This window comes from Tachypleus tridentatus, chromosome 10, assembly GCF_004210375.1.
Source record: "Tachypleus tridentatus isolate NWPU-2018 chromosome 10, ASM421037v1, whole genome shotgun sequence".
Lineage (NCBI taxonomy): Eukaryota > Metazoa > Arthropoda > Merostomata > Xiphosura > Limulidae > Tachypleus > Tachypleus tridentatus.
In genome coordinates this window covers 128298574-128363315 of record NC_134834.1, presented here as the reverse complement: position 1 = coordinate 128363315, position 64742 = coordinate 128298574, and the positions used below count along the sequence as shown (strand labels likewise).

At 34.7% G+C, this 64742-nt stretch overlaps 1 protein-coding gene across 1 annotated transcript; it reads left to right on the top strand.

Annotated features, from left to right (window-relative positions):
• Nucleotides 1-8633: 8633 nt before the first annotated feature.
• On the top strand, nucleotides 8634-36869 carry LOC143228501 (glutamate receptor 2-like). Its single transcript, XM_076459751.1, has 12 exons — nucleotides 8634-8664; nucleotides 9248-9351; nucleotides 10861-11136; nucleotides 12801-12941; nucleotides 21902-22105; nucleotides 22437-22802; nucleotides 24936-25068; nucleotides 30454-30657; nucleotides 31295-31395; nucleotides 32359-32497; nucleotides 34696-34847; nucleotides 36658-36869. Exons 1-12 carry the CDS (start codon nucleotides 8634-8636, stop codon nucleotides 36751-36753), a joined length of 1947 nt encoding a protein of 648 aa, XP_076315866.1. The 3' UTR covers nucleotides 36754-36869.
• The last annotated feature ends 27873 nt before the right edge of the window (nucleotides 36870-64742 follow it).

The following is a 64742-nucleotide window of genomic DNA, read 5'->3' as shown; positions in this document are numbered from 1 at the left end:
AAAAGGCTGAGCATGCTCAGTGACGGTAGTTGAGTCGCAATCCACAGATTGCAAGTCGAACACCCTAACCAGACCATGTTATAATAGAAGTTCATTTAATAAAGAACTTTATCAGTTTGTTTAAATTTTCGTAAAACTAAACCAAGAAAGTTGACAACATGTATACGAAAAACCTCAATCAAACCTATGAGTGCTCATGATATCCGTTTTACGTTTTACAACGAGATATTTAATTTTTACGAGTTTTCTTGATAACATGATATCATGATAAATTTCGATTACCTAGCAAGATTTCTTTTAAAAGTGGTCCGAAATGTTCAGTTGTGTCGCAGCATTGTTTCCAAGTTGTCATTTATGACCCAACACTATTTCTAAACGATCGGCAAAACTGGTTTGGTACATCAATAGTGTTGTTATTGTAGTCCATTTGTATCAAAAACAGGGTTATTATAAAAAAAACTCAATGTTTCAGTTTAGTATATTTCAAAACCTATTTGTCTTAACAAAGTTAAATTTTATCCCAGGCACGTTGAGAATCATAAGTGTTGTTAAAGAGAGTTTGGATAAATACCACAATAGATGTTCAATACGATTTTCGTCATTCGTTATTACCAAAACCTGCGAATTCAAACTTCATAAAAGTTGTTTTGGTTTCAATAACACACTTTCCATCACTTAGCTAAAAAAACAAAAATGTCTTGGTGGAACAAGGATTCAAATCCGCGACACTCAGGTTGCGAGTCAAGCTCCATAACCACTTGTTCATGACAACTCTTTCAAAGATAACGGAATATAGCATTTCTTGAGTGGATATATCCACTAAGATGAAAACGAGTTTCTTCTGTCCGAAAGTTGATTTTTAGACATATTTAATACATAATGAAACTGACGAAACCTCAATGGGCAAGGGTTATTCACCACCCTTAACGACACGCTGTCGACTAAAGTAAAAAGCTTTGAACTTTAGTGTCTTATTAGTGTGTTCTGCTACGGTCTGATGGTTAGAACGCTCAACTTGCAATCTAGAAATCACGAGATCGAAACCTGTAATCGAACGTGCTCGCCCCCTCATATATCAGGGGCACTATGATATGATGGTCAATCCTCCTATTCGTTGATAAAAGAGTAGCCCAAGAGTTGTCGGTGGGTGGTGATAACTAGTTGCCTTCCCTCTTGTCTTTCATTACTATTATTATTATTAAAATTAGGGACTGTTAATATCGATAGATTTATACGAAATTCAATAAAACAAACAAATATTGCTCCACTTTACTAACACGTCCGAGTACTATGATGCCTTTGTGAAACTTTAAATAATATCCAGTCAAGTGACTTTTTTGTTCCTCACTGTGTATATACGTAGAACTGGCATGGCCAGGTGGTTAAGGAACTCGACTCTCGTAATCTGAGTGTCGCGGATTTGAATCCCCGTCACTCCAAACATGCTCGCCCTTTCAGCCGTTGTGACGTTATAAGGGTACGATTAATCCCACTATTCGTTGGTAAAGAGTAGCCCAGAGTTGGCGGTGGGTGATGATGACTAGTTGCCTTCCCTCTAGTCTTATGCTGCTACATTAGGGACACGTCTAGCGCAGATAGCCCTCGTGTAGCTTTGTGCATAAATAAAAAAACAAACATACGTACTTTCCTGTATCTATGTAAAGTACTTGTACCTTGACATTAGCGCTGTACATTGAAACAAAGTTTCCCTCACAACCCATTCAAGCTGTCTGAAACCTTTACTTCCTAAAAGTAGTATTCCTGCTCCTCAAAATTTCTACGTTGTCGTTGGTGGCAAGTCAAGTCTTTTGGCTGTACCTCTTCCATTTACTGGACCAACAGGATGTTTTAACAATATCCGTATATAAAGGTGACCACTCAGAACAACTAACATATTTTGGGCGCTAGTTACCTCAAAAAGATGGATTGTTTGAACATATTTAGGGCACTTGTAAGGAAGTTGGCATCTAATTTCGCTTTGTTGCCTTTTGACCAAAGTAAAACTAATAACATTTTGATCACATCCTCGTGGTCCTTCACATCAACATACAACTCATTTATATTACAAATATCTTATTGTTAGAAAACACACAAACGAAATAAGTAAAATAATGCTAGTTTGCAGTAAAATATAGTTTTCAAACACTTTATCCCATGTTCAAAGTTTTCTGAATAAAACTTGTGGATCTCACTATGCTCCTCGTGAAATTTTATTCGCCCAGGAAAATTAGTTTTTAAGAGACTGTAAATTTGAACATAATACCTTTTTATAATCGATGCCACTATACAACAGTGAACGCGCTACTTATTAAACCAGCAGCTTCCCTGTAATAAAGTAGGTTATGAAAGGTTAAAATGAAGAGGTTGTTCGACCCGACGTGAAATATCTGTCTGATGTTCAGCGGGTTAACAAAATTATCAGTCTGAGCAATAAGTCACTTTGTCAATCTTGGGTAACTTACTTCTTGTAGAAATGACCCTAATAATCCCCATGATCTGAAATGGTATAATATATGACACGAGACAAAATTAAATTTTATCATCCTAATATTTGATCTTAAAAGTTGTGAGGGCCAGGCGTGGTCTAATGGTTACCATGTTCATTTCGCGTATTGTTGCTACAGTTGTTTTTTTTTGGAATTTCGCACAAAGCTACTCGAGGGCTATCTGTGCTAGCCGTCCCTAATTTAGCAGTGTAAGACTAGAGGGAAGGCAGCTAGTCATCACCACCAACCAACTCTTGGGCTACTCTTTTACCAACGAATAGTGGGATTGACCGTCACATTATAACGCCCCACGGCTGGGAGGGCGAGCATGTTTGGTGCGACACGGGCGCGAACCCGCGACTCTCAGATTACGAAGCGCACGCCTTAACGCGCTAGGCCATGCCAGGCCTGTTGCTACAGAACTGCGTGAGTACACTTTAAGAATGACATGTAGAGTAACCTAAGATCTGTATTCTCAAGACGGCTAGTATGGGTATTAGCACTTTAATGAGTACAGAACAACTTTTCGACCTCCTGAGGTTATCTTCAGGTTAACCTCTTTGTTAACTGTCTTTAGAATACATTTTTACTTCAAGTCGATTTCTCGTCAACAGAAACCTAAGATCTGTAGGTGGGTACCATGGATAATCTGCCTTCCCTCTAATCTAAGAGCTCAAAATTAGGGACGATCGTGCCCAAATAAGTATCCCTTATGTAGCTTTCGCACAAACATTCTAAAACAAAATAACCTAATTTGAGATACTACGTTTTGTCTCAGTGCCGTAAAGTGATGGGTATAACTCAACTACGTCGCTTAACGTGATATAATAGGAAACAAAAATTTAAAACTTTGACGGAAAGCAGGGATCATTGAATATTCTTCAAATTGCTATAGGTATCCAAAACAAAATAAATGGTTAAATGAAATCTTTTGTACTGTTTATTTCATCATTTATTGGATACTTCTCATAACAATTCTACTTATAACTAATGCTTCCTATTTTCCATTAAAATTTTATTTGGTCGTGTAACAGTTAAAAAACTCTAACTTCGATCTTCAAATATTGTCAAGAGACTGAAATTTGTTTTAAAAAAGCATAAAACTGAACTGTTGATGATTGGAAAAAAGATGTTATGGATGGATGAGTCCAAGTTTCAAATATTTGGTTCAAAGCGTGGGTTATATACGTCCGGTGGAAGAAAGGTTAAGGATACTTACCTCATTACATAACACCTATCATGAAACATGAGGAAGGCAGCACGATCGTTTAGGGTATTTTTTTGGCTGATATTTACAAACTAGATGGAATAATAGACTGGCACAAGTACTATTAAAGCATATCTAGTGATTTGTCTATTATTTGTAAAGGATTCTACAGAGTTTCCGTTGTACTAAATATGAAGATTAATAAACTTTCAATGTTTGACCCTCCACTGTTCTTTGAAAATAGCCTGAAATCTAATTTCTGACTTAACAGTTTTGCACAGTATTGTATATTGTAACCAATACTTTTAATAACCGATTTTCCGCTTCGGAATTGAATAAGGTGTTGTTGTTGTTTTTGCAGCATAAATTATTTGGAAACCTTGTCGATCGCTACTATTAAATATTCCCGTACTTAATAATATAATGCGTGTATTAATGGAGAAAATTTCTGTTGATCCAAGATTCGATTTTGTGTTAAGCCAAATAGTTATACAAAAATATCACATTAATAGTTTATACAACAAGCACTGTTCTGTGTAATAACTACAACAACAGTGTCATAATATTTGGAAGGAAAAATATCATTAAAAGGAAAAGAAAAATTAGCAATCAAACTTTTGTTCAAATATTCTTCATCGAGACAATAAAAGGTATTTTGTCGAAACGTTGTCCACGTGTTGTTGCCTTACTCACTTTCAATTTAACTTTTCCCGTATTTTTTATTCCACATTTTAACTAAGATATATTATACTTCCATTTAACCAATTGGATGCATTCGTTTTTTCCTTCTCTATGTTTGCCTGAAAACGAGGTGTATATCTGGAACTAATTATGTTCACTCTCTAACATACAGAAACAATGAGATTATATAGATGGATTAAAAGCAATGAGACAAGTCGTGCAATTGGCTGAGAGGAATATTTTATTATTGGGCGGTTTATATACTTCTACTGTTAAAACCTGTTTTGTTTGTAGTCATAGAAAAGATCTTCAAATATGCACATTAAAGGACTTGCTTCAATCACCATCAGAATGCATTGAACTATTTGTTTCTTATTTTTCGTTAGCTTGTTACCTCTTGGAACAGAACGTAGTAACGATCATAGGGCCCAGTAGTTCCACCCACATTAAAGTCGCCCACTCCCCAATAGGAAATCTTCGAGTACCTCATCTGGCTCCCACTGCAACAGACCCTACCCTATCGTTTACCCAAGCTGGACAGTCTCCTTATCCTTCTTTAATCAAAATGACGCCCCCCTGACAGTTTCCAGATGGCAGCTTTGACCACCTTCATGCTGAAGTTTAAATGGAAAGCTATTGCTGTTATAGCAGAAAGCACGGATTACGGTAAGGCTAACTATATTCACTTCAGATGAAAATGTTTCTAACAAAAAAAAGAATATTTACCCTTAAACTTTAAAGTTTAATAGTTTGTACAAATAAATATAAAAGTGCATAGCACATAGGAATGTTAATAATATTTAACATTAGTCTTATTTTCAAAATTATATATTAATTGAAAATAACTTCATTAGGAAGAACCAAGAAAACGAAAGGTACTATTATGAAGTGAAAGTAAACCTTAAACATTAGGGGGTATAGGTAGGCGTCAAACATTAAGGTGTGCAAGTTGGCCACCCAAATATTAGGGGTGTTAGTAGCATTCAAACATTAGATAGTGCAAATAGGCTTCGAACATTATTGAGTGTTAGTAGGTCTTAAACATTAAGTAGTGCAAGAAGAAGTCAAAGTTAGTGCAAGTAGGCCTCAAACATTAGGTAGTGTAAGTAGACTTTAAATATTAGAGAGCGCAAATAGACCACAAACACTATGGACTGCACGTGGGTCTCATACATTACAGTACGCAACTAAGCCTCAAACATTATGGTGAGTGGAAGTAAGCTATAGCTATTCGGAGCTGTAAACAGATCTTAATCATAGGAAAGTGCAAGTAGGCCTCACATTTCGGACACTCAACTACGTGAAGATCTGTATTCTCTTTTACGAAAATGGGTCTTAGTATCACAAAGATCAGAGACGTCAATGGACACTTAAAAGATTTGAGGTTCGAGCCCATAGGTGCGGGAAGTTTTAGTTCCCCAGTATGATGTTGACCATTGATTTCTATTGCACTTTTTCAAAATACTAACTGGAGATTCAGGGCATTGTCAAATAGAATCGGGACACAGGCCCGTTTCTCAATACCTAGCTACGACTCTGTCAAGGACTCTTAAAGATACATTAAATTAATATTACAGTATAAGTTATTTTTGTTCCATATATATATATATATACAATTCGCACAAGTCGTTTTTTCCTACCCTTTGCTTTTAGCAATAACTAAGTAGTAAACGTATCTAACAGTTTTTCGTTAATTTGAGAGATGAAACAGCGATTGTTAGGAAAAAAGTCAACATTGAATCTAGTTCGAGATTCGATCATAAACTCAAGTCTCATAACACGAGTTAAGAAATGACCAAATCACATTTTCACATCTTCGTAAAAACTGGAATTTATTTTGTTTTCAGCATCTGCAGCATATCCTCGCGCACTAAAACTTCCCTGTCAAGTAGCTAACCTCACTACGTATTGAAACTTTCGTATTATTTCAGACAAAACATCGCTACAGTACAAGCTAAACGAATCTCAGTGACGAAGATCTGGTGTACAAAGTGAAAACCAATAATGAACATAGATTACTACTCAACATATTAGCTACGTTACTGACAAAGAAATTTACAGAAAATTGAAATATTCTTGAAGAAACGAAAGATTTAACATTGTGCTTACTTATATTTCGTATATTTTGATAACAATTATTCTGATCGTCAAAATGGCTACAATATACATGAAACTTAGTCACTCATTAAATAACATTAGTTTCTAAACTCGTTATGAAGCATAAGAAACTCTTATGTTTCACTATCTTTATGCAATGCTATACAAATTGTTCATGACAATTAATCAGAATTTTGAAGCATAATTTTAAGACCAAGAAGGTGTATCTTTTATCTTCGGAAGATAAGATAAAATAAAGATTGCATGTTTGCTCTCTGTCTATTCTTCTGAGAAAATTCTCACAAAGGCGACGGTATATTTGTTTTTTGTATCTTTGTTATATTGTAATGACGATCTTTATTAGTGTCAAGAGTTGATATTTTTGAAACTGGTAGTAAACATGTGAACTGTAGAGCTAGATGTATTATTAGGACTAAACGGACTGATTGAGCTGCAGCGAATAGCGACCTCTAGAAACATCGCAGTGGTCAGTGCAGAAACATTTATTCAAACAAAGGATCCTGAGAACCTGGATGTCACTGATATCTTGCTAGATATCAGGGTAAGTATCAAGCTTATAGTTAATAAAAAGAACTCAATAGATAATTAGGTTGAAATACTTTGCACAGGAATTTCGAGTCCAACACTGACTGCTTCAATGTACAGTAGCACTTGTACAACTGTGACCTATCGAAAGTGGGTTTGTTATACTATAAGACGACACAATGACAGGTCAATAAATAACAGGTTAATAACAAATTGACGAAACTAACTAGCTAAGAACATCATTTGCACACATCTGACTTATTTTAAATATTACCACTTTTTATCTGTCTCTCTTTTCCTTCAATTCCATCTATTGAACAAATCAGCTCACTTTATCTATTAACTGATCAAGTCATATACTTTTGTTTATTTCTGTTTTTATACCCTTCATTACTATGTGTCCCCAATAGATCTGCGAGAATTTTAGACTTATAAAGCTAAAATCCAGAGTTTGATTCCGTGCGGTGGGCACAGAAGATAGTCCAATATGGCTTTGTTACATATATTTCTTTTTATATATACCGTTAGTGATAGCGAAATCAATACTTTTCTATCTTTTTCAACCAAGTTCCGTGAATAGACTTACATATTTACATATTTATTTATCAACATTCACTCATAAAAACCACTGTTTTGGTTTGGTTTTAGTTTGTTTTGAGTATTCCTGCAAAGCTACACGAGCGCTATCTGCGCTAACCGTCCCTAAATTAGCAGTGAAAGGCTAGAAGGAAAGCAGATACACGTCATCATCCACAGTCAACTCTTGGGCCACTCGTTTACCAAGGAATAATAGGATTGACTGTGACATTATAATGTCCCCACGGCTAAATTTGAGAGCACATTTGGTAGGACAAAATTAGAATTTGTGATCTACAGAATGCGATTCAAGCACAATAATCACCTGGCCAGGCTTGGCTTAAACCATTATTCCTCCCACCACATCTATCTTTTACTGAAAAGGGTTTCTCTCCTTCTGTCCAAAACATGTTTTTTAAAAAGAGAATCACAGGAGTCAGTATGTTTTAACTCAATCTGAATCACTGCACGCATCATCTGTGCTGAACAGTGATCACCGACTGCTACAATATCCTGCATACTGATACACATTTAATTTAATCGATCTTTTACAGCTGGAAAATGAAAGAATCTGTTTGTTGGTAGTTAAGAAGAAGGCTACCCAATGGACTATATGTGCTCTGCCCACGATGGGTATTGAAACCAGGACTCTAGCATTGTAAGACCACAGATATACCAGTTTGCTACGGGACAGTAAAATAAGAGAAATAACAAGAAGAGAGATAAAGGCGATGATAGTCTACGAGCAAAGTGATTTATGTATATAATATAACATGTTTTTAAAATATCCTGGAGCAAACTGTCTGGAATAAATACATACCCTTGTACCTGTCTAGGATTGTTTTTTCTTAGAACAAGTATTTTTATACTTTATAATCATTTTCAATATGGACGGATCTTTATTATAATTCTGAGAAATTATATATTTATTATGTTAGGGGAAAGGTGTCCGAATAGTTACCTTACATTGCATCATTGACTACGCAAAAGTCATCCTTAGACAAGCTCACCAATTAGGAATGCTGAAAAAAGGGGTGGGCATGGCTTGTCACCGATGGGGTTACTCTCTCGGTAAGTGACGAGTTTGTTAAAAATTTATAAAACTTAAAAACTTCTTATAAAGGACTGAGTTGTTTTATTGAGTTACTGAATTTATTTTGTGTGTAACAAAGTTTCTTAGGCATTTAAAATTTAATGTTTTCATACATTAATTATTTCAAATTATGTATTACATTAGCAAAGACAATAAAATTTTAAAATAATATAACAGAATACTTTATAATATTAACATTATAGTCCCTTTACTTGAAACTCAAATTTAGAGTTGTACCGAGTGGTATATTTTTCTTCATTTATTGCAATGGTTAGTGTGTAAGAAATATGTACTGATTTTGCTTTTAATATACAGCCAATGGTTACTTTATATTAAAAGATCCATAAACGAAACTATCGATTAGTAAGTGCATATTTTAATTAGTTTATTATAATGATCAAAATGCTAGTTGTCTGTGTACAAAAAAACTTATAATCCCATTTGTAAAACATTCAGCATAAATAATTTGCAAACGTGAATAATGCCACTCTTGCAACCTTCATGTTTAGGGCGGTCAGGCACTGTTTGAGCCAAATGGGAAGATTCCGGATTATCTGACAGGAATCATTGGTACTCAACCATCACTTCAAGAAAATCTTCTCTTGAAGAAAATGAAGCAAGATTTAGAGGTTAAAGTTCGCCGAACTGTCGATATCTCAGAGCTGGTAAGTGAAGGAGGTTGATTCCGTTCGTTACGGTAACATGGTTGTGGTAAAAAGACTTGTGAGCTGTAGTCAAAAAGTCAATAGCATGTGCTGTTATATGTGCTTAGTTGTTGGAAAAGCATGTGCAATATACGGGGTAGACCAAAAAAATTTAAAATGTAATGATTAAAAACTAAGTAAATGCGAACATGCAGTTTCCAACATCTTGTAGCCCAAATCAAACTACAAAATTAGTAGTTTGATACCTGTATTGGATGCACAGTACGATAGCCCATTGTACGGCTTTGCTCTCTAAATGAACGTTTTTTAGAGGATTTTTTAAACAATTTGTGCAAAGTTACATGAAGGCTATCTGCGCTAGCCATCCCTAATTTAGCAATGTAAGACTAAAGGAAAGGCAGCTAACCATCCCCACCCATCGCCAACTCTTGGGATAACCTTTTATCAACGAATAGTGGGATTGACCTTCACATTATAATTATCCCACGGCTGAAAGGGCGAACATAAGTTTGTTATGACGGGGATTCGATCCGCGACTCTAAGATTACGAGTTAAGCGCCTTAATCCCCTGGTCATGCCCGACCCGTAGAAGAATTTTATCGTATTACGATGCTTCTGGTTTTAAAAATGTGTCTTATCCGTACATATCAATTCCAATATTATTAGTAGTTGCAATGCATTATCGCATAACCTGATCCTTCTCATGATTACATGTTTGTTTGTTTCTTTTGGACTTTATAAATAAATGCACATGCATCTCCTGGGAAGAGTGAGGTGCAACTGAACCTCAATCACGGTTTGATGGTCAAGAAATATTAATTCTAGTACTGCAAAGACTGACAAACATGGCGTTTATAATATGAAGGCCAACTGTAACATTCGATTATAGCAACTCTTGAGCTGTAGGTTGGTAGTGTCAACTAGTTGCCTTCTCTTTAGTTTATCATTTCTAAATTAGAAACAACTAGCACAGATAGCCCCTCGAGTAGCTTCGTGCAAAATTAAATAAACAAAGAAATCGTTAACACTTTCGTTTCTTGATGTTTATTTTTTTTTTCAATTCAACCTTTCCTTGAAGCACATGTTGCATTGCTACAGGTTCACGGTTTACTTAGGGCTACAAGCGAACCCTTTTCTCATCACGAAGAATTACTGATGACGCCATCGATATATTAGGACTTGTTCTACCTAACACATGTGAGAAATAGTCATATAAACAAACAGTTCGAAAAGCTAGAAAATGGATTTCTTGTGTTGTGTCAACTACGGGTATCGAATCCCAATTTTAACATTATAAGCCTGTGCTCTCACCGCTGAGCCATCTGGAGGCTAAACATACTTAATACAATGCAGGTTCAATAGTTTACGTTTCATTGTGTTACTTAACTCGGTTCAGTTAGACTTGAATGAAAACAAACAAAAGTCGTAAATATTTTGTGTGTGTCTATATATATATATATATAGAGAGAGAGAGAGAGATGTTTCGTTAATTCTTGAACTGTTTTTTAGCCCGCTGCAGCCCGTGTATATGATGCTGTTCTTGCAGCTGCCTATGGGCTTCACTCTCTGATTTCCCATCAACATTTCAGTGCTCCTTCTTTTCCACCTGGCGTATGCTCCAATGCTACAGTGAACCATTGGAATGACGGCAAAGAACTTTTTCGATCCATTCTTGAAATTCAAAATGTAAAAGGTCTTCAAGGAAACTTGGAATTCAACGACTTTGGCTTTTACTCAAACATCGCTTACAGTCTGGTTAACCTTGAAACAACCGGATTTACTGAGGTGAATCTATTAAAAAACTTAATGTTAAATGATATAGACCTTATAACCCGAGCGTTTTTAAAGACTTCTTGAACCAATGTGTTTTTATAAAAGCGTTAAAAACTTTTCAGTGACATGCGACGGTTTTATTTTTATGAGATTTATGTATGTTCTTCAATAATTTCTGTATGCTGAATCCGAAAATAATATCCATTTTTTCCCTATCACATACAGATTATTTCACAAAGAGTCATACGTACTTTTACACAAAAGATCATTTTTATTAGAATCGGGTCATATTTTATATTTAAAATATTGACAACCACTAGCTATAGACTTCTCTAGACCAATAGCGACGTAAGTCTTATTGATCTTTCAAGAACCCATAAGAAGCACACCGTTAATATATGAACGATTAACAGGCTACATTACTTATCATTTCTGGATAGTATTTGTTTGTGTGTGCATTTTGATATTATTTTCTTTTTCTTTTTAGTCGTATTTATTCTTTGCTATGGCAACAAGAAGTTGTGTAAATGATCCAAACATATTTTGTTATGTTTGTGGTAAATCGTTGTTCGGCCTCACATCAGGAAATTGTCTTTGGATAAACAGTTCGGAAAGATAATGAAAAAAGTTTAAAAAAACGTATATTACCTTAAAAATGTGATTCCAAGTTTTTAGGAAACAACAAGAATCCAGATTACAATGATATTATTAATAACGTGCTTGATTAATTCAAAGTGTTGGGTTGTAATATGAGCTTGAAAGTTCATTTCTTACACTCATATATTGACCATTTCCCTGAAAATCTGGGTGCCATCAGTAAAAAACAAAAAGAAAGGTTTCACCAAAACAACAGGAAAATGGAAAGGAGGCATGAATAAAAGAGGAACATCAGCATGATGGCTGATTAATTATGTTCAATGAAACGTGATGATAATCAGTGATGACGAGAAAACCCACTTGTAGAGAAAAATATATGTGTAAAAACGCCTGATTTGGGTTGAGAAAATTTTTATGTTGGGGAACCTGACGATGACCGAAGAAGGTCGAAACGTTGTTCGCTCTCTCTACATACAAATTTTCTCAACTCAAACCAGGCGTTTTACATATATATAATGAAATGAGATGCTCAGATGCAACACGTAAAAGAAATACCACAACATGTAGTTTTAAGACTAAAAGACGTAGATTTTACACACAAAATACCACGACAAATGAGAATGGATTTTAATTTAACATCAATATTCTCCTCTCGTCTTCAGTTTGTTTGTATTTTTGTTGACTTTTGTTTACAATAGTAAACGAAATAATAATTTGATCTGGGTAAGGGTTTTATGCTTCTCGATTTGTAAAACGTCCATATGTGATAAAAAAAGAACATTATTTTCGAAATCTCTGTAGCCAAATTATGTAAAATCTGTTATTGGATCTAAAGTAATTTTTATGAAGTTTAACTTTGTAGGTCTGTGTTATTAATGTTCATTATACAAACTTTGTTCTTCACGTGTTTACTAGCGGAAATAAAAATGCCTTTGAATCGCCCAAAGTGAATATATATATATATATATAGTTTTTAAAGCCATCGAATAATCCATATTACACAGTTTAATGTGTCCAATAAATAAATGAATAACAATAAGTAAATGATATTTATGTTGCTGTAATTATTTGTTTTTCAGATTGGAAACTGGACCATGTCCCACGGTTTCGAAGAGCTGAAAATCACGTCTGCACCATTATTTCCCGGAGAGATCAAGTCCCCACCAGGCGACGCTGTGTATGAATTAACTAATAAAACTATTCGTGTTGTAGTACTTGAGGTAAGATTCCTCTTTTATCGTCTTCCTGTGAAGAGACATTAATGGTATAAAACGAAAAGACTTTTGAAACAGAACCAAAGACGGAACCAAACAGAGAATTGTTAACACCGTTAAGCTGATTAAGAGGTGAATGTTATTTCAGTATAATAACATATAAATCATAAATATTTTATAGTACTAAAACTAAAATATTTAGCGTTTAACAACTACAATTCAACTCTTTGGAAGTGGTACTGGTACCTAAAGGACTTTCACTTACTATCTTAAAGATGATACTGACACTTAGCTCCCCTCCTCGAAATGTTAAAGCGTCACTGAGTTTTATATGTATATATATAATCCAAGTCACTTGCTCATCAGTCCTCCCCCCTTAAAATATCAAAATATATTTTTGTGAGAAAAACGATAGAATTACGCAGTTTGTTTATTTTTTATAAGAGGTTTAACAATCCGGACTAATTTATGTATCAGATTGTGACAACATGTGTGACAGTGAGAGCTTTGAGTCCGGAAATTATCAGCATGCTAACCAAACAAACACTAGTTTAATAAAATCCAGTATTTAATACAATCTGTAGAGTGTTGTATTATGCACACGAGCGAATCGAAGTTCGATAAATTATGTTAGATGGGCAGATAAACTAATTCCTAAAAAAATCGATCTGAACAAGTTTTAACTGGAGTGTTTTGAACTTTTGTAAAAAAGATTGAAAAAAACAAGATGTCTTCTGTGTGTATTATTAATTTTTATATAATAATTACTCAGAAACCAATGGGAAAATTGTATGCATTTGAAATAGCTGAAAGAAGTAGTAATAATAAAATGTATACATAAATAAAAACACAATGTATGCATAGAACCTAACAACCTGAGTTAAGTCCAATAAGGTCACATCACTTCTGTATTTGTTTCTTTGTAATTAAGCACAAAGCTACTCAATAGGCTCTCTATGCTCTGTCCACCACGTGTATCGAAACCCGGATTCTACCACTGTGCCATTGGTTATTATAAAAGAGTAAACTGATGAAAACGTGTATGAGGTAATATAACAATATATTAAACACTTCTAATAAGCCTAGTAAAACGTGGAAAATTAAATTAATCACGTAAAAACACAAGTGAGAATATAAAAGAAATAAAAAGACCAGTATTTCTATACACTATAGAACAAGGAAATCTTTACAAAAAAGAAAACACAGTGGTTTATTGGTGTGTTGAACTACTAATCTGATGGTTCACGTCCCATAAACACAAACATTTATTTTTGAGACAGTGGGTGCTTTTTGAAAGCTAAGGACAAATGCAGATAATCAATTGTAAACTATACCTTCCAAGTTACTATAAATTATTATCCAATTTCTTTGTTTGAACTTAATTTGAAACGAAATTCTAGTCTTCACAAATGCTTAAGATCTGAGGTTTTTTCATCTCCACAAGATTTATATTGAAATTCAATAAGTCTAACCCTGTGCCAACGCTATGACCATTTAAAGGGTGACATTCAACTTCGATAACAATTATACCGACAACCAACAACCTATCTTTTCAAGACAGAACTGAAAACATCTATTTTCCTGAAACACCTCAAAACAGTATCTTAAACAACCTTTTCAAAGAATTTTCACACAAAATTATCAACATAATTTCACAGAAAAGAAAACTAAAGAACAACCTCACACAAAAAGATGTTAATTGTATAAACAATTTAAAACAAGACAATTTATATCAAAATTCTAAAAGCTTATAAAGGCAATGCTATAGTTATAGTAAACATAAATGAATACATTCAAAAAATGGACATCTTATCAGATACAAACAAATTTAAACTACTAAACATAAATCCAACAAAACACATGAAAATCAATTAAACAAAATACTACTATATATGAAAAATACCAACTTCTTCTTCTTCTTCATGTGTCAAATCTGCGGCAGACATCGACGACCATGGCATGCCAGACTTCTCTGTTGTCAATCCTCCTTATCAACTCGATGTTGCTCTTGAGTTCTTGGTGACATAGTTATTGAGGCTGTTGACATATTTAGTTCTTTGACACCCTCTGCTTTTCCTCCCTTCTATTTTTCCACATAGCATCTGTTTCTCTATCCCATTCTTCCTACAGATGTGTCCTAGAAATTCCATTTGTCTCTTTCTTATAGTTTTCATGAGGGACCTTTTGTATCCTGCCAGTTCCATGACTTCCACATTTGTTTTTCTTTCAGTCCATGATATTTTTAGCATCCTTCTAAGGAACCACATTTCAGCAGCTTCTAATCTCTTCTCTGTATCTTTGTTCAGTGTCCAGCTCTCACAGCCATATAAGAGAACAGACCATACATATGATTTCAAGGTATTAATTTTAGTGACATTTGTTATGTTCCTGTTTGTGAATATGGACTTCATTTTATAGAAGGTATCCTTGGACATTGCAATTCTTTTCTTTATTTCTGTGTCACTCTTTGCATTTGATGTTACAGTATATCCAAGGTATTTGAAGCTTTCGACTTGTTTTATTCTCACGTCCTTGCCGGTTATGCTACATGTGGGTGTAATTGATTGTTTTGAGATAACCATGCACTCTGTTTTCTTTGCCTTTAACTGCAAGCCTTTTCTTCACTCTCGTCTACTGTTGTTGTGAGGAGAGTCTGTAGATTTCGTTCGAGTCCGCAATGAGGACTGTGTCATCAGCGTAGCGCAAGTTGTTGATATTGCATCCGCCTACTTTGACTCCCTGATGTTCATTGATGTTTCGTAGGATTATTTCGCTGTATAAGTTAAAAAGATCTGGTGAAAATACACATCCCTGCCTCACCCCTCTTTCAATTGGTCTATATTCACTCAATTCATTTTCAATTTTGATAGCTCTATTTGCTGCCAGTAAAGGTTTCTAAGGATTCTTAGATCCTCAGATGTTCAGGTCTGACAACATGTCGAATAGGTCACCATAACTCACTTTGTCAAAGGCTTTAGAATAATCGATAAAACATAGATATAAATCCTTTTGTACTTCCAGTGATCTTTCCATGAGCATGTTTAGAAAATTGCATTTCTAGTGCCTTTATCGGTTATAAATCCAAACTGAGTATCAGAAATCTCTGGTCTTATCTTATTCCTCATTCTAGACATGAGCAAAAGAACCTTGGTAAGATGACTCATTAGACTAATTATCCTGTGCTGTTCACAGTCAGTTGTTCCCGCTTTTTCGGCAATGCAATAAAGACTGATTTTTTAAAGTCTTCCGGTATTTCACCCGTGTCATAAATAGTGTTCAGTAGTTTTGTCACTTCCTGGATTCCCACTTCTTTTAGGGCTAATAAAAGTTCAATAGATATGTCGTCTGAACCAGCTGCTTTGCCTTTATGTATCTTCTTCATTGCATGTTCCACTTCATCAGGCATAATTGGAAGGCCTTCTGTGTCTATTTCTATGTGTGTTGGCTTCTGTTGTCGTTATATAGTTCCCCAATATATTCTGACCATCTGTTAAGTATATCTTTTTTATCCATCAAGATCTCTCCATTCTTAGATTTTAAGCATCCTGTTTTTGCTGATGGAGTCTTTCCTGTCACTTCACTAATTTTCTTATGCATATATTTGCTGTCTTTTACCTTGTTATTTTCAATCTCTGTACATTGGGTGTTAATCCATTCTTCCTTGGCAACATTGCATTTTTTCTTCACAAATCTATTTATTTTTTGGTATTTTCCTTATTAGGTTTAGCTTCTCTCTCCTCCATTAGATTAAGGATTTCTGGAGTAATCCATTTTTTCTTTACTCTTTTTCTAATAGTAGGAATATGTTCTTTAGCAGCTTCGTGGATGCTTTCCTTCATTTTTTGCCATTTTTCTTCAGCAGTATTCAAACTGTCAAGGATATCAAATTTATTCTTCACACATACGATGTATTTCTTCTTCAGCTCTTCGTCTTCTTCTAGAAGGTTCAGTTGTAGACTTGGTTCTTTTTTGGATTTCTTTAACTTTTTCAGTTTGACTACCATGGTTGCTACGACTGGGATGTGATCACTGCTGCAGTCTGCACCTGGCATAGATTTGCATGATGTTATGGAGTTACGGTATCGTTTTTTCATCAAGATAAAGTCAATTTGGTTTCTCACTCTATCTCCAGGGCTTTTCCATGTCCAACATCTTCTTGGATGATTCTTGAACCAAGTATTCATTACAGCGATGTCATGCTCTTTGCACCAATCAACAAGTCTCTCTCCTCTTTCATTTAGCTCTCCGATTCCAAATGGTCCCACTGTTTTGTCTATTTTGTTCTTTCCAACCTTTGCATTGAAGTCTCCCATAATGATGTTAATATCTTGTGATTTTAGCTGTTTCATTGCCTTTTCAATGTCTTCATAAAATCTTTCAATTTCTGTCATGACCTTGTCTGCAGTTGGAGCGTAAGTTTGAATAATGCCAATGTCAAATGGTTTTCCACTAAGTTTTAGAACCATGACTCTATCGTTGACACACCAGAAACCTTTCAGGGCCTTTGCATTCCACTTCCAATATTATGCCAACCCCTCTTTGATGGTCATCACCTCCTGAGTATAGAATCGTGAACTCATCTGATGTTATACTGCCTGCTCCTCTTTCCATCTCACCTCCGAAAATCTGAGTATGTTCGTCTTCATTCTTCTCATTTCTTCTTTAATGTTCTCTAATTTACCTTTTGCAGCATTGTTCGAACATTCCAAGCTCCAATTCTTAGTTTTTCTGTTGCTGACAGTCGCTTGATGACAGTCTGATGTCACCTGTCGCATATGACTTCCCTTCCGAGCGAGGAGTTTCCCGAAGTTCTGGAAACCCCATTCACGCTGTTATCTGACATATTTTTTAGTTTGGCTTGCCATAGGTTTTTCTTTGCAAAATGGTACCTATAGTAGGTTGCAATTACTTGCTATAGGAGCAGTGTCCATACAGGACCGTTCTGCCCAGCCATTGTTCCTTAGATTGGAGTCATCTGCCTGGCCAGATTGAGTGTTGCGCCATTAATGACACTATGTCAGTTGCCTTGCACTCATCCACCACCTGCCTTCCATGACTTCATCGCCAACCCTGACACGGGGGGCTAAATGGGTACTCGGTCTTGCCCAAGGACCTCCCATGGGCTAGCGGAGGGAAGGAGCGCCTTACTGTTCCTTTGTCAGAGCGTGCTCTGACCCACTACCCAACACAATCTCAGAAAACATTTATTCTTACCTACGAAAGACTGACTCAAGCACACCTCAACTGTACAGCACCCCCAAACCTTACTACGACCCATAATGTCAACTTACGAATCATTTAACTACAACCTCGGTAAATATATATCGTGGGCATTTTCTAAATATGTAACATCATCTGGCTCCTTTTTCAACGACTCTTTTGATTTTAAATCTATTCTTAATCAACAATATCATAAAACCTTAATGGCCAGTTTTGATGTAATCTCCCTCTTCACAGAAGTCCCAACAACTAAAGCCTGCAAGACAGCTTTAGAACTTTATATCCAAGACCCCAACCCATTGATACACATCTCCAGCAACCAATTAGCAACCCTTACACTACCACCAAAACTAACATTATGTTCGATAATTAAAGCTACCTACAAATAAATGGACTAAGTGTGGGGAATCCCGTGTCACCAGTTCTAGCCAACACTTTTATGAATCACAAGCGATCAATTCAGCTTCACACCCACTACTATACTGGTACAGGTATGTTGATGATACAATTGTTAGATTTACATCTACAGAACACACACTTTTTTTTGAAATCACGTTAACTCGATACACCACAACATTAAGTTCACCTGTGAACAAGAAAACTAACAAACAGCATTTCTAAACCTTAAAATCACTAGAACTGATACACAATTCAAAACAGAAATCCACAGAAAAATCACCCATACTGTATTATACATTCCCGGGATTCACCACATGAAACAAAACAAAAACTCAACATATTGAGAAACAAAATAAACATAACCACAAAACTATGTTCACCTGATAAAATTAATGATGAAATCAACAAAATAAAACAACACTTCATCAACATAAACAAATTTCCTCAAAAAAAACCCTGGAAAAATTATACCCACACACTAAGACCAACAACAAACAAACAACAGTAAATCCCACGATACAACAAACTACAAAACCTTATACTGCTGCATACCATATGTTCCCGACATCAGCGAAAAAATAACCAACATTTGGAAAAAAACTTATAACAAAACACAACATTTCAGTAAACACCAAATTTATTCAAAAATCAGGTACAAAACTAAAGTCTATACTGTGTAAACATTACACTGACAAACACCACACCAACATAATTTATAAAATACAATGCAACAGCTGCCACGACTTCTATATTGGAGAAACAAGTAGAAAAATGAAAACTAGATTCAAATAACAAAAAAAAACACCTTCACACGTTTCTAAACACTGCAAATCAAATAAACACAACATAACCATAAAAAACACCAAGATATTAAGTAGGGAAACAAATATAAACAAACGCAAAATCAAAGAAGCCCAACTTATACAGTAACTAAAACCAAAATTTAACCAATATAAAAGGAACCCCCCTTATACTTATGCTAATTAATAACCTAACATCCACTTGCAACGTACCCGTTTATACTCTCGTTCCTAATACATGTGTCTGGCAATTATCACTTGCAAACTCTCTTTGTTAACCTGAAGATGACCTAGGAAGGTCGAAACGTTGTTCTCTACTTATCAATAATAGTGTTAATACCCATACCAGCTGTTCTGAGATACATTTTTGTTTCAAGTGGGTTTCTCGTCATCAAGTATATTCAGGGATATTGACAGGAAAACATATGAAAATACATGTTTACTCTTCACAAGAACATCGCCTTGAACTCTGACTTGTCAGACTGTGAGTCAGACTGACGTTGTCAATTCACAAGCATATCTTGACTATAAATACGTTTCTAACACATCTGTTGTTTTTTATTACAACAGACTTGTATATGTGACTAAACGTTTACCACATTTATAACAGATATACGCAATAAATTCGGAATTATAATCAACAAAAATAAATACCATGAAAACTCTTCCACCAAGCTTGTCATACATGGAGTTATTCTCAATGCGAATAAGATTATCTGAAAAATAGTAGGTGTGAGCTAGTGGTTAACTTGCTAAAATATAAATCATGGCTAACGTCCCGTAAACGAAAAATTGCCCTCTACACTTTTAGTGTCTTGGATATTTTAAAGAGCAAATACAACTATTCGATGAAAGAATTTACAGTGGGCGCTGTTATCTATCTGCCATTTTCTATTATACTTTAGGCCCGACATGGCCAGGTGGGTTAAGGCGTTCGACTCTGTACTCTGAGGGTCGCGGGTTCGAATCCCCATCTCACCAAACATGCTCGCCCTTCCAGCCGTGGGGTGTTACAATGTGACGATCATTTCCATTATTCGTTGGTAAAAGAGTAGCCCAATCGTTGGCGGTGGGTGGTGATGACTAGTTGCCTTTCCTCTAGTCTTACACTGCTAAATTAGGGATGGCTAGCGCAGATAGCCTTCGTGTAACTTTGCGCGATATTCAAAAACAAAATATCTATTCTATTTATTTAAAATTAGAGACCGCTAAGGTACGAAATCCATATGCAACTCTATGCGAATAGCCGTCAAAAACAACAAACCAACTGGAAACTAGAGTAGTAAATCTAACAACGACACAGCCGAGCGTTAGAGGTTTAATTCCCCCCAAAATATGAAGGTTTTACTGTATTGCTAAAATTGAGTTAACTACATTCAAGTCTAATAAGGTCGCAGATAGTTGTGATAGATTTACTTACCTTCTGCCAATATATATTCGAGGGATTTTTAATTGCATGGCAACTAACCACTAAAGTCTATTAAACTAATAACCTGCAGTTGTGATGAGGTTAATTCTTTTCCCCATCCTAGCTGGGGTAAAAAGTTACCAACAACAGTAAAGAAAACTGCGATCCCCAACCCCCACAATAACAACTGTATAGGACGAGCATGGATTATCCTTCATTATAGATAAAGTTGTGTGAGTTTATTGCAATTATTGTACAGGTAAAGAAACGTCCTAGATAGTATACTCAAAATATTATGCATTTCATTAAAAACATAATTCGAACTTGGTTAGGCTTCCTTGCCATATAAAAAGTTTGTGGATGTACTTATCATATAAATAAGTTTTGTAAAACATAGAAATTTCGTCTGCATTTTGTATGCATGGTAAAACTTTTAAGGCTACCTTTCGTCAGCTATGATGTTGAACTAATGTTGGCAAAATAAAAATCAGGTAGTCAATAGCAACCTTTTGTTTCATTGAATTTCACGTCAAGTCACTCGAGGGCTATTTCCACTAGCAGTTCGTAATTTATAAGTGATAATCTAGAGGAAAGTCGAACACACTCACTACCAACTCTTGAGATCCTCTTTACCAACGAAAAGTTGGATTGATTGAGCATTATAATGCCCCCACGGCTGAAAGGCTGAGCAAGTTCGGTAACAGGACTCGAACCCACGAACGCCGATTACAGGTGAGGTTCCTGACTTTCACACCGTGTTAGGCCTCAACAGCACTCCACAACCCAGCTACACTAAGGAACTGACCGTCACTCTTATGATGTATCCACAATTTAAAGTACGGGGAATATTTGTTTGACATCGCACACATCTGAACCCGACTCACCAACTCAGAATTCTACCATAGGGGCAAATCCATGCCCTAAATTATTCCATATGAGTAAGCTACGCTTTAAATATGTTGTATCAGAAATTTTAAAACCGTGAGCAAAAGTTTCTCTTGTGTTATTAATAAAGTCTGTTGTATACTGGGTTTAATGAATAGTAAAATACCGTAATGAGAACACTAATTGACTATCATAAATGTGTGGAAATATGATTCAATATTTAATGATTCTTTTGTCTTATTCCTGTTCAAAAGGAACCCCCGTTTGTCATGAAAAATCAAGAATACGACCCAAAAGATCCTCAGAGCCAACGATACATAGGTTACTGCATGGACCTTCTAATGGAACTCCAAACACTCTTCAATTTCCAGTATACTTTATATGAAGTTAGGCAATACGGTCGTAAACATCCGATTACCAAACGATGGAACGGACTAGTAAAGGAGTTACTTGATGACGTAAGTAGCATAGCATTTACTTATTTTTTTGTTTACTATCTGTAAATGAGTTGCAACTTCAGAAAAAAAACAACACCTGAAGTTCTCACAATCGGTTAGCTTCTATACATGTAGACACATAATCCTCAATGTATTCGAATTACTTCTAAAATTTTTCGCTATATAGGGTTCAGAACCTCCATGCGCTTCCTGACAAGTAAGCGATTTCCTTAAAACTATTTAACTGAATACTAAATCCAGGTTTTATATTTTGTATAGTTTAAGGAAAACAGTGAGAAATAGTATATATTATTGCTTACCTGTGACGATTTCCTCATTTTCCGTATTTCAGAGGGCGGATATCGCTGTGACTTCATTCACGATTAGTCACGAGCGCGAGAAGGTCATCACTTTTACCAAACCGTTTTTCGATTTGGGTCAAACAATTCTACTTCCACGAAGAAACTTACAGGTTTCCAATACACTGTTTGCTTTTCTTTCTCCTTTCGATACGTTACTGTGGATGTTGATTATTATTTCAACGGTTGGAGCTTCTTTAGCCACATACTTCTGCCAAAACTTTACTCCTGACAATTACCAAAAAGGGATGCTGTCTTCGATCCACAAAAGTCACTGTCCAGTGGCCAAAATGAATCAAGCAACAGGTATTCCTTTATCTGAGGCCCTGTGGTTAGGGTTCTCGTCTTTGGTTAATCAGGTAGGTAGCTTTTGTATTGTTACGTTGTTGCTGTTGAATAGAAAGAACATTTCTTATCTGAAAACACGAAAAAAAAATGTAATCACCATAACAGAAATGGTATCATGATACGTAGCTACATTCCAATACAAGCTTATACTGGCCAGTGGAAAAGAAAGCGGTTTTTACACAATTAATCAAAGTCTAACTTGATTTTCAGTTTTGTTGTTAGTCGTCCGTAAACTCTAAATTGAGCGATTTTTAATTTATCTATGCATCGTAACTTCAGAATAGATCTCACGTTTCGAAAGATCCGTCTGGTTATAAATATAAACAGAAATATTTAAATGGATCAAGGTTACGTTTTTAATCTTTCAACTGCTTCATGTAAGTAGTTCTATGATCATACCATCGCTGCAACTGAAATGAATGTTTATATAATTCAGTAGAAAGGTAAATAAACTAAATCTAATTTCATTGATATTTCATACATCATAGTCTTGAACTTTGTATTGGTCATTTTAAACATCGTAGGTCTTAACTTTGTAATGGGCACTTTAGACATCACAGGTTTGAACTCTGTAACGAATATTCTAGACATCGTAAGTTTGAAATTTGTAATAGACAATTTAGATATTGAAGGTTTGAACTTTGTAATGGATATTCTAGACGTCTTAGATTTGAACTTTGTAATGAACATTTTAGACACCTCATATTTGAATGTTGTAATGAATATTCTAAACATCTTAAAAAATGAACTTTGTAATGAATATTTTGGAACCTTTATATTTGAATGTTGTAATAAAATTCTAAACATCTTAGAATTTAACTTTAAGAATAAACATTTTAGACACTGAAGGTTTGAACTTTGTAATGGAGATTTTAGATATCTTATATTTGAATTTTGTAATGAATATTGTAGGCATCGTAGGTTTGAACTTGGTAATTAACATTTTAAACATTGCAGATTTGAACTTTGTAATTGATGGGTGTTATATTGTTTTTTGAATGAGACGACGCTTTAACCTCTGTAATGAAAAAATTAGAGAAGATTGGACTAACTCGTGAATAAAATAGCCATATTAAGGCCTTTGAATTCTAGTACAGTTGTAAAATTCTGAAAAAGCAGTTGGAGATATAGTTTAAACGATAAAGGTTATAAAGTGCTTTTAATATCGAATACGAAAAGAAAGATGGAGTTTATCAGGAATGAGGGATTCGAATTGGTAACACGTTCTTGAATACATCCGAGACCACGATCTAGAAAAAGAAGATGAAAGAAAAGCCAGAAAAGATGTAGATGGAAGATATAAAATATGTGGACATCAGGAGAAAGGCTAACAGCAGGATGTTTGAAGGGACGTGCTTGTAAACCTGAAATGGTTTACCATAAAGTAAAGAATGACTTAGTATTCGCCTATCGCACATTTTCATTTTATTTTACGCCAGTAAAATCAAGACACAGATATACTTGTATACTACCCTTGCCCGACCCTTCAATAAATGATGGGTTAGAGGTTTGTTAAAAAAATGCAGTGTGTATTTTTCTAAACGCTGAAAAAAAGATGAAGCATCCAAAAATGAAAGGCTTAAGGTTTATTATAAAAATTCTATCACAAAGTTTGGGCCTAAAAAGAATAATTTCAAGTGCTATCATTAATTAAAACTTATGGCAATACGTATGGAAGAAAGAAAATATGATTTATCGAAAGAAGTAATAATACAACAAAAAACTCCACGAAAACCTAAAAAAACATACCAGTTATGGTCACTAGCCTCTAACTTAGATGTTTTTAAAACTCACCAAGAATGTTGAAATGTGTACGTCAAGCTATGTATATGCATTAATAAAAACATAAAATAATCTAAAAGAGTGGTTTTCATGCCAGCTTTTGTGAACGTTCGATGTATTATACGCATGCTCAAGGCTATAATAATAGGTCAGTTTTCTTGCTAAATGACAGAGACGAACGTTACCAACAGACAACTGACTTATATATTAGATATTACCGGACCGTCTTCCTTAAAGTCCTATTCCATTTCACTTTATTTTAGTTGTAATTAGAAAGCTTAGTTGTTGTTGTTTTTTGTGGATTTTTTTTTCTACAATACACAAGATGGTGTTGATGAAAGAGATTTACATTTCATTTCTAGACTATTGATCCTGGATTCATCAACTTTTCCAGCCCGAGTTGTCGTCGGGTTTGGTGGTTCACCAACGTTGTACTAATTTCTGCCTACACCGCTAAGCTAGCTGCTGTTTTTACCTCGGAACGCCTTGTAACAGGTAATACTGGGTGTTACGCAACGGTATGTGTTTACTGTGTATAAGGGAAACATATGTACGGGAAGTACTGTGCATCAGAGAAAGATTAGTGTAATACTGTGTATCAGAGAAGAATTTGTATTACGGAAACGTATATAGTCCTGTGCTAAAGTATTAGGACAAGAGAATATTTTGTCATGTTTTCCAATTTATGGAGCTAATTCTTCCATGTCATTACATAATGTAAATTTCAACACTGTGGTAATGTTTCATTGATACCTGTCGACAACTGAAAGAGCCAGAGAACAGTTATCATTTACCCATGTACTTGTACCAATAGTATGTCATAATGTATATGTAAAAACGGCTCGTTTGGGTTGAGAAAATATTTTACGTAGAGGAGCGAACAACGTTTCGACCTTCTTCGGTCATCGTCAGGTTCACAAAGAAAGAAAGAGGTAACTGATCGTAAGCTGACCATATGTTTGAAAGGGGTTGGGTAACTGAGTGTCAGAATGCAGAGGGCGGTGTTAGATTGCTTGCGTTTCAACTTGTGTCATAAAAATATTGGCTAGAACTGGTGATACTGGGTTGCCCATGCTTAGGCCATTTCTTTGTATATAGTTATGGTTGTTGAACATGAAGTTTTGTCTTCATCGTGGTGAATTCTATATACAAACAAATGGCCTGAGCATGAGCATGACCAGTTCAGCCAATATTTTATGACACAAGTTAAAACACAAGCAATTAACACAGCATTACATCCACCAATATACTGGTACAGATATGTAGACGACACGGTTGCGTGATTCAGATCTACAGAACACACACTTAATTTTTTCAATCACATTAACTCTATACATCCCAATATTAACTTCACATGTGAACAGGAATAAAGCAATCAAATATCATTTCTTAACCTCAAAATTACAAGAACCGACACACAATTCAAAACAGAAATCCACCGAAAAATCACCCATACTGGACTGTTCATTCCTTGGGACTCAGCACATGAAACAAAACAAAAACTCAACATACTAAGAAACCAAATAAACACAGCCATAAAACTATGCTCACCAGATAAAATTAACGATGAATTAGACAAAATAAAACAATACTTCATCAACATCAATAAGTTTCCCCCACAAACCGTAGAAAACATTATACGCACACACCTAGACAGAAAGCAAAATCAACTAACTAAAGTAAATATATCTCACGAATCAAAAAATCACGAAACCATATACTGCTGTATACCATATATTCCTGACATCAGCAAACAAATAACCAACATTTGGCAAAAATTAGTAACAAAATATGACATTCCAGCTAATACCAAATTTATTCAAAAACCAGGCACAAAACTGAGGTCTATACTATGTAAAAACTACACTGACAAACACCACACCAACATTATTTATAAAATACAATGTGATAATTGCCACAACATCTATATTGGAGAAACAAGTAGAAAAATGGAAACCTGATTCAAAGAACATAAAAAAGTCACCTTCACACGTTTTCGAACACTGCAAGTCAAATAAACACAACATAACCATAGAGAACACTCAAATACTAAATAAAGAAACAAACATAAACAACGCAAAATTAAAGAAGCCTTACTTATACAACAACTTAAACCCAAAATAAACCAATACAAAGAAACACCTGTATATCTATATTAAAAATAATAAAATAAATAATTTAAAAATTATATATTCAAACATCTAACACCGCCCTCTACATTCCGACACTCAGTTACACAACCCCTTTCAAACATGTGGTCAGCTTACGGTCAGTTACCTCTTTCTTTCTTTGTGAACCTGACGATGACCAAAGAAGGTCGAAACGTTGTTCGCTCCTCTACGTAAAATATTTTCTCAACCCAAACGAGCCGTTTTAACATTTATATTTTTCTCTACAAGTGGGTTTTTTCGACATCACTGAGTATGTCATAATGGTTCTAACTGAATGAATACAGTTGTCACACTTAGGGTCTGAAATAACTGTCATGGTACCCCATGTAGTGTCTTAACTATACAGAAAGGAGTTAGCGAGAACCTAACATATAATACCAGTATATGCTAAAAGAAATCAATCTAATAGCGTTCCACAAATAAGCCTTGATAAAAAGTGTTTAACACTATATATTAAGTTTTGTTGTCACGCGAAGGACAAAAAAAAAAAAAAGGATAATTGTCAGTAGAGCTGAGAGTTCGCATAAAAGCTTTAAATGATGCTGATTGGACTCTACGACAAGTTGCTTCAAACTTGAAATGATCCACATACACTGTCAAGTACACCCTAAAACATGAGACTAAGACAGGTAAATTTGAAAATAGTAAAGGAATAGGCAGAACACCTAAACTCAGTGATACTGATGTTAAGTATCTTTGTTTATACAGCCTTCAGGACAGAAGGAAGACTGTCACTGATCTCAAGCATGAGATGAACAACCATGTACCAAATGACAGAAAAGTGTCCAGATTTAAAGAATCTCAAAGTATTATCTTTACAAGATATGAGACAGTTCAGTAGAGATTTTGCCAATGACTCAGCTGTAGATACATGTCTGAATGAATGTTACAATGGGTGTTTAGTCACTAAGAAAAAATGCTGCTTAAGAGAAACAAACATACAAAAAAAGCTGACAACATCATTGGATTTCAAACAATTGGATGAGGAAATCTTCATAAAGATGCTCGTTACAGATGATTCAAATTGGTTTTAAGCAATCAATAATAGTCATTTTAATGGAAGATAGTAGATTAACAGTGCAATTAACATACAATCTAGAGTGACTGGGCCAATACAAATGTAAACTACATCTCAGTCAATGATGTTGGAAAAATATAGATAAATTTGATGGCACCCTGAATGCTAGCAGGTACAAGCACATTATTATCCATGACTTCCTCAGAAACAAGACTTACCGGACAGTCATTCTTCTTCCAGGATGACACTGAGTGAGTGATCCCAAGCATGTGACAAATTTGATGAAACGATTCTTAAAAGAAAAAATACAGAATATTATAGAATGTCAAGACTATGTGAGAAAAATGGAAAATAAGAAAGTTATATGGAACAAAACAAGTTTACAGGCATACATAGATAAAAGAAAGATAAGCTACTACATTTAAAACAAATACGAAATACTAGTGCACTGCACAGCTTATTTCATTTTATTTTGTTTATCGTAAAATGTTTACAATAGAAATAAGTGGAATAATTAATTGAAATTCCTCATTCTTTGTGACCCTTGTACGTGCATAGGCTCTGCTTTTAAAAACTGTCATCAATTGTCAAATTAAGATTACCGACATCTTCCTTTGAAAATATGTAAAACTGGACACTTTACAAACTAACAGCCCTTAAAATTTAAGTCAGACTATAATATGTTTAACATCTGAAAACTAGGTAGAATTTAAAGTCTTCCCACTTGCAGCTTCGTGGCCTAGTGGCTAACTTGTTATATGCAGGCGTGACACATACTTCCTGTCTCCCCCCCCCCCCCACTTTAAAAAATCAAACTTTCCATTCAAGGGAACCATTATGTTATTTTCACATTCCACTGGCGGTATTTACCTTTCAAACTGGACTTTCTCAGGGAAAAGATTCCTGTAAAATGGAACATGCATTACTGAAATAGTCACCAATCGTTTTCACAGACTGGTCATTTGATACTCCAAGGATAAATCGTCTTTATATTACAGTGAGAGTTACAACCAGTCAAGTGGAAGAGTGGTATTATTTTCTGTATATACTGCTATGTTTTCTACGTCTGGAACAATTTATAGCATTAGTTCTTGATTCATGATACACGTTACAAAGTTCTCAAGTAAAGGCGCAAATAAATCCACTTGTTTACCTTTTATTATTTTAAGTGTTAAATAAAGATTATTTTATCGTTCAGACTCTTTCTTTGCTTCACATTCAGTCGAGGACAAAGAATTCGAATATACTCTGTAACGCATTTGCTAGCGAACCTCCTGTTACGCTATGGAAATTACCGGATTACTCTAAGTCAAATCAGTGTAACTAAAAAGTAACATAACCATACCCTGCAGTGAACTGAAAGGTTTAAGGTTCGAATACGCCTTGCCCTTTCAATTACGGGTATATTAAAAAGTGACTATCCACTTAGGCAGAAGGTAATGTTGACAGACAATTCCGTCGGTTTTCCTCCATATGGTTAATAATTCAAAATTAAAGACAACTTTAGGATCTCTAACCAAGTTGTTTAACCTACACATCACATAAGGTGCCTCCAAGATTCAAATAATCAAGTGTATTTACAGCCTAAGAATTGTTAATGATTAATTATTTATAATATTAACTTTAATATCTCAAATGAACGTAATTTAAACAGCCCTTAATTATGACAAAACATATTAAGATAATGTGAAATGTATTCCTTTAGACTCAAAACGTGGAAAGTTATTGTTATTAAGCACAAAGATACAGAGGGTTATTTGTGCTCTGCCCATCACGGATATCGAAACCAGATTTCTATCAGTATAAGTCCGCAGATAAACCATTATGTCACTGGGAGACAATGTGGAAAGTAATTAAAGGAGAAAAACTTAAAAACTTATTTGTCTGTTAGCGTAAAGAACGTAATGAATGCGAAATGTAGTTACGTGAAATTCTAATATTGTTTTTAACAATACTTCAAGTAATGTCTTGAAATGTATTGATCTAAATATTACAACAAATGTACACTAACAAATGTGTAAGAAGCAAACTAAAAGTCGTGGACTAAGGTTTCTTTGAACAAGCAACACGAGCCTGGCATACCAGTTTATTATGATGCTTGACTCGCAATCTGTGGATTCGAATCTTGTCGCATCGAATATGCTTGCCCTTTCAGTCGTGGGGGCATTATAATTTCGTAATTAATTCCACTATTTGTTGGTAAAAAAGTAGCTCAAGGGTTGGCGTTGGGCGGTAATGACGAGCAGCCTTGGCTCGAGTCTCTTATTGCTAAATTAGGAACGGATAATGCAGATTTGCCTTTGGGTAGTTTAGCGCGAAATTTGGAACAAGCCAAACCGAGCAAATCAAGGAAATTTATTCCACAGGCGCCCCTAGATTATGGAAGGAGTCCAGCGCTCGCTTTAGGACCTTGATAGCTCTTGGACACTGGACTAGCTTCTACGGATTCTCCTGCTGAGAATAACTTTCCTAATTTTGGTCCATTTTTACTGAAAAAGTCTGAAAGAGTGGAGCTCTCCTCCGCTTCCTAGACTGTGATTAATAAATATAAAGAAACAGTTACACAGTGTAATCCCCCCTCCATCATTACAATGGTATTTCTGAGTAATTACATAATTTCTATTTATTCTTTTTTGTACTCCAGAAAGACCATGACCACAATATTGACCATCGTTCACTTATTTCCTTTAGAAATCAAATCAATAGAGGATTTGGTAACTCAAGGTGCCATAGACTACGGAACCGTGGAAAACTCTGTGGTACATGAATTCTTTGCTACCCACCAGATGGAGCTGTTTCGAATTGCTTTCCAAAATATGAGGAACAAAGATACTTTCGTACATACAGCCGGAGATGGCATCAAGAGAGTGCGCCAAACATCATCTATACCTCTAGGTGGGAATAAAATTTTCAGCAAATATTTTGGGTAAAAAAAAAAAGACGTTAGCACCATCTGTTGGAATTTTAACTTATCGTTATCAATATTTTTGTTTACTTGAAAAATGTTTTCTATGTCAATATCGATAATAAGATTAAATCAGTAACGAAAGGTGTAAATGCAGGATATTTTGTTCTTCAGCGAATATTTTGAAAGAGGAAAACATCAATATATAATAATTAAAACAATATTCATGGTAGTAAAATACACGTAGGATAAGCATTGTTTGTCGCAAGGCACAAAGTTAAATAATGACCTGTTTATGCTGTGATCACCGTGGGTACCGAAACCCAACTTTTAACGTCATAAGCACTGAGAACTAACGCTTAACAATAGGAAAACAAGATAATAAGTTTGTAAATTACATTAAATATATTCACGACCTGCAAATTTGGAATCAAGACCATATTAAGCCGTATATCCTTTTGGTAGTTAATTGGTTACATTATTGTTTGGCTGATTTTAGTTTTCAAACACAACTACGAATGTTTAATTAAGTATCAGAACTATTACTGTATATAAAATCAAATACTCTTTTTTTAAGCTTACAGGCAATAATAATCCATTTAAAATTCAATTATTTACAATAACCAGGAGCTTCTGGTCGTTATGCCTTCATTTTCGATTCTCCTGTGTTAGACTTCGCATCTCAGCAAGAGCCATGTAACACCGAAACTGTTGGACTTTTCGCACCTGTAAGAAAGTTATTTTCCGAATTTATTTCGCCATCTAGCGGAAACATTATTAAGATATTTGTTTCAAAGTGAGTTAAAAGTCGTTTTTATTAAGAACGGCCCAAATTATATTAAAAATAATTATTATACTTTTGAAACTTTGTGCGAATAAAACCTATAATCTGCAACCACTTTGTTTTGGATTTATTTTCCTTACAATATGTTACCATTTTATTTTTCTCTATAATCCGTAACCATTTCGTTTCATTTTTAGTTTTCCCTAGAAGTTATGACAATTTTATTTTTATTTGTTCCTAAAATCTATCATCATTTTGTTTTGTTTTCCCTATATTTTACAATTTGGTTTTGTTTTCCCTATAATATTTTACCATTTTGTTTTGTTTTTTGTTTCTCTCTATAATCTGTTATCATTTTATTTTGATTTTATCTTCCCCTCTGTTAACGTAGTGGCTTTTAATCGCTAGCTGTATCTGCACTTGTGTATATTGATTCAGCCATCGAGTGCTATTACAGAAAACATTAAACTGTTCTTCCCTATTGGAATTAATTGAAGTAAATGAAATCGATAAAACGCCTTTAAACAACATAACTTAGTTCAATCTGTATTATTTAGTTGTACACCTCCTATATATATTTTAGGAGTTATCATGTTTTATTTTTTTTGGTTACGCTACGTGAATGTAGAATATTTGATAATTACATATTCAAAGTTTTTTTTTTGAATTGCACGTTTTTTGTTGTTGTTATTTTTTGTCGCCTGCCGTAGTTCAGTTTAATTATTTATTCTTTCTTCTTGACACTTATAGGTATAGAGTGTTCTGTCTGTAATAGCATGGACTACTAGTAAGTAAACGATATATAAAACTACTGTTAATTCATAACACAGGACTTAATGGTATGTCCAAGTTAAACCGAACCCCAAATATTCTTATATTACTCACAACCGTTATTTCTTAACCACAGCAAAACTATGGTTTTGGTCTACAGAAAGATTCTCCCTATGAGGAAAAGTTTAGCCTTGGTATCCTGAAGCTGAAAAAAGAAGGATTTTTTGAAATGCTGTATGAACGATGGTTTAAGGGAATATGCAGCCACGTTATTGGTATGTGATAGCAATCCAAGATAAAGATTTAATACAAAATTACCTCACGTACTTTAACGCCTATAACTTGAACCCTAATGATCAGAGTTTGTTTGTTTCTGAAGTTCGCGCAAAGTACTCGAGAGTGTAAGGCTAGAAAGAAAGCAGCTATTCAACACTATCCAGCGCAAACTATTGGACTACTCTCTAACAACGAATAGTGGGATTGAGTGGAACATTATAACGCTCATATGGCTGATAGAGTGAGCATGCTAATGTCCAGAGAACTTTAACATTTATCTAATAAGACACTTACAAACGCAATTGCAGTGCTAAAAATGAAATATGCCAGATATAATCTACCTTTAGGAATAGTCATCTGTAGGCGCTTTAGTCCTTCTCTGAAAGCACTAGTATAACAAATGTTATAACATTCAGATTCTGAATTGCCAAATTTCCCATACTCCACCTGTGTTAAAGAGTGTGTTTGATGCGACACAGGAATTAACACAACACACGTTAGGTACTAAAGCCGTAACATGCACACTGAATGTCATTCAGAATTTCGGTGGGCACCACAAGAATTAACACAGATTTCATATCTGAAGCCAACTTGAACCTAACAAGATTGTTCTTCCCTTTTCTCATCAAACTGTATTTTGTTAACTCGTATTTCATACCAGTTGAGTGATATAACTCATGCTTATTTCTATCGGAAGCTGATAAGAATCATCTAATAAGAATGAATTCCTGAATTGCATGGAAGAGGGGTTTTGACCGAGACAATCTTCGTGTAAAATAGTATTTTAGCTTATTTTCTACGGACTGTCAAAACATTACTCAAAATATCACCTCGTGTGAAACATGGACTAAATAGATACGTCAGAGGCAACCAATCACTAACACCCGCCGCTTAGGGGGATAGAGGGATTGATTATCATGGTTTTAATGCCTATGCAGCTGAAAATGCTTATAAAACAGCTTACTGTAGTTCAAATGTTTAACAATTAGGTACGCCAACCATTGGGTCACGCACAGCCCTAGGAATCGCGTATTTATCAGACATTTTCATAATTCAAGACAAATTAAGTTTCCACGTCACATCATATTGAATTTTGACTGTGATGACCACTTCAAATCACTGGTGTATTTTGATAATCTCATTATCATGGCGTATCTGACAATTAACATACGAGGCCAAGTAGAACTGTTAATAATTGAATATTGAATAGTTTTTTTCAAACGTGTATCACTTTCTCTCACGATGCAGCCAAGAGCGACCACAACGAAAACCGTTAACGCGTGGGCTGTGCGTATTTCCAAATCATCAACCCTTGTGACAGTTACGTCTAAGAATAGAATTGTCTTTTCCATCATATCATCGGTTAATCTGTTAAATATTATTGCTTTCTGGCAATTAGAGTTTCAATAATGTACGTCAAAATGAAAGATATTTCTGTCACTCACACATAATAGGTAGAACATCTTTCATTGCTAATCCTGGGCTAGATCAAGGGATAAAAGATGGTCAGAACCAAATCAAATCTCTAAGGATTCAAATATTACAATTCAAGGACCCTAATAACCCTAGCACTTTCTGGGAGTATTTGTCTTCTTCAGGAAGGAATTGGGATGATTTACCAACACAACCCTAACAGAATTCTACATTCTGAAAGCCCCACTAACTCAGGAAAGTTTCCGTTGCGCCCCTCCCCTTAAAATAATTTTTACAAATGATAACAGCAAAACAAGCACTTTCTTAACCTGTTTTTAATAATTAATTCTTTTAAAAGATATTGTTTGTTATTAAGTGCAAAGCTACATAAAGGGCTATTTCTGTTCTGCCCACCACGAGTATCGAAACATGGCTTCTATTAGTATAAGTCCGCAAGGGGGCAATTATTTCTAAATGAAAAAAATATTGCAAGGAGTGAGTAAATGCGAGAGCAAAGAAAGCTATAAGAGCAAAGTGACGCCCCTAGTGGGAGTATGGCTGCAGACTTATAACGCTAGAAACCAGGTTTCAATACGCGTGGTAGACAGAGTATAGATAGCCCATTATGTAGTTTTGTGCTTAACTTTAAAGATAGAAAAGCAAAGTGACATCGTCTCGAACTTTTCTCATTTCACAATGTTTTAAATCCTAAAAAGGAGAAAATATTGATATTTATGTGATTACACTTTCTGGTGTTGTTTGTATTGACATATCAACTTTACAGCTTCACAGGGAAAATCAGAAAACTATCAACTGGCATTTAATGCCATGATTGGTGTATTTTCCTGTCTGAGTGGAGGAATCGGTATTAGCCTTTTGGTTGTAGCCGGAAGTTGGCTGGTTATTTATATGAAGGAAATGAGAAAGGAAAAGAAAGTAAGATATTTCAAGACAATATATAATTTTGTATTCATGCTTATTACTATATAGCGAGAATATTAATACTGAAGAGTTAAGTAAAGAAAAAATTAAAAGGTTTTGTTTGTTTTTTGTTTTTTTGAATTTCGCACAAAGCTACTAGAGAGCTACCTGTGCTAGCCGTCCCTAATTTAGTTGTGTAAGACTAGAGGGAAGGCAGCTAGTCATCACCACCCACCGCCAACTCTTGGGCTACTCTTTTACCAACGAATAGTGGGGTTGACCGTCATATTATAACGCCCCCACATATGAAAGGGCGAGGATGTTTGGCGCGACGGGGATGCGAACCCGCGACCCTCAGATTACGGAGGGAAATAAAAGCGAAGCTTTTATTAATGTTTTTTAATAATGTGCCGGCTCCACTCATTGAATCGAAAACCATCTACTTTTGCCAGCAAAGCATTTTAGTCAATGTACTGTAATTAAAAGAGAAGAAAAAAAAAACAACGCCGCAATACAATTTTTGTTACTGAAATAACACAAAGGATGACAAAAGACGATTGTAAATGGCCCACTGGACAATCATTTTGCATATACACTCTTGTCCAATAGACTGGATTGACTGCACACTTTATATTTATTCATCACTAGTTTAAGGAAAACTGCCATTAAATATTTTCAAAGAGCATCTGTTAGCAAGAAACAATTTTCAGTGTGCAGATGAACGAGAATTTATCTAACTGCTTTAGTATTTTCGTAACGCAAAGGTACTTGTAAATTAATTAGTTATATGAAGAAATGCAAAAGTCAAAATAGTGGAAATATCCAGAGGTTGTTTACAAAAAAAGGGCTTCTCATGAATACATTCAATCATATTTAAGAATACGTTATGCGTGTGAAGAGGGACAATGTACAAGTTCAGAGAAAATTTTAACTAGATGGACATTGTACTAATGGACTTAAGACTCCCTATAACTCACAATAGCAGTAATGACCTCTAATATTGAAATCACGAACGATATCGAAAATACACAATAATTTTTTTGGCAAACTGCCAACATTAAAACTCAACATGTTTCAGCACAAGATTGCCTTAAATGTAGTCTGTTAATGTTGACAGTTTTTAATGTCCTATTTAAATATTATTCCTGCTTTTACTTTTGAAAAATTTTCCACAAATTATCTTTAGTGATGTTTAATGGCCTTTGATTTTTTTATACGTCTAACAAAGATGTCCGTGTATCATCAGCCTAAACTTTTCAGTTACTATAGATACAGAATAATATTTATTTTCTACTTTTAGCTGAAAAACATCATACAACAACATTCACAGTTCACGATACATATTACAATCGAACTTTTATCAGTCTCTTTCTTGAATTACTGTCACTGTACATAACATAATCAGTAGATGGAGATTAAGCCTAACGACGACTCGATTTAATCCCAAAATATATGCACATATGCTACTGACACTTTTAACATAATATAATTTTGATTGTAAACATCAACTGCTGAGATAGGACGAGTTTCAGTACAACGTAGTCTAATAATAAAACTAACAGTGAAGTTAAATATACTAATAAACAGGCACTACACTGAACCTCTAATAAGTTCAATTTGCTACTACCAGTTGTGAATAATATATGGTCAAAATTCAAGAGTGACCAAATACGTCACACACCCGGTATCTTATTTAACTTATGGTAATCAGTAGAAGTTTGCAGAAATCAAACTATATTTTGATTATTGTTCAACAGATATTTCTAGGATATATTTTATTTTATACTATACAAAAATGTCAATCCTTTTAATATTTTTCTTACAGAGGCGTATGAGAGTTTATCCGGATAACTGTTCTTATCCAACAGAACGACTCGACCGTGAAGAAGCCATTTGGGCTTCGGTCACTGGAAGGCAATAACAGAAGTGCATCACCTTGAATAATGATTTATTCTACGTTTGTATTGTTAAAAACAAAGTACGGTTAGGCCTACAGCATCATAAATCAAAACTTTTTAAACAATACAATTCAGAATGTTCACAGTCACCTTAGTAACTTTTATTACAACCTTCATTGTTATTATTTGTATATTAAAAACATACGACAATAACTGTTTATTTGGGTGCTGTGTAATGTTTTAATATACAGGTTACATTTAGAGTTAGCAATGGAACTATTTCTATTACTAACTTACTGACACTATATTCTTAACAAGCCCAATACATGGTTTCACATACACACAAAAACAGTGTTCGTTTGGATTCTCTATTCTACACAAATTTTCACTGGTGAAATACAACCCTCGTCAATAATTCTTGGCTTTGTCAAGGTAAAATACGAAAACTAAGTACTTTTTTAAAACTAATTAAACTGCAATTCAAGTAATTAATTTTATTATTACAGTTATTAATAATAAGGGTTAAATACTGTCAGAGAATAATGAAGTTCTGCAATGTAATGTTTTCCAAAATTCCTTTAATTACTGTTAATTATACTTTCAGCTCATGCATGTTAAACAAAACAACCTAGGAGACTGAATTGGAAATTTTTTTTTTCTTTTCAGAAAATAATAGTTGTGAGTTGATGTTTTGCAATAATTCCCATTAATGGTTTCTATGAGCTTAAGATGCTGTTGTAATTGCTCTTGTTTAAAATACATATTTCCGATCACATTTTTAACCAATTGTACCACAATACAGTAGTATGTTATCCGTCAATCAGTCAGTAGACACTAAAATGACATCAGATGAGGAACCCTTAACGTTGAAAATTATACTGTGTTGATGTTGGTAAAACGTGTACATGCCATGAAGCATGAGAAGAGTTATATACTCCATAGGCTACAACGTGGCATGACACATAAACATTAAAAGCAATAATTAAAAAATTTGTTACTTTTAATTTTAGTTTTATTTACTATTGAAATAGGAACCTTTCGGGAACCCTGCGAATGTACATCTAGTTTTCAACTTAAATATTTTATCCTATTGTTGAATTCAAAATAATTCATCCAATATATTAGCTTTATGATTATTTGTTATAGTAAGTAAAGTACACGTTAATAATCTCATAGAGAAGAGTACAAAGTTCAGTCCATTTATTGATAACGATAGCCTTTTATTTAATGACTTTCAGGTTCTATAAGTTCCATGCAACTAATGGTATACGTAACTTCATAAATAAAATACACATCGATAAAGATTGCACTCATAAATTTTATCTTCTGTAGGGTACTTATTACATTTCCAATACTATATTTAAAACTCAATGTAACTCAATATTCACAAAATGTAAGTAACAGATACTAGGACTAACAAACTCGCTAATTCAATAATCAACCCACAATCTCATATTTTTCGAACTTGCTAAACGCGCTCATCACGTAATATTAACATTCACTTCAGGCGGACCCAGCATGGCCAGGTGGTTAAGGCATTCGACTCGTAATCCGAGGATCGCAGGTTCGAGTCCCCATCACAACAAAAATGTTCGCCCTTTCAGACGTGGGGGCGTTATAATATGACAGTCAATCCCACTATTCGTTGGTAAAAGAGTAACCAAAAAGTTGGCGGTGGGTGGTAATAACTAGCTGCCTTCTCTCTAGTCTTACACTGCTAAATTAGGGACGGTTAACGCAGATATCCCTCAAGTAGCTTTGCGCGAAATTCAAAACAAACAAACGAGCAATCATTCTAGGCAAACAACAACACAAGCGTTGAAGTAATATTTACATTTATTTATTATCGACCACGTTCGCGCTTATTTACTGTATTTTGAAGTTTCAACGCTCCAGCCAATAGAAAAGTTAGTAAGTTCTTAAGAAGCTACGAGTCATTTTGATTATTTAATAAAACACAACCGCAAACTTAATACTAAAAAGAACGAAATAAGAAAAATAATACGACACAGGTATTTTGCATTATATCAAAATAAATTAGCAACTTCTACTCTAATGACATTTGTAACGGCAATTGCTTACTAACATTTCCTTCATTTGTTTCTAGTAAACGAAACGAAGAACGAGGCTTAACTTCTGGTCTAAAGACATTTCGAACGTTCAGTTAGTTTGCTAACATTTTCTTCAGTTCTTTTTCATGGATAAATGAAGAACGAAGGCTGGCACTTCTGAGAGCGAGTCGATTTAAAATAAATATCAAATAATCGATTTAACTGAAGTTATTATATAAGGTGGAAATGTAAACAGTGTTGCTAGTTGTCACCATTATTACGAAATTCTCTCACCCTCTTGTTTTATAACAATATACCTGAATAAAGAAATCCAATACATAAATACTACAGAAGTATCTTAGTGATATTTGCTGAAGTTTCAAGCAAAGGAGCACCTATTAACACACATCAATTGATAATTTTTTTTACACGGATTTAGCAAGGTTTCGTTTGAGTATTCGAAACAAACATATATATATAGGTGTATAAGGGAGAAATACATAAAGGTTATAAACATATATACTTAGATAATGTAGTAAATGATGTACGTGTTAACGAACATATATAATAATATATATTTATGCCACAAAATCATCAATTATATTACTATATACATTACACATAGGAGTGACAAACTAATCAATCCTATACATATATACGGACAGACTACGAGAAAGTTGAATGAATTCTTAATTTATAAAAGCGACACCAGGTGCTCAAGCCCACAATGCTTTTGTGTATTACCTGTTCACCGTCGGCCGCCTACTGTAATAAGTTGTGAGAAAGACACCTGCTTGTCGATTATTTATTATTCGTCCAAACTTAACCCTAAGTATATATTAAAACGTTTACATTCCAACATGTTAATTGATGAAGGAATACATATAACTGGATTTGAGATTAGGAATTAAAAGTGGAAACGGGAGGTAGTTTTACAAAACTGAAGAAATGAATAGCCCAGAGAAATATACAGAGAAAAATTTGAATATGTTCTCAGTACGCAGTTGAACGTATCAATAAGGTAATTAAATAAAGCAAATATTTAATTAGTAAAATTACCGACATCGTTTATTACACAAAATAAATCATGCATGTATGTTTCACCGTCGCTATTTAAATTATGTTCCATATAAACAATTCTACATAGAAACAGCGAAGAAAAGATTTTTAAAAGCAAACACTAAAAGAACGTCACACCTTTATCGACTGAATATGGACTACACCAGAGTACAGAAACGTGATGACAATTCACGTTACAATTGGTTGTGTTTGTCAGTCATCTAATTACAGTGCTATGGCTGTATAAAACATATAAATATACAGGTAGTTATACTATGCCCAATACTAGCAGTGTAAGTTGTACCCAGGACTGAAATGCTGGAGTTATATTATACTATATGCGAAATATTGTAGTACATTGATGTTTCAGAGATACGTGCAAGAGACTGAAAACGGTATATGAAATTGATACTGTCAATTATAGCAGTGGAGTAGGTAGAAACGATGCTCTCCAAAAGTAATATCTTAGAGTACGTTCTTTATACGACAGATAATGATCGAACGCAAATCTTGCCAACGACTATGTTTTAAATATAGGTGAAATGTTAACGTTGGGAATAGAAACATGTACACTGGAATGATTTTAATAAACGTACAGCTGTTTGAGAAACACTAAAAAAGTAATCAAATTAAATGGCAGAAGTGGAAATCGAACCAAAAAGGACGAAATGAAAAAATACAAAGATGAGTGTCCTTTATGAATAAATAAAAATTCGAATTATTCAGCAACAATGAGCGACAACTTGTAGAACGTTGCAGAAGAGAACGGTATCATAACCAATATACAAATAAAGCATGGTGGAGGTTCGTTACCAGTTTGGAGCTAAACCCTAGCTAGTGATGTCGCTAAGATACGCAAAGTCGATGGCACCTTGACTGCGGACAAGTACATTCAAATTCTCATCCAATATGACATTCATTTTATCAGTAACACGATTTATCGAGCGAGGATTCACCTTTAACCAATATAATAACCTCTGATATATAGCAAATGTAGTAAATTGATATATTCAAGATACAAATAACCTTCACATCCACATTGTTAAGGATGAATAGTACTAACATAAAAATGTTGAAGAATAAAAGGCAAACAAGTAAACAAAATGGTTGAAGTTTCGGAAGTGGTACAAGAAATTTTGAACAATATTCCACAATCGCCCAATGATTAAATGCCAGTGTGAGAACAATATATAATATTCTATGTAAGGCTAAAAGCACAATCTAAAATACTGATACACCCAGAATTCGTTTTAATTTTACGTTTTCTGTGATGCTGTTTTTTTTATCATAAATAAATTCGGCATCTAGTTGCAATTACTCGTTGTTTGTGACCTGTTTGTCGCTTGTGTTTTTTCTTAATTATTTCTATTACTACAGATACTTTTCCTTTTAATTTTTACTTTTTGATTGAGTTTCTGATTATAGATCCATTCGTAAAGCCATACTTAGCACTAACATTAATGTCTGGAAAGTCCAACATGGACAAAAACATCTACATTAGGTAAACACCTAAATCTTTCAATCATTTAGCTACTCTTAAGCGAGCAGTTCATCATCTGTGTCGTATTTATAAAGATTTTAATTGATATATTTTATTTACGTTAGCTACTTGAATTTGACGTGTAGTTATTTTACTTCCGAATTTTCAATTTAAACGAACTAGATTTCAATAAATAATCGTATATTTTAACAAAAGTCAATTTACTCTTATCGGAATCTAACCAACCAACAAAAACACATAAAAGAACATTTTCGTGTGAGAAACAAACAAATAATCTATATTAATAACAATTTTGGCATTAGGTAATATTATAACCTATTTCCAACAAGTTGTTTTCTTTTCTCTTTAATTTTTCGCCTTAATCAAAAAAGTTTTGTTTCGACAATAAATGTCATGATGTTAGGCCTCAGTATTTTCATCAGTAATAGAAATTACCTAAAGCGAGTATATTTCGAAATAAATGCTTCATAATATTGATTGGGAAATTAAATGCCACAAAATTACGAAGTAGCAACGAAAAATAACAGGTCCGATATTCATAATAAAAATTAATTTTTTTGTTTTAAATTTTTCGCAAAGCTACACTAAGGCTATATACGCTATCCGTCCTTAATTTAGCAATAAAAGACTACAGGGAAAGCAGTTAGTCATTTCCAACCACTGCCAACTCTTTGGCTACCAACCAATGGTGGAATTGAACGTTACATTATAACGCACCCATGGTTAAAAAAACGAGCACGTTTGGTGGAACGACGATTCGAACCCGAGACTCTCAGATTACAAGTCAAGTGCCATAACATTTCATTCTGTATATCCATATAAATATAATAGTACTGTCTGTTGTATGTCCACGTAACTACTTTGGAAAATGTGAATGGATCTTCACCAAAATTGGTATGGTGGTTTGTTAGATCCATGTGAATACAAAAGCAAATTTTCAGCTTCACGTTTTGTGTCTTAAAGCTTTTATGGACGTTTTAACAATCACATATAATAGAAACAGCGTTTCATGTCCTATGATAATCTTTCATTAATAATAAATTTTATATAACTTTCGTGCAGGGGACTGGTACGCCAGGTAGTTATTTATATAATTGTTTAAAGATCTACATCATCATACACACTAAACCTCTCGTTATACGTGAATAAAACATGTAAGTCACAAAGATTAATAAGCTGACACTGTTGTACTTAAATATAACTATTGCCAGTCATTATAATGAATAGTAGCTACGATGTCAAACGGTGCTAGGTCTGAGACAGAGTATGGTTATGAGCGTGACTGTCAGCACGTGAACTACATAAAAACCTCAATAACATCTGGCAATAAACAAGTGATAAAATACTCAATAAATATAAATGTTACGGTTGGTAACCTTTGTATAATTTGACCTAACAAAGGCCGCTTGTCTGAAATGTTCCCATAAATATATTTTCTGAACAATAGCGTAAAGACTGCTTTGAGAGTTATTAGTTACGGTTTGAGAGCAAATGGTCTGAAAGATGAAAGCTGACGCGTAAGTGTTAGTTAAGATGCTGATTTGTTACTTGTAGTATGCACGTTGCTTTATAAAGGTACAGCTTACCATGTATAGCCATTAGAACTAGCTATAATAGATGATGTGTCAGATAACTGTCATTAAATTGAATTAGGCATATAATCTACGTATAGTCAAGCTAACGAAGACACTACTGTACCTTGTTACCTATATCAGCTTGTAATAATGAAGTGATCGATACGTAGTGCCTATTCTAAACACAAATCTTACCTACTGTAAAAGTTCTAACTTTTAATATAATATACTCAAAACTGTTGACAACAATCGGTAACATATTTGAAGTTATTATGGTGTGAATGAATTTTACAAGCTAGTGAAGCGTGATTATAACTAATTATGTTTATCATAAGATACTATGGTGGGCCTATTATATTTTTAGCACATCGTCCTTAAGTTAACAACCTCTTACGAATTTCCACGAATTGGAATATAATATGATTGAAATACTATTAGTATGAACTAATCTAATTCTCGAAAATCTTTAAAAGACTAGACCAAGAATGCAGTGTTAAAATGTAATGAACCTAACATATTTTATGATAAATATAACTGTTCATTCTGCTCAGTTCTGGCTCAGAAACAACTATATAACAGGGTTTATACAGACAAGAAATAAAATATAATGTCAACCCTATAATGTAAAATAAAAATGAGTGTAATTTATAAGTAAAAGAGGTATATACATATGCTTTATTGGACGTAAAACAAATACGAGTCACTTTATTAACCTCTCGAATACATTTAATCTTCAAAGTTCTTTTAGTTGATTATTGTGTTTTAATTTAAACAAGTACTCTTTTTTACCGATAGGCAGAGGAATGTTTGAGAGCACTGCAGTGTTCATTAGTGCATTAAAACTGTAGTTTTAGTGCACAGAAACTACAGTTAACTTTAAAAAAAAATTAATTATGGTAAAATGAAGGAAAAAGTATTGGTAGCCACTAATCGCAAGAGCCAGGCATGACCTAGTGGGTAGGATTGCTGGTTTGTGTCCCACTGTTGCTTTCGAGCCGTAAGTACGCTACGACTGACAGTTATCGACCAGTGGTTCTCAAACGTTTTCGTTCGTAGACCACTCAGACGTAGTAAAATACCCCGCGCATCACGTCCTACCCCACTCACTTTCGCTTACCACCGCTAAAATACACATTAGTAATTTGCACATTTCGACCAGATTTCGAACAGTTTGAAGAACACTCTCGTAACACCAATGGTCTACAAACCACATCGCCCGGCGTGGTCAGGTGGGTTAAAGCATTCAATTCGCAATCTGAGGGTCGCGGATTCGAATCCCTGTCGCACCAATTATGCTCGCCCTTTCAGGTATGGGGGCATTATAAAGTTACGGTCAATCCAAATATTCGTTAGTAAAATAGTAGTCCAAGAATTAGCGGTAGGTGATGATGACTAGCTGCTCTAGTCTTACGCTGCTAAATTAAGGACGGCTAGCGCAGATATCCCTCGAGTAGCTTTGCGCGAAATTTAAAACAAACAAACTTTTCTTCTAAAACTATTTTTGAAATAAGCATTTTTTTCATATCAATTTTAAAGTCATCCCTTTGTCATCGTTGCTCTTAACTAGACACGTATATCACTATTCAACTTTTTTCTTTTCTGTATTGCAAGTAACTTGTTGAAGTCAACATACTTTTGATAGCCTAAATGTTTCGTCACGACATATTGGCTCATAGAACGGCTCTGAGAGTTTTACAAGTACAAACTTTTAGCTCATGGCTCCTTCATCTCCTGACCGATTTGAAATTTAATTATAGTTTGAAACTCAAGAGGTCAAATCCTTTCCATTAATATGTGACCACGCCAACTATCTCATAAATTATTTCATTATAATTTTAATTAAGATAATTTCATTTTTAGGGTAGACTGGTTAAGGTTCTGGTGTTATTGGCGCACAAAAATATAACTAATAAAATTGTCTGTTTTGAATTTTCATGCAAGGCTACTCGAGGGCTCTCTGCGTTAGCCGTTCCTAATTTAACAGTGTAAGACTAGAGGGAAGGCAGCTAGTCATCACCACCCACCGAAAACCCGTGGGCTACTCTTTTACCAACGAATTGTGGTATTGACTGAAACATAATAACAACCCCATGGCTGAAAGGGCGACCATGGATAGTGAAACAGGGATTTGAACCCACGACCCTCAAATTACGAGTCGAGCATCTTAACCACCCGGTCATACTTGGCTTAGCTAAAAAAAAAGGGGAAAAGTCTTATTCATTAATTTATTTTAATACTTCTTAAAATAATTCAAACTCCGGGGCTGTTGAAGATTCCCTCTTGTTTCAGATTTATAGTTAGCCGAAGTCCACTTCAGGTAGATTTCAATATAGATATATGTATTAAAGTTCACGTGTTTTGAAAACATTTTTTACTTTTCTAGCTACGATCGTTAATGAATCGAATGTTTGAGTGCAATCAAGTTAAAAAATGTTGGAAACTGATCAGTCGCATATTCAGTAATAAATCCAAAGTAATCATCTGTATTTCACCCATGAAAAGAAAGGCTTAAATAAACCTAACTCTTGACCTACTCAAGTATATTTATAAAAATGTTAGTGAGATCGTGTGCTCAGAGTTTGGTTTGTTTGGAATATACTCGCATAGCTATATATGAGGTTATCAGATAGACTAGACGGAAAGCAGCTAGTCAACAGTACACACTATACACAATCTACTGATGCGGTTCGTTGTTTGTTTTTGTTGTATTTTTTTAATTTCGCGCAAATATACACGAGGGCTATCTGCGTAAGACTAGAGCAGCTAGTCATCATCACCTACCGCTAATTCTTGGACTACTATTTTACTAACGAACAGACTAGAGGGAAGACAGCTAGTCATCACCACCCACTGCCAACTGTTGGGCTACTCTTTTATCAACGAATAGTGGGATTGACCGTAACATTATAACTCTCCCACGGCTGAAAGGGCGAACATGTTTGGTGCGACCGGGATTCGAAACCGCGACCCTCGGATTGCAAGTCGAACGCCAGAAGAAAAGGAAATTCATTCATATACTTACTTTACTGTGTTATTCGAGGTCTAAGTGGTCTATCAGCTGTGATTAAAATTATATGATATATGGTAAGAGGTAGAAAAAGTGAATAAACTTGCCATTATGACGAATTTATTTATTTATTTATTATGCAAGAAAAAAGATCAAATTCCTCTTTTTAAATTTTAGACAAATAGTAATTGAAAAATAGATTATTTATTACTAAATACGATAATACTTAATAGTTGGAATCGTGATAAAACAAAACGGCAACCATAAAAACTGCCCACTTAAAACCACCTTTGAAATGCCTGAATATTACCAGTGACTATTTCAAGGTATTTGCTGAGCAAAACTAAAAGCTTATTATATTTATCAACCTGGTTAAATCACTATATAGGTGTTTATTGAGTGAATCAAACTTTCACTATTTCAGTGAACTTCCGTCTGTAGTAAGTGAATTTTCCAGACAAGTGTACAGATTGACGAACCTTACCACTCTAATTCTGTCACTGAATTCTCCCTCCTGGTGTCCCAATATGTCCTTTCTTATACCGAAAATGATATAAGTATACACACATAAAACGGATGGTGAGCTACTTTGGGCGTATAACTAGATTTGAGGTTGGATTGGTAGAGAATGTGATAAATAATGAAATTGAATCGTTCATGTGAGCACCCTACGATTGGTATTGCTGTCGCACAAAAACATAGTTCATAAAAAGGAAACAAGTGTAATAAGAAAATAAATTTTATAAACACAACTAGGGATCAATATACACGTAACCTTGCAAGCTGTAGTAACATAGAAAATTTTAAGGCTACAAAAGGTTTTGAAAGAATAAAATCATAACTACAAAACTAAGCTATTTAGAGTTTTTAAAAATGTGTCCTTACTTTGGTTCAATCTAATATAATTACCGGGCAATTGTTTATGTTACGTAATATGAGCCACAACTTATCATTTCACCAAATGCTTTCTGTTAATAGTAAACCAGAATCTGGTTGGTTCTATAAAGTGTAGTTTCGTTTTAAATATTATTGCTATGATCCTGAAGCTAATGTTAGTTATTATCAAGTGTTACTTTTTTACTTGTGTGGTTTGTTGGTGGATATTGGAAAAAGTCATGATATCTAATCAAAAACATCTGAGGTGTGAAAAAAAAAAGGTGCGGCCGAAAACGGTGTGAACACAGTACTTAAATAAATGGAATCAAAACTGGTTATACCTATAGCACTGATAATAATTCTAAGGCAAATATTCATTCATTAGTTGGCTTGGTCGTGCACTTGTTTTACCCACCATCATTCCTCAAGTTGAACAAAAAACGCGATCTGGCGAGCTAATGAATGAATATTTGCAGTAACTTTATTACCGATACTATGAGCTACAATAATTTTGGGCACCAGTCTTCATTCCATTCTTTTAAGTAGCATGTTCAATTATTTTTTTGGACGCACCTTTTTGTTTTCACACCAATATTATACTTATTATATTATTTAAAAATGAATTGAAAACGCACTTTCATTAAACCTAACGTTACAAGGTTCAAACGTTAATTAGTCGCTTTGATGACAAAAAAATGTATTAATAATACTTTTCTAATGAATCATAGACAATATATTTTAATAAATATTTTTGATGTGTCACGACAGAAGAAAAAACGTATTAGCAACGGTTTTCAATAAATATTTCAATGTATTAAAATTACCGCAAAAATATTAATAATGACTTTTAATAAATTTTTTTAATGTGTAACGACAGAAAAAAGAATCTATGAATAATAGCTTTTAATGTGTCACGATAGAGAAACAAAAATGTTTTAATAACGGCATCACCAATAAGACGGGAACTTAAGATCTACAAAAACAAACGAACTTTAGTAAATTTCTAATGATTTATCGGAATAGTGAGTGCGTTCATAATGTTATCACGTCAATGTATACGCTTTAGCAACAATTATTTATCTTCCTTCCTATGAGAGGGCGCTCGTTTTAGAACACCCATAATTTAAACTCCATCTCAGCTGAGAAAATGAAATCGAAAATCTAGGTATTACGAAACACCAAATGGATGAATTTAACAATAAATATTATAATTTATCAGAGGTGTAAATATATATATAATGATAATTCTCTTGTATTTGTCTTTATTGGGGTACCGTTTTTTTGTTCCTATAAATATTTCAGTCCCAGTGTTTGTTACACACGTTCAATAAAGACCTCGGTCTGTAAAAAGGTTTTAACCAGTATAAACATATTCATTTTAGGTATAATCAATGAAAACATAAACAGAAATTTAGGAAAGAAAAAATAAACAATAGTGAAGTCAGCGTTTTTCGAGTTTCCTTTAATGAATATGTTCACGTAATGTAACAACGTCACAATACAAATTAGCTTTGTGTAAAAATCATTGATGTAAAATTAAGGCTTTCAATCATTACACCTAGGTTTTTGGATCTTGCATATCTGAATTTATCAGCATATTGAAATATTGATGAAAAATATAAAAATTATTAAAATTGTCTAAGTTAAGATATTTTTCCCACTCTTTTCTTTGTATTATATTGGAACAACGTTTTCATGAGCGAATTTGTTTTTTTAAATAACTTTTTTGCAATGTTTATTTCGAGTTGCGTCGGGCCAAAACTAAGGTAAGAACTATTCAAATATGTATAAATTCTGGTGGACATATTTTATAATTTCTTATATGTGGAAAATATAAAGTGATGAGACAAACAGCCAAATACCTGAGACTTTCCAAGAATAGGTTTAAAACTTGCGAAGGTAAGAAAGCAATCTTTATAACAAATCTAAACCCTTTGTCCCCAGTAGTTCAAGGGTTTGTTTGTTTTGAATTTCGCGCAAAGCTACACGAAGGCTATCTCCGTTAGCTGTCTCTAATTTAGTAGTGATACGATAGAGGGAAAGCAGTTTAGTCAACATCAACCGCTATCAAGTTATGGGCTTCTCTCTTATCAACGAATAGTGAAATTGTCCATAACGTTATAACGTCCCCAGGGTTGAAGGAGTCAGCACGTTCAGCTACGGGGGATTCAAACTGACGACCCACATAGTGTGAGTCGAGTGCCCTAACCACGTTGGCATGCCATGCTCGTCGTTGAAATTTAAACTCAAATTCTAGCCATTTAAGCCTTCAAGCTTACCACAAAGCTAAACAGAAACTGTTGGTTGATTTAAAAAAACGTATAAAATACATGTATAAGTAGCTTTAAATAAAAAAATAATGGTTTTAGAACGTACATCAGCACTTTAAATTATTTGTTCTGAACCAAAGCCCCTTTGGGCTATCTGCTATGTCCACCGTGAGGGATCGAACTCTCAATTTTAACCTCCAGAAAAAAAAACTAGAAAAATCTAAAAGTGAGTAGAGATATTTCAAGTTATTAAGCGTGATTTAAAACAAAATTAGGAATCTGGTCTTCCTGTGAGCTTTTGTTTTCTGACATTGATGTTTATTTTAAAATTAGATTAGTATACGGTTTGTTAATGAAATTAAGTTTACTGTTTGGGACAGACTAATTGCTGTTAACATGGAAAATGTAGTTAAAATGTTGCTGTTGTTTTAATGTGTTTGTTAACGAAATTGAGCACATTGTTGTTACAAGTATTAGAGATTGGTAGAGTAAAATATCTCGCTAATGGCTGTGCTTTTCTTAACTAAACAGAGCTCTAACATAAACTTTATAGTGAAGCCAGATATAGTGTTTTATTTTGAAATAATTTTGAATTTATGCCTAAGGGTTTTAAGATATTTTCTGTTGAATTCTAAGGAGTCACAAAAAAGTTGCCAGTTGTCTTTATTCTTTGAAAAATTAATGTTATTGTCACGATTAATTGGGGTTTTAGCGAGAACTCACGGATAAGTATAAAAATTCTCTTGAACCCTGGATATTAAGACTAAGTCCGTAAATTTACCACTGACCTACCAGGAGTCGTATCTTTTAAGTATCCATGTTCTAATTTAACTTGTTAATTTCCATGAGTTAATGTTATTATTGGTTTTTTTTTCTGCTGGGTAGTAATGAAAACTAGTTTCATTTGTTGTGGGTGTGTTTCCGTCTGTATAGTTGACTAGAGACTTGGTTTAGGGAGAGGGCACAATTTTGTTGGTATTTGATCTAAATAGTTAATAAGATCAAAGAATTGACTTTGAATTGATTATTGTATTTTTGAAGAGGGGAAACTGAATTTGACCTGAAATAATACTATGATCTCAAGCGATATTATTCTATGTGGTAAAGTACTTACAGTTAGTTAGCAATGGATAGATGTTTGTAATAAGGTCTAAAATGTCTTTTATCTATCGTGGGGGAGTGTTAGAGAAGTTGTTGACGGTAAAATAATCATTTAGTTCCAAGTGAGTTTTCACAATTAAAAACCATTTTTTAGCTTTAAACAAGTTTTGACAGTAAAATTATTTCAGTTCTAAATGAGTTTTGACAATAAAATAATCCCTTCGTTCTAAGCAACGCCTAAACACGTTTTTTAATTTTATTGTTTATAATTTAGATTGTAAGTTAATAGTTTCAGGTAAGTCTCTATATGTTAAGAATGTTTAAGGCAGAAGGAGTACTAGGAGAGTTTGTCGGCCACATAATATAACGGTAAATAAAACATGTTCTTTAGTTATTTTGGTATTGGGTGTGAGGGAAGAATGTAACATATTTTTTGTAAAGCAGCGCTGTGTCATGTTCGGTTGGAAATCTCAATTTGTATTACAATCTGGTAAAGAGAGAGAGTTTGTTTGTTTCTTGAATTTCGCCCAAAGCTACACGAGGGCTATCTGCGCTAGCCGTCCCTAATTTAGCAGTGTAAGACTAGAGGGAAGGCAGCTAGTCATCACCAACCACCGCCAACTCTTGGGCTACTCTTTTATCAACGAATAGTGGGATTGACCGTCACATTATAATGCCCACACGGCTGAAAGGGCGAGCATGTTTGGTGTGACGGGAATCGATCTTGCGACCCTCAGATTGCGAGACAAGCCCCTTAACTATATGGAGATGTTAGGCTCGAAATGATGGAATGGTACCATTCCGGGATGGCAGGTGGCTGTAACTCATATACCATGCTTGAGATCTAAAAAATCTAATGCCTGAAAATTTGCTGTGGGAAAAAACGTGAGTTTCATGAGAGAAAAATGAACACCATGACAGTGAGTTATTTTGCAGAGTTATATTCTATCGCAAGCGCGTGAAGCGAATGGTAAAAGCACCCTCTGTCGTATTCGAAGAACAAAGCAAGTGTCAGAAGAATACAAAAATTATAACTGCCTTTTATTGCACATTTGTAGTGTTAACTCTCCTGGCAATGAATTTCATATGCGTGATGCTTGGTATAATAACTACACAAAAGCACATGTTGAGTCAATTGTCAACGTACGGGCGCAGAAAATGAAAGACATTTCAATGCGTGAAAGAGATTTCTTTACAAGAAAATGTAACTGATCTCAACCACGCTGTAATAATCCTAAAATAATTAGCGTACATCAACGATTTAAATGTAGGACTCATGTTAGAACATGCCCACACAAATGACATTAAGCCAAAGTGTAAGACATTCGTTTGTCCAGACACTTAAGTATTTTTAGATAACGACATGAGTGACTAAGACGGTGACAGCTATGAAGAATACGAAGGGAGCGAATTAAGTTGAGATTTTGGTGAATCTAAAGTAACCATCATATTTTTGATAAACAGATAAGCGGTTTATCTTAGCTTTTCGACTTTAACATCACATCGACATCACGGAAGCCTGTAAAGGTCATAACAGTATCAAAATCTGATAAACAAAATAGTCCACATCTGCCCTTTTTATGAACTTGTGCTGCACTATTTGTTATAAATTGCCCTTTCAATGCACCGCTTGGACTTCTGGGATACTTTTGTGATTCGAATTGCAAATAACAATGTCAAAACCTCGAAAGGTATAGAATATTTAAATACTCAGTGGGATTTCTACCTTTTCCAAGAGTGGAACTTACCTCAGTTCGGCTGGGTATGGCTAGGTGATTAAGGCACTCGACTCGTAATCTGAGGGTCGTGTGTTCGAATCCCCGTCACACCTAACATGCTTTCCCTTTCAGCCGTGGAGGCGTTATAATGTGACGGTCAATCCCATTCTTCGTTGGTAAAAGAGTAGCTCAAGAGTTAACGATGGATGGTAGTGACTCTCTGCCTTCCCCGTAGTCTTACGCTGCTAAATTAGAGACGGCTAGCACAGATAGCCTTCGTGTATCTTTGCACGAAATTCAAAACAAAACAAACCAGTTCGGCTGATATGGGTTTTAACATTTTCTGGGTCACCTTCAGGTCAAAACGTTATTCTCTGCTTATCAATACAAGTGTTAATACCTAACCAGCTGTTCTGAGATACATTTTTACTTTTCGTGGATTTATCGTCATCAAGAATTGCCTCAGTTTCAACAATACCCACTTGATTTTGGTTGTTTTTTTTATTACGTGTATTTAAAGGTCAGGAATAATCACACTAACGATGGATAATGATAAACGTCATCACGTTGTTAGGATAAACGGCGCTTTATTCCCTCATTTTATAAAAATAATACGCAAAGGTTTCAATTTCATAATGGAACTTTACTGAATTGGATAGGCGTAACTAGGACTCGTAAGTGAAGTTGCAGTGAGTTATTGGTTTTGTTTGTTTGTTTCGAATTTCGCGCAAAGCTACTCGAGGGCTGTCTGCACTAGCCGTCCCTAATTTACCAGTGTAAGACTAGAGGGAAGGCAGCTAGTCATCACCAACCACTGCCAACTCTTGGGCTACTCTTTTATCAACGAATAATGGGATTGACCGTCACATCATAACTCTCCCACGACTGAAAGGGCGAACATGTTTGGTGCGACCGGGATTCGAAACCGCGACCCTCGGATTGCAAGTCGAACGCCAGAAGAAAAGGAAATTCATTCATATACTTACTTTACTGTGTTATTCGAGGTCTACGTGGTCTATCAGCTGTGATTAAAATTATATGATATATGGTAAGAGGTAGAAAAAGTGAATAAACTTGCCATTATGACGAATTTATTTATTTATTTATTATGCAAGAAAAAAGATCAAATTCCTCTTTTTAAATTTTAGACAAATAGTAATTGAAAAATAGATTATTTATTACTAAATACGATAATACTTAATAGTTGGAATCGTGATAAAACAAAACGGCAACCATAAAAAACTGCCCACTTAAAACCACCTTTGAAATGCCTGAATATTACCAGTGGCTATTTCAAGGTATTTGCTGAGCAAAACTAAAAGCTTATTATATTTATCAACCTGGTTAAATCACTATATAGGTGTTTATTGAGTTAATCAAACTTTCACTATTTCAGTGAACTTCCGTCTGTAGTAAGTGAATTTTCCAGACAAGTGTACAGATTGACGAACCTTACCACTCTAATTCTGTCACTGAATTCTCCCTCCTGGTGTCCCAATATGTCCTTTCTTATACCGAAAATGATATAAGTATACACACATAAAACGGATGGTGAGCTACTTTGGGCGTATAACTAGATTTGAGGTTGGATTGGTAGAGAATGTGATAAATAATGAAATTGAATCGTTCATGTGAGCACCCTACGATTGGTATTGCTGTCGCACAAAAACATAGTTCATAAAAAGGAAACAAGTGTAATAAGAAAATAAATTTTATAAACACAACTAGGGATCAATATACACGTAACCTTGCAAGCTGTAGTAACATAGAAAATTTTAAGGCTACAAAAGGTTTTGAAAGAATAAAATCATAACTACAAAACTAAGCTATTTAGAGTTTTTAAAAATGTGTCCTTACTTTGGTTCAATCTAATATAATTACCGGGCAATTGTTTATGTTACGTAATATGAGCCACAACTTATCATTTCACCAAATGCTTTCTGTTAATAGTAAACCAGAATCTGGTTGGTTCTATAAAGTGTAGTTCTGTTTTAAATATTATTGCTATGATCCTAAAGCTAATGTTAGTTACTATCAAGTGTTACTTTTTTACTTGTGTGGTTTGTTGGTGAATATTGGAAAAAGTCATGATATCTAATCAAACACATCTGAGGTGTGAAAAAAAAAGGTGCGGCCGAAAACGGGGTGAACACAGTACTTAAATAAATGGAATCAAAACTGGTTATACCTATAGCACTGATAATAATTCTAAGGCAAATATTCATTCGTTAGTTGGCTTGGTCGTGCACTTGTTTTACCCACCATCATTCCTCAAGTTGAACAAAAAACGCGATCTGGCGAGCTAATGAATGAATATTTGCAGTAACTTTATTACCGATACTATGAGCTACAATAATTTTGGGCACCAGTCTTCATTCCATTCTTTTAAGTAGCATGTTCAATTCTTTTTTTGGACGCACCTTTTTGTTTTCACACCAATATTATATTTATTATATTATTTAAAATTGAATTGAAAACGCACTTTCATTAAACCTAACGGCACAATGTTCAAATGTTAATTAGTGGCTTTGATGACAGAAAAAAATGTATTAATAATACTTTTCTAATGAATCATAGAAAATATATTTTAATAAATATTTTTGATGTGTCACGACAGAAGAAAAAAACGTATTAGCAACGGTTTTTAGTAAATATTTCAATGTATTAAAATTACCGCAAAAATATTAATAATGACTTTTAATAAATGTTTTTAATGTATAACGACAGAAGAAAGAATCTATGAATAATAGCTTTTAATGTGTCACGATAGAGAAACAAAAATGTTTTAATAACGGCATCACCAATAAGACGGGAACTTAAGATCTACAAAAACAAACGAACTTTAGTAAATTTCTAATGATTTATCGGAACAGTGAGTGCGTTCATAATGTTATCACGTCAATGTATAATACGTTTTAGCAACAATTATTTATCTTCCTAAGAGAGGCCGCTCGTTTTAGAACACCCATAATTTAAACTCCATCATAGCTGAGAAAATGAAATCGAAAATCTAGGTATTACGAAACAACCAAATGGATGAATTTAACAATCAATATTATAATTTATCAGAGGTGTAAATATATATATATAATTCTCTTGTCTTTGTCTTTATTGGGGTACCGTTTTTTTGTTCCTATAAATATTTCAGTCCGAGTGTTTGTCACACACGTTCAATAAAGACCTCGGTCTGTAAAAGGTTTTAACCACTATAAACATATTCATTTTAGGTATAATCAATGAAAACATAAACAGAAATTTAGGAAAGAAAAAATAAACAAAAGTGAAGTCAGTGTTTTTCGAGTTTCCTTTAATGAACATGTTCACGTAATGTAACAACGTCACAATACAAATTTGGTTTGTGTAAAAATCATTGATGTAAAATTAAGGCTTGCAATCATTACACCTAGGTTTTTGGATCTTGCATATCTGAATTTATCAGCATATTGAAATATTGCTGAAAAATATAAAAATTATTAAAATTGTCTAAGTTAAGATATTTTTCCCACTCTTTTCTTTGTATTATATTGGAACAACGTTTTCATGAGCGAATTTGTTTCTTAAATAACTTTTTTGCAATGTTTCTTTCGTGTTGCGTCGGGCCAAAACTAAGGTAAGAAATATTCAAATATGTATAAATTCTGGTGAACATATTTTATAATTTCTTATCTATGAAAAATATAAAGTAATGAGCATGTTTGGTACAACCTGGATTCAAACCCTCGCCCGCCAGATTGGGAGTCGAACGTCTTAACACACTTGACCATGCCAGGCCAGAAATACCGGTAAAACTGATTTTAAGTTTGGATCTTAACATTTGTTGTTAAACTTGAATTTGGACCTGATTAGAGATCCATCAATGAGAAAATTAAACTCACGATATATTTATATACATGGTAGTTCCAGTATAGTATACAGTTTTTTCATTATGTTTATGGAGTTTAATTTCCCTTAAAATAAATAGCTATAATTCGAACAATGCTGTCAGAAATGTAGTAAAGAAATTAAAATGGAAATGTATTATTGAATTTTATCGCTGAGAAATATGCATATAAATCTAGTCATACATTTTTTTTAATTAGCTAAAACAAATGTTCTGCTTATTGAGTTGCTCATGATTTTCTACCAGCTTTTTTCATAATCAAGAATATTAAAACATAGAGAACTGATGATTCACAAGATAAAAGTTGTTGGTTTGTAGTTAAGTACAAAGCTATGCAATGGGCTATCACTGTTATGCCCATTACGGTTATCAAAACCCAGTTTCTGGCGTTGTAAGTCCGCATACATACTGCTGTGCCTCTAGGTATCCAAAGGTAAAGAAATGACTATAATAATAAAAAACAACAGTAATTTCATCGATAACTGTCTGAGCTCGTGGCATTACAATGAATAAAAGTTTTTTTCTTGTTTTTGTTATAAGCTGCTTAGAATTTAGGGAATTATTTTTAAAAGCTTAATGTCATTCCGAAGATGTCTTTTAAACAATAATGCATTTCTCCATTAAATGTTATTAACCAATCCTAGTGAAGAACTGGCAAGTTTACGGACTTATAACTCTCAAATAGTCGAAGGTTCGATTTTCCATTGCGGATAAAGCACAAATTACACAACGTGTGGCTTTGCGCGGAAACAAACAAATAAACACTAAGCATTGAATACTGAAACTGGTAGAGTAGTATACAGAAATATCAGACAAATCATTTCTTACGTCTTCCAAAACCTCATAATACTTGTTCTCTTGCATCCAACCACGTTAACACTTTATAACGTATAAGACTGACGAATAGAGCAATTAGTCCAAATAAAAGCATCGTTAATTTGGGACTGCAATACCACTTTCATTCAATTTAGTAATTAATGTGATAACTAGTACAGAACGAGCAAAAACTAAAACTTGTGGGATGTGAGGTGACTGTTTTGTGTATAGTAATATAATAACTCGCATTCTAGTCCATCACCAACAGTTATCCAGTTAGTTCCACATTTTGCTTTCGAACGTTCTTTTTCTACGGTTGGTTAGTTTTGTTTTTACTTCCTAATTTTAGAGACTTTTTTAAGTTTTCTTTGGCTTTGTTTCTATGTGTGTGTTTTTTTTTAATTTTGCGCCAAGCTACACGAGGGCTTTCCGCGCTAGCCGTCTCTAATTTAGCAGTATAAGACTAGGGGGAAGACAGAGAGTCATCACCACCTACCGCTAACTCTCGAGCTACTCTTTTATAACGACATTATAACACCCCCACGACTAAAAGGGCGAACATGTTTGGAGCGACGGGGATTCGGGGAAGGGGGCGTTATAATATGACGGACACTCCCACTAGTCGTTGGTAAAAAGAGTAGCTCAAAAGTTGGCGGTGGGTGATGATAGCTCGCTGCATTTCATCTAGTCTTATTCTGCAAAATTACGTACGGCTAGCGCAGATACCCTTTCGTGTAGATTTGCACGAAATTCAAAAACAAACAAACGTCATTTTCTGAGGAATATAGCACTATGGTACGCCTCCTGGTAACAAGAACACAAACTGATTCAAAGTGTTTATTTAGGGGTAACTGGGTGGGCAAATTAAGCAGGTGCAGTGGGGAAATTTGAAATCGTTAGAAAACATATAACTGGGTGAGTCGAGGCCATAGAGCAAAGACAGTCGAACACATTGTTGACAGATACTTGGCGCTACAATACAACCCGTAATAAAACAAAATCCAAGGTTAGACATTTCTTAAAACAACTCTTTCAAGTATCGCTGGGAGTACATAATAAAATGACCTTGAAGTGTAACATTTTACCTTAACAAATGATTATGTGCGGTCATAAAAGAAATACGTAGCCTACTTCGAAGAAGTTTAGCCACGTGAACACGAAATTTAGGGCTACGTATCTGCTTTCTAGTTAGAACTAATGTTTTATCAAGTACTTTTACTCCTTTAAAAGTTAAATAATGAATAAATAATTTAATAAATTTAATAAAACTGAATTTTACAAAAGCAGAATACTTTGAATTTACTGTAAACAAACGGAGGGAAGAGCAATGTGAAAGATTTAAAAAATTAAATAATCTGGCACTTTTTGTACCGGGAAACTTATATCTTCATATCCCTTGCTTCTCACCCTTTTAATCTTCTTGTTTTCTTTTGGGCCTCGCATGGCCAGGTGGTTAAGGCACTCGATTCGTAATCTGAGTGTCGCGGGTTCGCATCTCCGTCGCGCCAAACATGCTCGCCCTTTCAGCCGTGGGGGCGTTATAATGTGACGGTCAATCCCACTATTCGTTGGTAAAAGAGTAGCCCAAGAGTTGGCGGTGGGTGGTGATGACTAGTTGCCTTCCCTCTAATCTTACACTGCTAAATTAGGGACGGCTAGCACAGATAGCCCACGTGTAGCTTTGCGCGGAATGGAAAGAGAAACAGAAAAAGAAGAATCATTTTCCTTTTTTGCAACGCCGTCCTTCCTGAACAGTAAAATGTTAAATAAAGAACACTTCATGTGTCAGTCACAAAATTTAGGTTCGGGACTGATCAGCTATTCTAAATCTAAAGATAACTATTGTCCTTGGCCAAACATCTATACAAAATTAAATATATTAGGAAGGTATAAGCATGGTTTTGTTTTCTCATTTCAAACTAATTGACAGGTCTTACTGAGCACAAATGGACTTTTTTTTCTTAACGAACTTTATCAATAAAAATCATACTTTACAAATTGGCAAACAGCGCATACGTGGAAATGATTTAAACCCAACAACTTCAACAAACTTATTTTTTTTAGGAGTATAAAAACATGCAAGGGCTATCTTTCATAATCCAAAAATCTTAAATGAAGATATTGCTTCCTGAGTAGGGGGCCTGGCATGGCCTAGCGCGTTAAGGCGTGCGCTTCGTAATCTGAGGGTCGCGGGTTCGCGCCCGAGTCGCGCCAAACATGCTCGCCCTCCCAGCTGTGGGGGTGTATAATGTGACGGTCAATCCCACTATTCGTTGGTAAAAGAGTAGCCCAAGAGTTGGCGGTGGGTGGTGATGACTAGCTGCCTTCCCTCTAGTCTTACACTGCTAAATTAGGGACGGCTAGCACAGATAGCCCTCGAGTAGCTTTGTGCGAAATTCTAAAGAAACAAACAAGCTTCCTGAGTCGACGTATGCTTGATTACGTGGCCCGGCATGGCCAAGCGTGTTAAGGCGTGCGACTCGTAATCTGAGGGTCGCGGGTTCGCATCTCCGTCGCGCCAAACATGCTCGCCCTTTCAGCCGTGGGGGCGTTATAATGTGACGGTCAATCCCACTTTTCGTTGGTAAAGAGGAGCCCAAGAGTTGGCGGTGGGTGGTGTGCGAAATTCAAAACAAATAAACAAACAAGCTTGATTACGAATGGTTTTAATTGAGAAATTTCGTTAACAGTATTTAGTTCTTCGTAAGGTTAAGAACGGTAAATGCATTAGACCATCTCGGTAAACTTAATTATTTAAAAGTTGGTGTTTTCAGTTGAAGTGTTAATAAAACTATTGATAACTTATATGATGATAAAAGTAGACCAACTATATGTATCAAAAATATACAACTATCAGTTGCTTAACTATAAGGTTAAAGACTTCTAAATCTAAAATTCTGGATTCGAACCCCGCAGACGTAACGCTTCTTAAGCAGGAGTCAAACGTGTAGACGAGTGATTTTAACCCAACAAAGGCAATGATAAATAATTATTACACAATAAAACAACAACAACAACTAAGTAGGCATGAACGTTATGACGCTGGAAGTCTTGGTAAAAATACAATGGATAAGAGCGCATGGGAGAAGGAATTTCTGAAACAAGTTTTAGAGAAAATAGTTCTTCCTTGGAAAAAAGAAAGTGAATTTTCAAGACCGGAATTTCTCCTTTGCTATCTGTACAGTTAATGCAGTAAAACCGTGATTATAATGAGCACAATGGATTAGAAAGAAACATAGAAATGTAACCAGTCTGGGTTATGTCACATTCGATTTCCCGAAAATAAGAAGGGTGGAGTTATAAAAGTCAAAATGAATTTATACAAATAGAATAGTTTGATTACTGTCTGCTCTTTATAATTTCAGTGACGGAGGGCAATGGGAGTACAGTGAAACCTTGCAAGTGCAATGAGTGTTGTTATAATAAGCCTAAAGTAAAGATGCTGTGAGTAATCACCTTGCCTAGAGACAAGTGTATACAATTTATAATGTAAGTAAAAATATCGATTCAATTTTAAACCTAAATAGCTTCTGAAGTGTTATTTTCTTTTATATCACTAACGTTTTAAACCTCTTGAATTAACAGAGGCTCTAAATTAAGAAATAAAATATTTCTTTCAGTTTTGTTATCGATACATTTTATACTTTCATTACACAGAATAACAACAATCCTTTGTTGCTAAGGGACATGACAAAACTCATGTTGTGTTGCCAAAATGCTATGAATTTTGTGTACATTAAAAGTTGTTAATCTAACACATTTTTACACAAACTCATTTCATGAATGGCCATAATTTCAATTGACTCACAAAGGAATGTATCCATGTTTGACTGCCTCGACTCCATTTCTCTATCCCTTTATTCGTCAAGCTTGATTTTGCAAAATTTAGTTACTTCCGTTAAACAGTCATTTTTGACGGGCTTTACTTATGGCATACATAAATACCAACAGAGACTAAGTAGGATATATTAGTCTTTGATCAGTCTTTACTGTATGTTCCCCAGTTTCAAGACCCTAAATCCACCAGATTCATAAGTACAATTATAGGGTAATAAATATAGGAGGCCCAGTTATTTCTTGATGTGGAGGAGGCCATTTTTGTAGTTACGCATTTCTTTTCGATTGGCCTTTTTAATCAATTTAAGCTACTAGGAACCACATATTTATGCAAAATGTATTTCTTCATGGACAGATGATAAACCAAACATATCATATTAAAGCTAACCATGCAGGCTACAACAATAATGTGGTGGGATGGGGATGGAAGATAGATCAGGCAAATAATCGAATGTTTGTTTATAACTTCCAGGAAGTCGGCGCTGTACCAAGTAAATAACAGTAAGAGTAGAAATTTTACAAAATTTTCGTGAATTGGTTCCAAACCTATAAATATACGTAGCACGTTCTTATCACGTGCAGATTTGTTGATATAAATCCAATTCTGTGAGTTTGAACTGTTTTGTTGATTGTTTGTTGTTGCTGTCGTTTGGAGGGGAAGGCGGATTATATGCGTTAAGTGATTAATTTTAACTCCTTGAGAGTCACATAGCCCACATCCACAATCTTTGTCGCTAATCAGTAGGACTTTTGTTTACTTTGCTCACAACGTTACATTTTTTTTCCTTCTAAGGTAAAAATACTCAGCTGAGAAGACAACATTAATAGAGAAAAAAGTACCTTTGGCGTTTCACATTGCACTGAAGTCAATCCTATTGCAGGTATGTAAAATTTCTTTACTAGCCAAATGATTGTTTGGCCTCTTGAAGAAGGTGCATGGGTGTAGGCAGAGGGAAAGGGGTGCAACAGCATCCTTTAAATTTCAGCTATATACATATATAAGATGTAAAAACAGCCCAGGATACCATTAAAATGTACCATTTCAATTAAAATTACAGACTTTTTAAAGGGTTATGCCCACGGAACCCACCCCAGTATGACTTCCTACCCGTTTCCTTTTGCTCCAAGAGTGTCCTTCTTTCCATATACATTTATGCCTACGACCCTGGAGCGACAAATTTCACACTGCATCTCACAAGAGAAGTGATGTTTTTGTAAAGGTGCAAATTATCCATAGCACATCTTGTATTCACTGGCCACATTAGGTGTCAACTATCAGTTATCGTCCCACCTAGAAGCTTTAATTAATTAATTAATTGATATTCTTGAGAAATGTCAACGCATTAAGTACAGTCCAGCTGTATGTGAAGCATCAGTTAAAAAAGTATTTGGTCCTCATCTAGACCAGAAAACGTTTGACACCACAAAATTTGAATCAAACTATCTTCAGTCAGATCTACTACAAGAAATAATCCTTCTTGTGATTTATGAGTCTTAATTGCTGGAATTCAGGAACAAAACCAGGTTACACTGAGAGCTGTGACAATCCACTTTTTCCTACTAATAATAAATCTTTAACGATGTGTTGTTTCCTAACGTTCGATTCCACAGGAAGAAAAAGAATGGATGATGAAATGATGAAGGTTGAAAAATAACTCCTTCTTGCTTGATCTTAATATGTTAGTAACCTGTGTCAATGACTTTGTTTTTCGTGTCAACAACACGTTTTACGAAACTTTGTTGAATTTGCTGCGTTTTTCTGAACATAAAAAACTACCGCCTGAGGAAATAACTCTCCAAAAAGACTATGCGAGTTTAATCAAGGATTATTCAGGTTTGGAAAAGAGTTTATTTAGGGGTACAGAGGTACTTAATTGTCATTATACCAAGCGTTAAACATTCCTCCTATCAATGTCTACCAACTCGTTAGAACTTCTTGGCTCTGATCTTCTTTCCAGAATCTCTGTGATGTGAATTTTGTGTGTGTGTGTGATATTACCAGTTGGGTTAACCAACTTTTAAAACTATTACGTTCAAAATGGAACTTATCATTTGGTTTATTTTGAATTTCGTGCAAAGCTACACGAGGTTTATCTGTGCTAGCCGTTCATAATTTAGTAGTGAAATACCTTTAGTTAGCTGTGCAGGCAGCAAGTTATCATCACCCACCGCCAAATCTTGAGCTACTGTTTTACCAATAAATAATAGGATTAACCATAACATTATAACGACCCCATGGCTGAAAGGGCGAGCATGTTTTGGGAGAACGGAAATTCGAATTCGCAACCCTTAGATTGTGAGTCAAGCATCCTAATCACTTGGTCATCCTGGGCCGGAACTTATCATAATATATTTTATTTAAGAGGCTAGTTTTATTTATATCATTTGCTGTCGTAAAATATCTGATTGGAATTGGAGACAAGTGACCTCAATCTGTAACCTCCTCCTTCACATCATCTTGTCTTCTGCAGGTTACATGCCAAGGGTTTACGTTGCTGTTTTGATAATCGCTTAAGTATGCAGCGTTTGAGCTATCACAATTAATCTGTTTCAATTTATTTTGAGAATCTCTTGGTGTGACCTCTGTTAAAGTTTAATTTGTGACAATAAAGTTTTATTAAAAATGAGAAGTTTAACTGATCAAACAAGACTTATCCATAATGTTACGCTTAGCTTCTGCTATTCCAATCTATTAAAATACGTGCATCCTATGGCCTGTTGGACTATTATCCAACCTATTAAAATATGTTCGCCCTGTGAGACAGGCCGGGAAACCTCGACCTATAAGCTTTCAGTTTGAAACGGCTGTTGTTTTTTTCACGCAAAGCTACTCCAGGGTTACACTAGCCGTCTGTAATGTAAAAGTGATAAAATAGATGGAAGGATCCTAATCAACCACATCCTCCTTCAACTCGTGGGCTACTCTAAACGAATAGTGGAATTTACTCGGGACCAAGCATGTCTCACTGATTAGCGCGCAGACAGTCTATTAAAGACTGCATGGTTCACCCCAAACTCCCGGACTTTGAGGTTGTGGGTGTGTTGTAGTAGTAAATGATGCACCATTAAAGATTTTGTTGTTGTTTTTTCTCTACGTTATTATCAAAAGTAAAGTTTCAGCTGTTTATGATTTGGTTGCAAGACCTATTGTATTTACGTATGAATGGTTGTACGGATAGATAAATACAAAAAATGCTTGAACACATTACGATAAGAAAGAGTAGGCATTATGTGTAAATTTTATTAAGCTTTTATCGTGTGAAAGGTGACCACGGTTTTCCTGGCATGATCAGGTGCTTAGAGTGCTTTACTCAAAATATTCAAGTCACAGATTTGAAACTCCCTCACACCAAACATGCTCACCCTTTCAGTCATGGAGGTGTTATACATAAGTTACAGCCAAACCCACTATTCGTCGGTGAAAGAGCAGCCCAAGAATTTACTGTAGGTGATAACTAGTTGCCTTCCCTCTAGACTTTCACTACTAAATTAGGGAATGCTAGAGTAGATAACCCTCGTGTGACCTTGCGAGAAATACAGGACCAGTCATACCAAACTGGCCATGGTTCCCATATATTATTTTTACGCTTTTCGTGTATCCTCAATTCTGTCTTCTGCAATAGCTAACACTCCTGAACAAAACCTTACTAACTATTTCTATGTTTGTACGTTCACTGATATGATTACGATTCTAAGATACGACTAAGTTCGCCATTAAATCATTAAACCAGTGATATACACCAGTTCTTTCACAACATGACATATTAAAACTATTTTCCGTTTCTGAATTAGCAGAATGTTAAACTAAGACCATTAGCAAATGGATTAAGGAGTTTCTTATTGTTGGTTTTCCAACTTTACCTAAATATTCATGCTACAACATAAGTAGTTCCGTAATTTGATAGTTACGCACGCCAGGTTACACGAATGTAAAATGAAATAAGAACAGAGTGTAGCAAATTACCTTATTCTCTCATTTGAATCTTATACTTTCCCCAACTGTTGTTATACATAAAACTTTTATTTTTAACAATTGATCATTGTAGCGCCTAGCTTTAGTCTACACGGAGTTTTAACAATGTTCAACTATAACGTCCCTAGCCTTTGTTATACATAGACGTTTTCACAATGTTCAACTATAGAGTCCCTAGCCATTGTTATACACGCATGTTTTAACAACGTACAACAATAGCGTACCTAGTCATTGTTATCCCTAAACGTTTTAACCATCGACAACTATAGCTTTCCTAGCCTCTGTAATGCATAAGGTTTTAACAACGGATAACTATAGCATCCTAGCCCTTGTTATATTATACATTCAA

Excerpts from the sequence above, each read along its gene's own strand:
- LOC143228501 (XM_076459751.1), top strand. The coding sequence starts at position 8,634 with ATGGCTTGTCACCGATGGGGTTACTCTCTCG. Across the intron at positions 11,137-12,800 it reads AAACAACCGGATTTACTGAG|ATTGGAAACTGGACCATGTC; the intron begins GTGAATCTATTA and ends TTTGTTTTTCAG. Across the intron at positions 25,069-30,453 it reads CTCGGAACGCCTTGTAACAG|AAATCAAATCAATAGAGGAT; the intron begins GTAATACTGGGT and ends TATTTCCTTTAG.